Source organism: Caloenas nicobarica, chromosome 1, assembly GCF_036013445.1.
Source record: "Caloenas nicobarica isolate bCalNic1 chromosome 1, bCalNic1.hap1, whole genome shotgun sequence".
Taxonomy (NCBI): domain Eukaryota; kingdom Metazoa; phylum Chordata; class Aves; order Columbiformes; family Columbidae; genus Caloenas; species Caloenas nicobarica.
Window position 1 is genome coordinate 184,115,643 of NC_088245.1, and position 71,476 is coordinate 184,187,118.

Sequence of the window (71,476 nt, forward strand, 5' to 3'; positions counted from 1 at the left end):
ACCAGCGTGGGTGTCTCTGGCTGAGGGCCAAAGCGGGCTCGTCAGTCGCGCTTGGTACGGCAAGCTCCCAAAGTCCAGTTCATCAGCTGCAGGAAGGAAACCATCTCCTCCTTCAGAGTACTGCACATCTGGTGTATAACCCCACTGATGATGATCCAGCAAGTGCTTTTAAATGAGACAGGCTTGGCGTTACAAGGACTCGATGTACAGGAAGATATGCATTGTGAGCTTGAACAAAGCAGCTTTATTTTCATCACAAAGTGACTCTTATCACCTTGATGAAGGAAACGTTGATATGAAATGCTGATGTAACTGCTTGCTGTGAGTCTTAATATCTTCATTTCAGTATTTCATGCAGATAGAGGATGATGAAACATGAGGAGTGATATCACTGAGAGAGGGGTTGCCAAAAGTACTTCAACACTCTCTGTATTTCGGACAGCAGGTTCCTGAGCTGAAGTTTTTTAGACTGAAGGAAGAGCTCCTCTTTGCTTTCTGGCCACTTAAGTAGGTGACTTGTCTCTGGGTCTTTCAACTGCAAAGAGAGCCCGTGCAAAGCAAAGAGAATTAATGCTGAACCCCCGTGAAGGGAGGTGGAGCGGGAGAGCATCCCTTTTAACCCCACCTTTCACGCTTACCCATGCAGAGCGTTCAGGCTGCCCGTTCCCTCCAGGCCCACGGAGCACGCTAACCCTATGCTCCCCTTTGGAGGTAATCCTCTTCCAGCGCATGTCCAAGGGGACTGAGGAGCTTAACGCATGGGTCAAGCTTCCCTTGCTGGGAATGGGCTGCCGCAAAGCAGTGGGGTGAGGAAGATGACTTCCTTACCTAATGTGGTAACAAGTCCTGAGAAGAAGTCTGAATTTTGGGGGTGGAAGAGCAGGTGCTAGTGCTTTATGTTTCCACATACTGACTTGGAGTTGTTGCCACCTTTCTGAATAGGTCCTCCAGATGTCTGTTTCCGTTAGCAATACGTCTTTGGCCACATATAGACTATTGCTACGAGGGCTGTCAACATTTGGTTTGTGCTGGTGCCAGAGAAGACAACTCAAATCCTTCACCCCGAGAGCACATCCCCCAGCTAAGCATGAGCTCCTGGTGATCTGTCACCTGCATTTCAGAGCTGACCAGCTGTGTTTGCATCCAGAGGAGGAAAGGGCTGCCCACCAGTAGGCTGGGACAGTCACACCAGCACCGAACAGGACTGAGCCCTGGCCAGAACTGCATTTCCACCTCCAAGGAAGTCAGAGGTGGAAAACCTGAACGACAACAAATACCAAAGGATTTTAGTGCTTCTCTCCCCAGACTTTCAAGTTAAGTGAAATGCTGTTTAGATAAAATCAGGAGCTTTTTGTTTGTATTGACACTTAATATAAATGTTTCAAAAAGAAATAGTGTTTCAAAATGAATTTGTGAGATGTGCTGTTCTTACCTTTTCAGCGACAGCATTTCAACCTTATCTAAATGCTTTCCTGAAAGGGAATTTCATTAAGATTCACACAGCAGGAAATTAGCTTTTGAATGGAAACGGTGATTTTTCTACATGAAAATTTGTGACTAGTCCCATGCAGCAACCCCAAACTTCTCTCCACTGGGTGGTTTCCCTGCTGCTGCTCTCCCAGGAGCTGGTACGCAGGAACCAGCTGGGCAGGGAGACCACAGCAAGTGCTCACCTTGAGCCAGGACCCCACGTTGAAACGGATGCAATTGCTTTGGTTGGCAAACGATAAGTCAATTTGATCCTGAGCCAGGATTCTAATGGTGATGTGGTCATTCACTTTCATCGTGATGGACTGGAAAGGAGGGCTGTGAGTGTGGTGGCTGAAGTCATGCCACCTCCAGTGCTTCTGGCTGGTCCCTGTCTGGTCCAAGCAGATCCCAGTGCAGGGGTTCAGGACGGTCCTGGGGACAAATGTGAAGCTGGGTGAATCCAGAGCCAACGACTTCCTGGTCCCAAATCTTTTGTCTGCAGTTGGATCAAGTTTCTTGTTTTTGCCATCCAAGAGTCACTGCCGGGACTTGATGCGTCAGGTCAGGGACTGTTTCATAGAACCATAGGATCACAGAATAGTTTGGGTTGGAAGGGACCTTCAAAGCTCATCTAGTCCAACCCCCCTGCAATGAGCAGGGACATCTTCACCTAGATCAGGTTGCTCAGAGTCCCGTCCAGCCTGGCCTGGAATGTCAAGCATGAGGCACCTACCACCTCTCTGGGCAACCTGGGCCAGTATTTTACCACCCTGATTGTAAAAAAAGTCTCCCTTGTGTCTAGCCTGTTTTTTAGTAATAGCTTTTGTTCTACAGTAGAAACATGTCACAGAAGTTGCCTCACCCCTGGGAGAGCAATGAGTCCCTGAAGGGCAGAGAAAGCCCTCAGGTGGAGTATGGGCTCTGTATGTGTGCGTGTGAGTCCTGCTCTTCCTGTTGCACATCTTCACCTTCTGAAAGTCCCTGGACATGGTAACTTCTTTTGATTTGTCAACCTTTATGCTAAAAACAGATCCTCCGTGCGCGCGTAAGTGGTCATGCATGCGGCTGGGTTCTGGAAACGGCCTTGCAAAACTACAAAGGAGAGAGAAAGGCAGCATGTGGAGGGAACCAGCCTGTATTTATGGTATACAGATACAAATCAGTACTGCCCATTCCCCGGCAGCCTGAGCAGGGGACACTGGGTACTGGAGCATCCCCCAGCTGTAGCACGTGGGTTGTTTTTATCATTCACGGAGTGTGTTGCATTGAGTTTTTCCTGCCTAAGTGTGAAGAAGTTGATTCTCACTGGGCTGTGAGAGCAGCTCAGTCTCCCCCAGCATTACCTCATGCTGCAGCTCAGAAAAAGCAGCAAAAAAAGCCCAGGAAAAAACAATATGTAACTTTGCAGCCGTCATGTCCTACAGCGCCAGCCACAGACAAGCCTGAACACATCCATATGCGGCGCAGACAACCTACCCACAGCCTGTCAGTTTTCTGTTTTCCTCTCATCAAAGCCGTTAGGTTATTTTTATAAATGTCAGAGTGGTCACTTAGCGTTGCCCTTAATTTACGGCTGCTGGGGGAGGCTGGGCGGGTCACAGCAGCCCGCCCCGGCTGGGTGGTGAGCTGGCAGCCAGCGCGTGGCTGATGCCGACGGGGAGCGTGTGGTCCAGCGGGGCCAGGAGAGCCCCATGGTGGGGTTGGCGATGGTTTAGTGCTGCTGGGATGGCTTTGGTGCCAGGCTCTAGCAACCCGGCTGCTGCGTGATGGATGAAAGACTGGTGTGTCTGCAGGCGAATGGTAGGACTGCAGGAGCCTGATGGAAGCGTTATTGCAAAAGCTATTTAAAATGATTTGTAATAGCCAGCTAGACATTTAAGATGTCCATTAATTACTCTCAGCACAGGGAGGACTTGTAAAATAGAGATGGGATTTACTGATTCCCCCAGTTCCTAGTTTTCTGAAGGAAAACTTTGGAGGCTGCGGGGTGGGGTATCAGAAATTAGTATTTGATTGCTCAAACACTAGCAGTTTTTACTGAAAGCCATCTGTTACCTCTGTCCAGAATCTGTTTCCTGTAGGCATGAAAATGTAGCAGGACTTACCTCAAAATTGTCCACAATTAAACAGACGTACTTGCAGGGGTTACACTGTGGAAACCATGTTTTGCAGTCAGAGGAAGGTAAAGTATTTAAAGGTATCAAGAGATGGACTTGTTGGAGAAGGTCCAGAGGAGGCCACAAAAATGGTCAGAGGGCTGGAACAGCTCTGCTGTGAGGACAGGCTGAGAGAGTTGGGCTTGTTCAGCCTGGAGAAGGCTCCAGGGAGACCTTATTTTGGCCTTTCAGTACTTAAAAGGGGCCTGTAAGAAAGATGGGGACAGACTTTTTAGCAGGGCCTGTTGCGACAGGACAAGGGGTAATGGCTTTAAACTAAAAGAGGGGAGATTTGAGCTAGACATGAAGAAGAAATTTTTTACAATGAGGGTGGTACAACACTGGCCCAGGTTGCCCAGAGAGGTGATAGATGATAGATGCCCCATCCCCGGAGACATTCCAGGCCAGGCTGGATCTGAGCAACCTGATCTAGTTGAAGATGTTTCTGCTCATTGCAGGGGCGTTGGGCAAGATGAACTTTGAAAGTCCCTTCAGATCCAAACTATTCTATGATTCTATGAAATTGGTCACGTGAGTCATTCTTTAGTGAGATACACTCACTGGACTGGAGAAACATATCAAAAGCAATGTTGACCTCAAGCTAACCAGCTCCAGCTGTTGAAGTTTGCTCTTGTATGCAGATGATAAGCTCATGTTTTTCCAGCGAGGCCACCTAGGGCTCCATGAGAAGCAGGTAAAGAAGATGTGCCTTCATCCCTGTACTCTAATGGGGCCAGGCCATCTCCACGGTCGTGTGGTTAACCTTTGCCAAAATCAATCCTCATGCCAGGGTGTCTGGGCAGGTGCTACTGGCAAGTGAGATGGGATGATACCCAAGTGCCCTTGCTCCATGCATGCTGCCAGCACCTGGTGCCTTGGTGCACAACATGAGAAGCCACCACTCTGGTGGGCTGCAGCACAGCCCTCCATCCTTTTCATGCACTTTCTCAGAGGAAAAAATCAAACTGGAACAAGAACGGAAGATGCTTCCAGAGTGACTTTAAGCCTGGGGTGCCACTGAGGTGGGTTGGGGCTGAGCCAGGACATGGTGTCACCTCTGGGCTTGCACTTACCAGAGATGGCCATCAGGGTAGGAACAGACCCCATGGCCGTGGCTCCCAAAGACAGCCCTGATCCCTGGGTATTTGCTGTCCTCCAGGATGTAATAGGTGAACAGGGTTTCCTCGGAGAACACGATGAGAATGGCCACGTTGCCTGATGGGTAGCTGAGAAACAGGTAAGGAAAGAAACAGAAAGCCCACAGAAAGCATGCTTTGAAAGAAAACAGTTGTGATTAGGTTATGGTCAGATTCGACGAGCGTGAGGGTCTCTTCCAACCGGAATGATTCTATGATTCTATGGAACAGTGTCTGGGGGGACGTGACCCAAACCTCCACCATCCTTCACACAGCCAACCACCTCTGTAGACCTCATTTCTTTCTAAGAGTGGCATGAGCTGTGTAGCTGGCCCAAGAGGCTGAGACAGGTTACCCCAAGAAGGAAGGTCACGGTGACCCACCTGGAGGTAGGGTGCCCCCCCACCCAAGCGCCATTGCTGGTGGATACTAAACCTGACCACTTCCATCTGGGAACAGGAGAAAAAACATCTGTCCATCAGGATAACATCGTCTTACGGGCTCAGAAGAACAGCAGTGCTGCAGGAGCAAAATCAAGGAGGTGAGAGGCAGATGGGGGGCCGGGGGAATGCTGCGGGGATGCTTGCCCAGACACAGGAGATAGGGATGCTCTGCCCCAGGTCTCCCTCTCCCCACACCGGTAACAACCCCAGAGCACCGGCAAGCCACACCGTCACATGCTTTCCCCCGGAATTGTTTTTATTTGTTTGTTTGCTTACTTTTTAACTAAATTATTTTAAATAACTGAGGAAAACTCATCCTCAATTCTGCGTTTTTGCATTTCATGTACAAAGCTCAGCTCTTCTTGTGTTATTAGCTGCTCTTTAATGATACAATTTGCTAAGAACCCTCTTTCCGTCACACACACACTTTATCCTGCCATATAGTGACAAGTAAAACAGAAACATTTCTTTGCTAAGGGCTTAGCTCCCAGCATTACAAGGGAGCTGGGTCTTATACTTTCTAATAGGAATAAGCAGCATTACCACCTGCTTCTTGGGGAAGAACAGAGAGCAGCTGGGAGAGGAGGAAGAGAGGAGACCTTGCTGTTGCTTTTTGACATCATCATTAAAAGCAGCAGCTAATTCTCATGTGCAGAAAGGGGCCGTGCTCGAGTTTGTCCAACAGGGACTAAAGGGACTTGTCCGCAACAGCTCTCAGGTGGAGACATTTCATGCACGTGAAGTGGCTGACTCTAGCTGTAGCTGCGGCACTAATTTCTAACCTGAAGATGCAGGTTTTGGCTCTGCAGAATAGCAAAGAATTACTTCCTGGCTGTGAGGGATGGAGGGGAACAAAAAAGCAACAAACCGATGATTCTGTTCCTGCTTCCATTTTTCAGGCTTTTTATGAGGCTAAAAAGACAGACGGTCCCAGGCAGGAGGATTTGCTACCCTTATATTTCAGGAGGGAAGAGCAGTATAATGTGCTTCTATGTCGAAAATAAAAAAGCCAACAAAATCTCTGATTGTGTGATAAATCACAGGTAATTTTCTTGCACACCTGCAGAAACTGCAGTGCTGTCTGGTTTGGGAAGGGAGAGGAGAGGCAGGGGAGGGAAGAGAGGAGCCGTGCTGCGGGGGCCTGAGCTGGCAGGGGGTCCCATCCAGTCCCTGGCTGATGGAGCAGACCCCCAGTGTCTGTTTGTCCTCCCAGGGTCACCAGGGCTGGGACAACAGGCCCTGGGGAGCTCATGGCAGCTGGGGTGGAGGGGACACCCCATCCCTTGCTGGACACAGCAGTGACATCCCTACTGCTGAATTCAAGGTTGCCTGGACCCTGTAAAGCTTTGGCCTGTGCTGTTAAATTGTTGAATTGGGGCTTGGCCTGGGTTCAGGAGCACTGCTCCAGTGATTCCTAGCTGGGAAGCTTGGGTCTGACCCTGCCAGGCAGTTCGGGTAGGGCAGCCTGGTCTGGAGGGTGAGAGGGATGAATGGTGTGGAAGTGAGTAGAGCAGGGTCTGACGCTTCAGTACGGGTGAGGGTCACTGACCTGGGGTCATCACTGACTTGGGGACCACAGCCTTCAAGCTGCATAGGACGCCCTGTAAGTAAAACCCTTTATACACACTCAGCACCCCATTAAACCCCAGGGACACCAGGCTCAGCTTTCCACCTCAGCCATGAGCACCTAAGTCCATCATCAAACAGCCACAATGTCCCAGCAGTTTAGTGCACTCACTGATAATAATTTTAACATTTTTCTGAATCAGGATCTTCTCTGTATCTCATAGGAGATATCGAAATGTGTTTGACTAGACCTGCAGGAGTCTCACAGCATATAAGCAGACCCAACACTATGCAGCTATTTACAGTCCCTGCCTGAAAAGCAACAAGAAGAGATCCCACCAGCTACACCCACCTTTAAGTGCTCCACAACAAAATCACTGTCCAGCTCCAGGAGGTCTTCTGGAGATGCTGATGCTGGTCGGTGCTTTTTGAAAGGGGCAGTTTCTGGTCTGACAGTGCCTTCCTCTTGTTTTGAGAGTCTGAATGAGATGCTGTTCCCTTAAAAATGTTTGAGAGGTTGTTGTGGAGGAAAAGAAAATGCATGTCTGCTTCTCCAAGCCTTGAATCATGGATTATTTGGAAAGGACAGGGGATGGCAGGAGGGATTGAGGAGTTTTTGTGTCCTTTGCTTTGTCTGAGGACAAATAACTGGAAAGGGAAAATTTAACTAATCTAGGATGGGGTAGGCTCTGTGATGTTGCAGGATGGCTTTACTAAGAGATGTAAGGGATCTCCTTGCTTAAAACAACGAAACATCAAACCAATGAACAGCTAAGAATTACTTATAGTAATGGATAGACTAGCCATGAACTAGCAAGTCTCTTCCATACAATCTCCTGTGCCTCTCAACCAGAGGACATATGGCTTGGAGATGGCAGGCCTTGTAGGCAGGCAGTTGTGCAGATCTGTGTTTTGAATAACTATGAATGTCCCTGGCCAGTCGAAATAAGGATTATGGCACTTTTTACTACACAAAATGCTGCAGTCTTTGCTGCTCCTCTAGGTGCACTGAAGCTACCATGTGCTTCTGGTGCCAGATCAAGCCCAGCAATGACAACAACTCACTAGCAAAAGTACATACCAGTAACAAATTTCAGATACAGCCGAAGTATTTCCCTGTAGTTCTCAAAGCCTCCTTCATTCAAGCTAAGACCAAAAAAAGGAAAGTTAGAAATAAGATCAAATTGTTGGCTAATGACACTACCCACATAGTCCAAGGGAAAACAAGTATCATGGGATGTTATATCAGGATTCACCTGAAGAAATGCAGATGCCTGCGTGAGATGAACACCATAGATGGCTTTTATAGCTAAAGAAGAGTTATGGGAGATCCATCTCATTGCAGGTCTGATGAATCGTGTAGTAGAAATGCCTGTTTCCTTGCCCTTTGGTCAAGGGGAGCTGAAGGTCATGGGGAAGGCATGGATGTGTGCTTACACAGGTGAGGTGAGTCCCAGCCCTTGGGATGTTCTGCCCACACCACTCATCACACATGTGGTTGGGCGCCTTGTCTTTCTCTACCTGCATGTCGTGTCCCTGACTGCCATTCTAGTCTCTCAGGACAAAACTCAGCTCGTGTGGCTGGTGGGACCAAGCACTGCACACCATGTATGCTGCTGACCCCTGCAGAGACAGAAGACAGACCCTTCCCAAAATGCTCAAACCAGGTCCTACCTGGAGACCCGAGTGGCATTCGAACCTTGCGCCGCCCCTCTGTACCCGAGGGAAATTTCAGTGTGGGCTGTCGCTCCCATGAAGACATAATGGCACTTAAAAGTCAGAATCAAAAGGACCAAAATGGTGCAAAAAAAGGGGAAACAGCAAAAAAGCGTAGATAACTCAATTGATGCAGTCTGGTCTCTGCCCATTTTGGTGGGGCTGCTGTGCGCCAGCCATGGCCACCCGTGGTGTGCCCTGGGAAAGATGGGTCCCCAGGGGCGCGAAAGAGGAGTTAGACCCTTCAGCTGCCACTGAATAGACTGGGAGGAGGTTGGGAAATCACATCCATGTCCACCAAGACTGCTACAGCAGCGAGGCTGAAGCAGCTGCGATGGGAAGGTGTGAATCATAGAATCATAGAAACATTTTGGTTGGAAGAGATCCTTAAGATCATTGAGTCTTAAGAGGATTGAGTGAAGGGGCTGTGCAGTGGGAGGTGGGCCCTGAATGGGGTCAGGTGACCTCAGGGTCTCTTGGGAGAGAACAGTTACCCCAGATTTGACCAGGGAAAACCTTTTGCCATCTGGGAAAGCATGTGGCCACATCCACATTCCTAGGGAGCTTCCTAATCTGCTAATGACAAAACCTCCAATGCCAACATTGCAGAGATGGAGCAGCTGATGGCTGCTGAGACCTCAGCTCTAGGTGCTTCTCATCAAGCCTTTCAGTGCCTTTCCAAGGTCTCTGCAGTGAAGATGAGCTGCATGTGGACTCTAAGGCAAGTGTTGCCTTGGCAGCACTGGTCCAACATTTTTTCTGGCACCATTCAGCACTGTTGCCTGCTCAGCACATAGTACCTAGGGCAGGTGATGGATCTTTCCTCTCAGTGGTACCATCATAGGATTGACATGAAGATGCCTCAGTGCTTGTTGGTGCACATGGGCAACAGTACGATGCCATAAGTAGGTTCCAACCAGTGAAATTCCCTGGGATTGGAGTTAAGAAACCTGATGATGGGGCTTTTCTCCTCCCTTCAGGGCCTGGGGCTGGTTGCCCTCTGTCCCTTACTGTTGCAGCAGTTTCTCCTTGATGTTGCTCCTCAGCTCAGCTTGGGAAAAGTCAGCATGGGGAGTGATGTCCAGCTCTTCCTTCACTTCATCTTTATTCATCAGCTCTTCCTTTACTTCATCTTCATTCATCAGCTCTTTCTCCACTTCATCTTCATTCATCAGCTCTTTCTCCACTTCATCTTCTTTCATCAGCTCTTCAATGACAGTCTCAAATTCTTCCTTGTATCTCCTGCAGCAAAAGAGCTGTGGGGTGCAACGCCCATCAGGAGCTGTGGGGATGGCATGGGGCACCTCAGTAGACCATGGACCTCCTCACCGTCCATCTCCCTCTGCCCACGTGCCTCTCCCCTTCTTCTCTGCCTCTGCTGTGGGGTGGTCACCCCCCTTTTTTGCCAGGAAGAAACTTAAGTTACAGACATGTTTACATGATATGGATAGACTTACATTTTTATGGGGTTGTTTCTTCAGATCCACCAGTGTTGGGATTGGCTTATCAGGAGTGTTGCAAAAAGTGCACTTTGCAGAGTCTTCCATACAGGTGGTCTCCTCAGAGGAAAAAGGAAACTCACCATCAGCATAATTAATTTTTTAAATGCTAAATTTGGCTTAAGTCTAGACTGTTCCCATAAAGGCAACCAAACCCACTGCATTTAGTGTAACACCAGAACTCCTTTTCAGTACGTGTGTATATACAATGTCAGGAAATGTAGTTTATATTTAATTATCTGTGCTCCCAAATAAATGCAGTTGGCATGTTTACACGTCCTTCTTAAGAGCTCAATGGAAAGTTATAGTTGTTTTTCATATGAAAATGTGAACAACATTTTAATCTGTCCTTCCTTTAACATCCTGTGAAGCACTGAGAAAGTGGAAAAAAAGAGCAAAAAAAAGCTCCTGTTTCTTCTTTAGAAACAAACCCCTGAGAATCCCCTTTTAAAACCAAATGCACTCTATTTTTAAGACAATCTTGATATGGAGAAACTTCAAGGAAATGAGGACATTTGCATTTTAGAAAGGAAAAAACCCTGCGACTGTAAAGCATTTGTGATGGAAGCATTTGTGATTAGCTTTCTTTCCTGATAAAAGCTCAAAAATGGCTTAAGTCTGGCTTAGCTTTAAATGCCTTTTTGGTCTTTGTGGTTTTTATAATAGCCATCCTGGTACCTTCTACTGTGAGCAGTCATGTCATCTAAAGCTATCCAATCTTGCACCAAGTTGCTTTACAGGTGGGTTTTCTTCTTCCATCAGCCATCTATGGTGCAGGGGTTGGCTGGGCTGGCCAGCAGCACAAACCCTGGTGCCACCAGGAACTATAAATGGCACCCGTACATTTTGGTGGCCTTTGTGTTTGAGGTGGCTGGAGCACTTTCCTCACTGAGACGAGGTGGGGGTTGATGGCTGCAATATCAGTGGATCTGCTACTGGTCTTTTCTGGAATTCCGGTTTTGCTTTTTGGATCTGTGAAACTAGTGGATTTTTCTTCCATATGCATGCATATTTTTTTTTGCCAGGAGACACAAGCTCAAGAGACACTTTGTGCCCAGTAACTGGTGCCTGCTCTTTTCCTGTGTCATCAAATGGTTTTCTGATGTTCAAGCTTAAGTCTCTTCAAGGGGAGAGCCTCTGCCCTCTGGACAAATTTTTGCTCCATTATCAGAGAAGAGACACTATCTTCCTTTCTCCTTTCGCAGCTGCAGGACCATCAAGCTGCCTCTGCAGAGCATTTTTCTGGAAGCCGTGTGCCTTTTTTGGAAGGCATCTTGCCAGAGGGCTGGCAAATCCTGCACTACCTTGCTCTAAAAGAAGCAACAAGAAATTACTGGGATCAGGGAGGAGAGGGAAACAAGCTCCGTATGACCCCGCAGCTCTGAAGTGCACCATGGACAGGAATAAGGAACCCTCCACCAAAGTTGTTCACTTTCTCACCTCTTTTTCCTTTATTCGAATTAATTTTGTGCTCACCTTCAGCTCTGGAGTGTTGCTCAGCCTACAAATAGCAGTGGCAACTCTCCAGCCTCCACCCCCAAACAAGGATTTCCCCCGCAGAAAGAAGTGCCCCTTGTTGTTGCTGCTCAGCACCAACCCCCAGCTGGCACTGCTGCAAGGTGCAATGAAAAAAACACCACTGGAAAAGTCCTCATCACTGCTCATTTCTGGTTTGTCTTGCTAACTGACTGGCTGGGTCTCACCTCATCTGGGCACAGGTCAGTTGCCGTTTCATCATCCTCGTGCCTTCCTCCCGTGGACAGCGGTTCCTCGTCTGACTCTGGCCTTGGACTCCCTTGGGAAAGCTCGACAGACTCCCCTGTGGCTTTTTGCAATGAAGAGTTGTCAGTTAGCTCCTGTTCATTCAAAGCGACATCTCACGATTTTGTGCGCAGAGCTTTTCTCAGAGAAAGGCTTTGCCATCCGTTGTTTCCCCTCTGCCCCAGGATTTCTGCACACAGCTCCAGCAGGAGAAAGGGCCACCTTAGGGCCTTCCGCTGGCCCTGTCCAGTGTGGTGGAGAGGGCAGACACACATCTCAGCAAGCGACATTACCCCTCCTCACCCCCCAATCTATTTGTGCAAGGGGAGAGGGAGACGCGTTGGTTCAGCACATCACCCGTCTCCAGGAGCACCGACTGATGAGCTTGGGAAACTATATTTATTCCCTCTCCTTGGGACCTGGCACTTCAAATTTGAGAGGGAAAGCTGCTAAATTAGCCTAAGCACAGTCCCATGCTTTTGATATACTGATAAATAATCTCAAAATAGCAGTAAGCAGGAAGAGAAGTTTGCAGATGATACTCAGGGTGGTTGAGGCAAAGGGCTGACTGGGAAGAGTTGCAGAAAGACCCTTGTGGCACTGAATAAAAGGGTAATAAAATCACAGATGACATCTGATATAGATAAATGTAAAGTGATGTGCATAGGAAAAGACAATCTTAGCTTTACATACAAAATAATGGGTTCTGAGCTGCCTATTTCCACTTGGGTGTGAAATGTTCAGGTTATAATAGATAGCTATATGCAAATGTCAGCCCAACACTCAGTAGCAATCAAAAAAGCAAACAGAAAGCTAGGAATTATTAGGAAAGGGGGAGAGAGCGAAATCATTATGCTGCTGTATAAATCCGTGGGCTCCCATCTCTTGAATACTATTGTGCAGTCCTGATTCACCAATCTCAAATATGATACAGAAGAAATAGAAAAGTTACAGAGGCAGGCAATTGAAGATGATCAAAAGCATAAAAAGGCCTCCATTCAGGGAGTGACTGAATAGATTAAGACTTTTTATCTTAGAAGAAAAAATGATTGAAGAAGAAATATGACCGAGTTTTGTGATGGGATGAGTGGTGTGACTAGGGAACAGCTGTTCACATTATTCAGTGCTCTTCAAAGGAAGAGAGTGATCATTAAAGAAAACTATCAAGTGACAAGTTCAAAACAAACAGAAGAGATTTTTAGCTGTGGGCACCCCTTGCCATGGGGTACAGTGGATGTTTAAAGTTTGCGTTGGTTCAGTAGGGTGTAAACTAATTGATAGAAGAAGAATCCATCAAGGGCTATTAAATGCAGAGGCGGTGTCTACTGTTCAGGAGGTTCCTGAGTCACAAAACACTGTGGAGTGAGGTGAAGAATATTCTGGGAAGAATAAACAAGTGTTTGCTCTATTTTTGTATTGCTTCCTGAGCATCTGCTGGCTCTTGTCCAGGGCAGGATGCTGCACCAGATGTACTTTGAGGATTGACCCTTTGTGGTCATCTCTATGTTCTGCATTTCACACCAGGCCATGTCTCCCACTGAGGCAAAGCAGCTTAAATGTAGCCTGTTACTGCTTCTGACAAAGCCTCCTGCATCATGGAGATACAGCTGCTTGGTGGCTTTTCAGCTTGCACACACCAGGTGTGATTTTGAGCTTAAAATCTCTTCCACCAAGACCAGCAGGCAGGTGAATCCCCTTTTCCTTTAGCTCCCAAAGCAAAAGTCTCTATAAGCCAACCACTTTCAGAGCATGGACCCCTTCTCATGAGATACCCCTACTACGGAAGACGAAACCGTGACCCCTGTGGCCATTGGTGGGAGCCCTGAAGCAGACCTTAGTGACCAAGGGAAAGCACGAAGCCACCTGAGTGCTGGCTGTCCCCAACAGGCACGCTGACATAAAGCAAAAAGGCACACGCCACAGAAACCTGGCTCACACCATCTCCTCCCATCACCAGGTCGGGGACCTAAGGAAGCCTGTCCAGTCCATCTTCTGCATAGAGAAGTCTTCTCTGCAAGTCCTCAGCTGGGGGCCAAGTCATTCTGAGACACAGCTGATAAGCAAAGGATGTGCCTCGTGCTCCATGCAGACCTCTGATGTGCAACTCACTGTGCGGTGGAAACATGATCTGGAGGTGACTGTGTCTCATAACAAGGTTGTTTTATGGCATTCAGCTCACCTTCCCCCAGCCTGAGTTGCATCATCTTGGGTTTTATCATTCCAGGGCATCATTGAAAGAGAATGCCTGGTTATGAATGATAGGAGTTAGAAAAAAAGAAACTGTGCAGCAGTGGCTTGAACAGTCAGTCCAAATCTGAGTTGTTCACTCAAGTTTTCCCCCAGTAAATATAAAACAGACACTTGGATGCTCCACTGCCACAAGATTTTAAGTGCCTCTTCTGGCTGACAACTCACTACCTTAATGACGGGGACATTTGTGTCCCTGTGCACTTTTCCAAGGTTGTTTTAAAAGCCATGCCTTGGCTGCTTTCCAGCTGGTGGACGCAAACTAGGAGCCTTGCTTTTCACTGCCTTTCCAGCTAGAAATGAGAATGAGGAATAGTGGCTATTACAAGGTAATCCCACCCTGGGGGAAATTCCTGAGCTCAAGTATCTCTGTTCCACAGATCAGGGTAATCTCCTCGCACTTGGCTAGCCCTTGGCAAAGCTTGTCAAGCCAGGCTGTCGCTCTCAGGCTTAGGAGCCTGCCCTATTTCTGGAGGCCGCTGCCTCCCCTAAGCAGTGTCGTGTTGACATTACATGCTTGGTAATCTGCAGGTGAAACTTATTTTCTGAAAACCTACAATTTTCACCTATAAGGCCTGATTTAAAGGAAATGCAAGGCCAAATTCTACTCGTATTGACACTTGGGCCATTTTGTAGCAGCTCCAAAGGAGCAGTGATGCTCTAAGTTGAAACAGGAGGAGAGTTAGAGGTCTGTCCAGTCGATTGATCTGCAGGAGAGGGAGTACAAAAAGCTCCATTACACACTCTGAAGAAAGCAACCGGATAGTGACTGTTATGGGAAAAAAATCCCCACCCACATTTCTTGCCCCTGGATTTCCATTAGGACCAAGTCCCTGCCGTGTTTGGCTCTGTAGGACAGGGGGGAAGACGAGAGTCTTCAATGTAGAGTGTGAGCTGCAAGTGGGCGAAGGTGGGAAACCCCAGCTCTTGGCTGAAACCTGGGGAAACAGGGTGGCTTCCTCTTCCTCTTCCTCTTCCACCGGAGCTGGAGGGAATTTTTAGCCAGAGAAAGGCAGACCTGGCACCCCCACGGCCACACACCTCGTGCATGGGCTGCCGGTCTGGCGTCGCTGGAGCAGGCTCCTCACGCCTGCAATGGCCTTATTTTAATATATTTGCACTGAATAATACATATTTCTTGTGAAGAAAGGTGGGTATTTCTGTGCAGGGGGAGCTTGGCAGCTCTGAATACTGAGCAGCCATTTCCTCAAAACAGTAGGATTCAACCTGGTAATCAACCCTATTAGCATTAAAAAGAACTGTCTAAATGTCAAGCCATGTCCAATAAATAAGCACTAACACATTTAGAAATGGCTTAGAAAGGGGAATTAAAAGTTTTGCTGCTAATTATGCTTCTTATTTTAGATTTTCTGTCAATTCTAGCTCTTCCATTCAAATGAGAAAATCATTTGCTGCCAAGATGAAGGAAATGAGACGGCCTGAAAGCTGAGGGTAGGCAAAGCTGTTCATACCTAATAGAGAGCTAATGGGGACCTCAGCCCCTCTTGCAAGCCCCTGGAGTCACCGTAAGGATGAGGTCAGCAGACCTTTCAGTTGGGTACCTTCCAACCTCCTGTTACAGTGGGTCCCAGGTCCTCTGATACCTCTTGATTCTACTGGAATTGGGATACACCAGGAGGCAAAGGAGAGGAGGGCAGGCTCCTCTTACCGTCTGAAGGCACGCAGCCCAACGAGCAGAAGCAGGGAGCACAGCTTGCTGGAGGCACATTTCACAAGCAGCTTCAGAAATCAGCGCTGGTTTTACCAAGCAGCCCTACTCCTCCGGACCTGGCCACCTCTAATGCTGCCTGAATGGAAGTAGCTCGCCCACGTCTGGTGCTTTGATGTGGTAATGACATATAACTGATACTGATGGCAAAGGCTAATCCACTCTGCCCCGTAATGTAGCCAGTCAATCATGCAATATTCTGTTATTGGAAAAACTCATTTTGGGCTCTCCGATGGTAATCAGTGTATACCCTGAAGCACAAGGCTTGATAGCCTGTGTAATTTGCAACCTAGCTAAGTGTAACTGCAGATGTTAATCCTATTTATACAAGCGCCTGACAAGCAAAAGTAGGGATGGAGGGACGAGCTGCAGGGCAGGAGAAGGCATAGAGATGGGTTTCCAGGAATTCATCCTCCTGCGGATTTCAAGCTGCTGCACCCTAGTGATGGGAGACTGAGAGTTTTGGGGTGGGCAAAGGGAGGTAACACAGGCAGTGACTCTGCAATTGTGCCCCTCCTTTTCCTGATATATATTTCAGAAAATGCTGGAGCAGACCTCACCATGGAGCATGTCCCCGGCTCCAGGCAACCACTTTCCACACAGCAAATGTGTGTCAAAGCTTGTTGTGAAGATAAAAACTAAAAAATCATGAAAAAATGAATAAAAGAAAAGAAAAACAAGAATCTCTTCTTTTAGCCCTTTCCTCCTTTCTATCCAGAAACAGAAAGGAGGTGCTTTGCAGTCCCAGGTCTTTCTTTCACAGCCTGATTTGCAGTTTTCGTTCTCCAATTTTGCTAAATTACTCCTCCTCTAAGTTTTGCTTCTAATTTATATCCACCTCCCCTTTCTATGTCCCACTTTCTATTTTTCCACCATCCCCCCTGCTTTGCCTCTCTTCTAATCTCTATTCTTGTTTTCCTCTCCTCCCTGGGGTCTGTCCTCCCTAGTTTTTCATTCATATCCCCACAATTACTGATATATTTTCCTTCTCTAATATCAGATTTCTTGCTGTCTAAGATTCCTAGTTTTCCTTCTTTCATTCCATTTCCTAATTGTTTTTTGTCCAAACCACATATTTTTGTTGGCTCCTGTGGTCTCTGACACCCCATGTCCCATCCAGTTGAGATGTGGCAGAACTGAAACCCACTGAAATTGAGGAGAAAGACCATGGCAGGAAGAGGGCTGTGACCCTTCAGTTTAAGGCTAGTACTCCCAGTCATCTGCTCGGCCTTTTCCTAGAGGCTAACTCTAGTATTCTGACAAAAATGCTCGCATTCACATTTCCCTCCTCATTTTTATTATGGCCCTGGATGAATAGACAGGATGACTTGTCCTCCACAGCCACCAAATAGTGTTCATCTCTGACCCACAGCAGCAAAAGGAGGACTTCAAATACTTTGGTCATTCTTACAAACAAAATGTTTTTTAGTTTAGCCTGGGATTTTCAAAGTATGGCAGATAGACACCTAGAAAACTCAGATTTATCTTACAGTGACAGTGATTATTCCAACTATCACACTGTACCTTGTTCACACAGTCCTGCTTGGTTATTCTCCTCTCCATCCTCGGCTGTTACCTCTTCCTTGTTCTCTCCAGGCTCAGGGTGCACCTCGGTGTACCTGGAGAGCATCTCCGTGGCTGGACAGAAGAGTACAATTTCCCCCCCGCGTGAGGACAAAGGAGAAAAACTGCTTCTGCACCATCAGAGCCTCTCAGAGGTGTCAGGTGGGGTGGCAGAGTACAGAATTTCTCTACTTGTCTGCTCAGTACTGAAAATACCCTCCTATAATAATTGCCTGGTGCAGGACTAAACTGTGGGAGGAAGGGCTACATGTTCAGAGAGGCACCAAATCTTGAGTGGGTACTCAAAACACGCTTGCACTGGTGATGTGTACCTGTGCCTGAAATATCTCACTCCACCTATTTCATGAAGAGAAGGAGGAAAGGAGGTCACTGCTTTGCAACTGCAGGAAAGCCTGAATTTCTAGGAATTAACACCTTTGGGGGAAATCTCACCAAATAATCTCTCCGGCCTCACAGAAGGGAAAGCTTTAATAGCAGCAAGCCTGGGCTTTGCAGGAGTCGTGCCCGGCCGATGACAATGGTCCCAGCAGGAGAGGACGGATCCAGCGTCACAGGGACCCAGCTGTCCATCAGCGTTTCCAGCTGTGGATTTGCCTGGCTCTGCTTCAGTCCCAACAGCCCTGCAACACCCACCACCTGTACCCCGACGTGTTACTACTGGATTGTTCCCTTGTCCTGCAGGATCAATGAAATAGCAGCATTTCCCTGGTCTTTTTCCAGGTTTAGCTAACCTAAGCCAAACACCAAAAATCCCCCAAACCCAAACCAAGGAAAACCCATCTCCATGACTATTTAATTAAGGATATCTCTGGAAAACATAGTTTTAGACTACACTGAATTTGTTGTGCTTTCTTTTCCTGCTGTTCATCTCTAAGGATGTCTCCCACTTGGGCAAGAAACCGTCAGATGTGCTAAGAGCATATACTGGTGGGTGCACACAGAGCTTTGCCTCACCAACGCATCTGCTCTGCCTGGTTACACTGAGTTTTGTTTGCTTTTTAGAGCAAGGCTGTGACAGCTTGGCCCTGCCTCACATTTCCATGCTGCAGGAACCCCAGCTGCAATCAAGAGCCCCCACTTGCTGTGATTCCAGCTGCAGGGTCTAAGGACAGCAGTGAGGATGGGCTGGCAGGGGATGGTAATATCTTTAATTGTATCCATTAATATAGACAGAAAAGAACAGATGAGCATTGGGGCACATTTGCTGCTTTCTTTCAGACCTGAGCAAGAGCTGGTACAGCCAAGAACACGTTTTCCACCCCAACTGTATACTACAATTGGTCTAATAAAAATGTATTTCATTTGCCTACAAAAATCACTCTTCTGGGCACTTTACAGCTGTAAAGCATGCTGTTTTCTATTCCTGTTTTCCTTTAATAGGCCAGGTATTGCTGCTTATATTAGTGAATGTATCAGATACACGGTACAGCCAAGTGAGCGCTGCTGTACAAGTCTCCACATTATAGTTTTGTAGGCTTAATTCTCCATGCACTTTAATTGATTTTACAGTCATGGTGCTCCAGGGACACCCAGGCAGCTGCTTCAGGTTTTTGCCAGTTTAAGTAAGATTAGGATCGGGCTCAAGAGCTTGTGGACCTTGTAACAGCCTATTTGTTGCAGGCGCTTTTACCTCGGTGAGTTCATGCCCGTGTTTCCAGAGGACAAAGAGTAGGAATGGGATCCACAACTAGGATTCATGCAAAACTGATTGTTAACTGTGGGAACAGGCAAGCAAACACAGACCAAAACAGGTAAAACTGGCTTAGGATCTGTTTGTGATGCACATGCCAGCAAGTAGCATTTGGTCCTTTTGGCATCCCTGAGACCATTTGCAGAGGATGGTTTGGTTAAAAAAGCTGTATTAAAAGCAGAATCTTAATGCCACTCACCTTGGTCTTCTGTGGCCTTAAAGCTACTCCTGCCACCCACAGCCTCTGAGCTCTTCTCCTCCTCTCCTACTACTGAAACAGCTTAAACATCATGTTTTAGTTATAAAGTGAGTTTAGTGGATGGAAGGGTGGGAGGGGACGGGGGATTAAATTTACTGCTTCAGTGACTACAGATCTGAAATAAATCTCCTATTCAATGATAGATCAATAACACCAAGATTGGGTTTAAATTATTAATAAACTATGAGAAATGAAGATAATTATTCTATGAGTCACAGCTCTCTAATGCACTGCACATTTTTTCCCTGAGACATCTGCATTGAAGCACGACCTGCTTATCTTTTGGCAGAAAGCTGTAGCCAAGAAGTTAATGCTTTTTGTTTTGCTAGCTAAGCATTTTGTAAACCCTTGTGGGCTGAGGCAGCCTGGTGACAACGTTGTGCTTCTCTCACAGAGGAACCCTTAGGCCAGGATCCCCTAAAACATTTAGGTGTTTAATGTGCCCCCAGAAATCAGTGTCATTGATTTCAATCACGTTTGTGAATGTTTCAGGAGGCCCTTAGATGTCTTCCTGAACCTGGATGGTTGGAGGTGGAGGAGTTGTGTTAGCCTACAAGGAGATGCTGGCATTGAAAAGTGACCCTGGATGGTTGTAGAGGCCCATCTTGCTGATGGCAACAAGGTGGGACAACCTCAGGACTGCAGGAGGCAAGGAGAAGAGGAACAGCTTTTGCCCATAGACTACAATGACAGCATTATCAAAACACTCATGAACTTAAAGTGAAGTTCACTTCACTCCCCCTTTTAGGGTAAAAAGAGAGGGATCCATCAGCCTGCGGAGGCCTATTAAAATAAAGAAGCTGAAAATGAGAATATTCCTCCATTCTGGATCATGACCATCTCTGTTGACTGAGACAACCCATACTGACACAGCATGAGCTGGAGATGCTGAGCACCTCTGGGCATCCTCCCACCTCAGCAGGTGTCACCCCTCATCTCCAGTGTCATGCCTTAGGGTGGTGATGGAGAAAAAGTCCAGTTTCAAGGGGCAGCTCACTGCAAAATCAGCTCATCCCTGCTCTTCAACATAGCGGGCTGGGGCTGTACAGGCTCAGAGCACTCTTGATGCCCATCAGCTGCTGTGCTATCAGCTGAGGTGCTCAGTGTTGTCCTGGCTTTACCAGGAGAGTACCTTACTTAATTGGAGAGGAACAGGGCTCAGGATATTGGTAACAAGAGGCATCTATCCTTGTCAAAGTGCTTCAACCAAATCAAAATTTCTGCCAAATAAAGCCTATTTTGTGACTAATTTTTTTTTTAGTAAACAGATGCCAAGAAGTGCCCTTTAAAAAGAAACCTATGTTTCTGGATACTGGGGCTATTGGACAGGGCTGCTTCAAATGAACTTACCATCCTCTCTGGAAGATAGAGACTCATCTGAATAGCTCCACTCTGTCTGGGTCATCTCATCCTCCATGTTGTGCCTTCTGCTGTGGCGGGAGGCAGGACAGCCATCTACACACTGTCTGCAAAGAGGTGACACCAGGTGGAATGCTCATGAATGGTTCCCGGCCAGCAGGGAAGAGGGCTGTGTGGTTTAGGAGCAGGCAAGCCCTTCCAGCAGCTTCCAGTGACTCTTGGTGGCATTAATCTGGGCAGGGAGCACTAGTGACCTTAAATGATTCCCACCTCAGAAGATGCAAAACTTAGGGCTCTGCAACGTGCGGAGGGGAGAGACGTGCTTGCAAAGCCGAGGGCAGCAGAGAGGAGAGGGGTAAATGCCAGCACCCCAAAATGGGCAAGGAGTTTCAGTAGTAGCTGTGCACAGAGTGGACTTAGTGCTTTCCTTGCCTCCAGTTCACTGGACGAAACAAGGTTGTATCAGTCAGACATTGGAAAAGGCTGCCCAGGGAAGTGGTGGAGTCACCACCCCTGGAGGTGTTTAAAAGATGCATAGATGAGGTTTTTAGGGACATGGTTTAGTGCCAGAGTTAGGTTAATTGTTCGACTTGGTGATCTTGAAGGTCTTTTCCAGCCAAAATTATTCTATGATTCTAGGATCGCTCTCCTGCTTATCTCAGCTTACACAGTTCTACAAATGGCATTAGGTGATCACCTGCTCTGCCAGGCGATACAGCATCTCTCTGCACCCCACAGCTCCCTTATCACAACATCAAATGGAGCTTTCCATACCCCCTCCCACTCTTTGCTTTCACCTGAAGTTGTCTGGCAGGGTATGAAATTGGTCCAAGCCTAAAACACGGAGCTATTGAAGTGTCCAGCTGCTTCCATCTGTGTAACACAGGGAGAATTTTTTTATTGCCTCTGTGATATACTAATTTAAAGATGAATGTGACCTTGGCAAATGAAAAAAAAAAAAAAAGCTGAACCAAACTGTGGTTGGGTCCTGACTTGATCTGATTCAAAGGAAGGAGTGAAGGGCTTTTGATTTTTTTTTTTAAATTTATCTGCATTAGTAATTCAACAAGGCCTTTACACATCACTGCTTTTTTATTAGTTACCTACAAATTGTAAAGAATTCTGGGCACAGTGCACACCAATTAATGCATCAGTGGATGAAAACTCAAGGAATAGGGAGAACAGTGATGCTTTGGTGCTTCCATCAAACGTTTGCTCTCCTAGCTCTGCTGGGGTAGCAAAATGTCATCATCTCCACCTTACACATGAGGAGCAGAGCCCAGTAAAGGGCCACATGCAGTTTAACTGAAACGGGTGTCGAACCCAAATATCATGGGAGCCCCTGTTCCTGGGGCTGGGGGGTTGGCGGGTGACTCGTGCTGTTCCACAGATCAAGCTGGTGTTTGCTCGAGGACGAGAAGTGCTCAGACCAAGCAACCCGCCTGCCCGTGAGGGCTGGGGGTGCAGCCCCGGTGTCAGATGGGCTGCATGTACCCCTATTCACAGCTGGTCCCTTAAGGACAGCCCAGCTCAGCTACCACAGCAGCAGCTCTGCCACCTCACAGGAAGGCACAAAACTCCCAGACGGGTTGGAAATCTAATTTTTCTTGCATTTGCGTAGTGACTTTCTGTTAGCCTGGAAACCATAAGACTGATTTCCCTCGATATCAACAAGAGAAATTTTACCTTAGACCATAACATTTTCATAATCTGGGGAAGAAATAGAGCCTGCACTCTTTCAGGCTGCAAGTGATGAATTTATAACCCTAAAATGAAAAAAAAACCTTGCTGCATGTTCATGTAGCAATACAACAGCCTTCCCTTAAACATCTCCTTATATCCATTTCCCTTTGTGCCAAGTGCATGTTCTAAAAATCTAAGGAGAAAAGCCAAAACATCCTTCAGATTTTCATAGAAGGGCTGTTATCAATGAACTGGGTGACATTTAAAGTACACTGCAGAAGAATTTGGTTTTTATTTGTCTCTTGACAAGCGTCTGTATTCAATTCCTCTTCTGTCCCCTTCTCTCTGTCTGCAAGGAAGATTAGATATGTCTAACGTTCATATTCAACAGCCAAAAGGAGTGAGCTACATCCCCGGCCAACGTAAAACCACGTTGCTGCAGCAGCATCGGTGGTGTGAAGGGTGATATTACACTGATTTACCGTGGCTAGGGAATCAGACCTCCCTTTCCTCCCCAGCTGGAAGAGCAGCCTGCAAAATAAAAATCACACATTGCAGCTGCTTTGAGAGATGCTACGCAGGATTTATCTGTCTAACAAAAAAAAGAAAAAAAAAAACCAAACACCTCTGCAGAGGCTCGCAAGCATCCCTTTTAATACAGCAAATGCTGAGGGGCCCAGAGACAACCACTTGGACAGACATAACTTCCAGTTTATTAATAACAGGGGGACAGCAGTGGCTGCTAGGCTGTGGATGTCTCAGGCATACTGTAAATCTCCTGTTGTTAGGTGTTCCTGCTGCTCACCCCCATATGGCATAAATACAGCCTAACGTGACTGAATTAGATAGAAAAATGTTACCAATTACTCTCCTTACTTGGATTCCTTCGGCTTAGAGCCAGTGGGCTGAGCTGATGGGGAATCTGTCGCCGGTGCTGGAGGGGAGAGAAAAAGCTTTCTTTAAAAATAAAAAAAAAAAGACCTCTTTTTGTGTAGAACAGCAGGGCTTTTTCTTGCCTTGAGATTTCTTGCCATTTCATTATTTTGTATTTCAGATAAAACCTTCCCACCTTAACGAGGAACATTTTTCCCCATCTGTTTTAATGGTATAATAAATTGCAGGAGAGTGAAGAAAAGCTCCCAAAAATGAGCTGTAAAAAAAAGTTGCTGGAAACTGAGGGCAGGCTTTGCAGAGGAAGAGGCAAGAGTTACAACCTAATTTACTTTGCCTTTCTGTTCAGGTTTCAGCTGTGAGCAGCTTGGGTCTCTTTACCGATTCTTTGGAAGGGCATATTCCCTCGGGTGATTTACCTTCCCTGTTCTTGCTGGTGTGGCCACACAAGGACAATGGGGCAGAGGGGACTGGGGCTGCCCCTCTGTGAGAAGGTGATGATGCTACAAGAATGGGGAGGAAACTGGGAATTTTGGCCCAAACACCTTGTACAGGGAGACGAAGTGCCCCGGGCGTTCGCTGTCAGGGCAGCACTTTTCCCCTCCAGATTTGCATCATTTCAGTGACCACAGGCTGCACGTTTCCCTCTGCATGCAGAGCACAGCAGACTTGGGATTTGCTGCAGCCCCCAGCTACCAGGTTAATTGTAAAGCTCAGCTCAAATGCTCCGTCAGATAAACCAGCATTTAGACAACCTACCTCAGTGCAAGCATCCCAAGTGGAGTTATTTCCAAGAAATCAGTGAGGACTGGGGGAGAGATTTAGGGCAAGTGGATGCAGAAGGTGGTGGGAGAGATGAGAGGCACCCATGGGCATTCAGAGGTCTGGGGAAAGAGCACGGAGATGGAGGCATTTGGGGAGGGCAGTAGGGTGGCAGAGAAGGTGGTGGAAAAGAAAATATGGAAGAATAAGAGACATTAAAAAAAAAAAAGAGGCATAGCTGTGACAGGAAGCCAGAAAAAAACATTGAAATGAAAGTTACTGCTCAGATTACATAAGCCACTCTTATGAAAGACAAAAAACAGTGAAAAGATATTGAAAAAGGCCAAAGAAGCCCCATGAATCACTGTACTGTACAAATTCTTGAAGACATATTAACTGTTCGCTCTAGGTCCCTAATGAAGCATTCCCATATTTGATTTTCCTTGTGCCTAAATACTAGCAGTCTACTGAAACAGATTGAAAGGAACTTCATATTTCGTCTGAATTTTCAATTGTGATGTGGAAATCCAACGAGCCGTTGCCTGGGATAGCACCGGGCAAGGTTTCTGTATGCATTTGATTCCAGTCAGTTGTGGCTGTTTCAGATCCTCAGCCTCTCATTGGGGCAGATTTTTCCTCAAGGATGCGGCTCACATGTATGTCTGCCAAGAATAGTTGGTTTCCACATGGAAAGCTCTTCATAAATAAACCTTATGTCTGCAGACATTTCTCATTCTTGGGAGCTGCCAAATTCGCATTGAGAAAAATGCAAAAGTGAGCACAAAACACTTTTGTGGCCAGCCCCCAAGGAGGACCAATGCCTGAATTCTCTAGGAAACGGGCAACCCTTTACTTCAAGCATTAGTCTGGCTCGCTCATGCCAGCTGTGCATTTCTGGCTGTGCCAAGGCAGGCTGTGCTAGGGGTTATCCTATAGCAGGTGAAATGTGTGTTCATAGCGTATTCAAAGAAGAAATATGGAAAAAGTCCAATCTTACCTCTAAAACCCTTATTTATACTGCCACCGTGCCCTGCATACAGCCACAAGCCACATCCTGGCTTGTAAGCAGAGGGGATGGGCTGTGTCACCACAGGCAGCCAGAGCTGAAATGGGGTAAGTTCTTGCCATGATTTAAAAAGTTTTTTTCCTGTAATTTACAGGTTTTCCCTTTCCACAGATTAACTACATTTTTGTCCCTGCTATCTGCTTCTGGACATTGGCTGGATTGCTTAACGAGCTGTATAATATTATTAAAAGCAGGGTATATATGTATATATAAATAAAAGTAAATGTAACTTGAGATATCTAATAAGAAAGATAATTGTCTAATATTAATTTGCCAGCATTTACGTGCAACAGAACAACTCTTCTCCAGACAAAACTAATCAGTGTTTGGACTCTGAACATCTTGGAAATTCAGAAATGCTGCCTAAAATGCATGTGTGGGTTTTCTGGTCACGCTCTGTCCTGGCTTCATTCTGCTCCTGTTTAAATTACTGGTGAAATCCCATTTTTTCCAGCCAGGGCACTTAAACTAGCACCTTGCATTTGTGATGAGCTCTCCGCTTGGGATTCAGGTTTGGGTGCTGGTTCTCCTTACCATGCTCTAACAGCTCAATATCTTTGCCCCAAACATGGTACAAAACAGCCCAGTGGTCCACACAACCTCAGCCCTCACTGGCAGGCAGGGAAGGGCAGGCACATGTTGGTTCTCAAAATCCATCACCATTTATGTGCCCATGCACGGCACTCGTGCAAACAGAAACGTAGAAAAGATAAAGGTCAGATGTCTTATTCTCCCTCCTTCTCTCTAGCGGATTGCTGAAAAATACCTGTTATTAGCTTATCTTTCCTTGAAATTTCTTCAGAGGTCTTCCTGCAAAATTCTTTGCTATTTTTGCTCTGCTTTATGGGAAAGGATGAGGAGGCTCCTTCAGGCTCTGCATCCTGGACAATCTCTGTGCTGATTTTCCTGGTTGTCTCTTTGCTGAAGCGAGCAAGATCAGTCTGCTTTATATAATCTTCTATTCTTTGCTTATTGAAAGATTCTTTAGAAGTCTTGTACTCCTTTTCCAGCCTTTTCACATTTTCCACTGTGAGAGCAGAGCTTGAATCTGATGAACCGGTCCCAAGGGGAAATATTTTTGGTTGGGACCAGTTACTGCCAGACCCTGACAGCTTGCGTGCATTAGACATATCTGCAATGCATTAAGGAGATGAGAATCCTCAGCAACAGGCAAAGTCAATTCATCATTCTGGTAACAAAGAAAGAAAGAAAAGAGAAATCCCATTAGTCATTTACTCCTGACGGGCATATTGATTGATGTAGTTAAAATGTTCACACTAAGATAACCTTATTAGACTGAAAATCACTTTCTTTTTGAGAGGATCTGCTAGGCTCCAATTCAACAAAGCACTTAAACAAATACCTGATATTAAGGATATGCCCAAGTCCCACTCGTAAGATTCTCTTAAATAGGTTTCACCTAACACTTAAACGCCAAAGCTTAAGATAGCTAAAAACCCCCTGCGTAATGCCTATCTGCATTCAGATAGGCCCAAAGCTGAGCAACCAAATACCTTGCACAATAACACATAATAGTACCCTCATCCCCACTAAGGCTGTAAAGATTGTATCACCGATTTCATTATTAACCCAGTTTGCTCTGGCTGTAAAACGCTGTAGAGATGAAACTTAGCGTATGCAGGCTTAAACAGAGTGCACTTTGTATTCATTACTAGTACTCAGACAAATGATTTTGGACATTTATGGTGCACACTGATGAAGAAAAAAATGAAAATGTACAGTGGAATCTATTGAATCTGTTTAACCGGACCTGCTGATGGCCATCTGACCATGTCAATTAAATAAAGACAAACAAAGGCAGCTCTCAAAGGACTTGCAGTGAATAAACCCAGGGTAAATACCATATGATTTTTGTTATTGCATTATTCTGTATAGTTGTGTGTCTGAAACATAAAATAGACATAAAAAGCCACTCGCCCTCCTGTTTGCAATATCTGGTTAATTGTGTCTGCATCTTCCCTTCCTCCACTCAGTCTGTTTAATGTCAAAAGAGAAAGGAGGGAAAAATAATAAGGTTAGTTTGGCAGAGCTAGTGCTTCACAACCTCTTCTTACCCTGCCAGTTCCTATTGGGCAAGATGCTCCTTTGCTCTGATTGACTGCAAAATGAGATGGTTGCTTCCAGGTGTTTTACTGATGCAGGAGGCCCCAAACCTTCAAGTACTCTGGGTGTCAGCTTTGGTGCACCCATGGATCATCTCCAGACTACACAGTCCTCTCTGTCCACATGGGCAGAGTGGTCCTTGCCAGTTGTGGGAGCCCACGGACACACACATGGGCACTGCAGATACACAGGGGACCTAGGGCTACAAAGATGATGAGGGGTCTGGAGCATCTTTCTTATGAGGAAAGACTGAGAGAGCTGGGCCTGTTCAGCCTGGAGAAGAGAAGGCTGAGAGGGGATCTTATCAATGCTTATAAATATCTTAAGGGTGAGTATCAAGCCCAGTATTGTATTGTACAATACAATACAATACAATACAATGAATACAATGAGGGGCAGCAGGCACAGACTGATGCACAGGAGGTTCCATCTGAATATGAGGAGAAACTTTTGTACTTTGAGGGTGCCAGAGCACTGGAACAGGCTGCCCAGAGAGGTTGTGGAATCTCCTTCTCTGGAGACATTCAAAACCCACCTGGACACATTCTTGTGCCATCTGCTCTGGTGAACCTGCTTTAGCAGGTGGGTTGGACTGGATGATCTCCAGAGGTCCCTTCCAACCCCAGCCAGTCTGCGAAGACCTCTCAGTGGAACGTGCTCATTGCCTCTCGGCTGGCCTTCTCTGGTGAGACAATTACTGAGAACAGAGTAGGCAAACGCCAAGAAGGAGCGGCACAGCACTATCCACAGTGTAGATACTGAGCAGGCAAGGTCCCAGCTGGCACTGTTTCTGTGGTACTTTGGCAGTGGTCATCCACTACGATTTGTTGGGTTCTAAAGACCATAGGTCTGAGACCTGGTGGTTAGTGCGTTTTAATCCACAAAGCTGATCTACTTTAGTTTCTCAATACAAATGCCTGGAAAAATCAACTCGAGTACTATAGAGAAGCACATGTATAGAGTATCAGTACTTTTATCTTTATCAATCTAATTTATAAATCTCGCTAAAAGAAATCACTGAGCAGGTCTGGCAAAAGCTGTATTCCTTAATTCTATATTGATTCACTTTAAGGACTATCTTTAATTCTCTCTTTATCCTTCTCTCAGGATAATATTTTTCTGTTCTCTGAAACCTTTCTTCTGATCCAGGACTTGTGAAAACCAATACCAGTGTCCCAGAGAGACTCCAGATGTTTCTCTCTTACTACTGTTTAGTCTGGGCTAGCTGTCTACATCTGATTTTAAAGCATCCAGGCCCCTCCTCAAAGCAAGTCAACTAGATCAGGGGCCTTGGGCTCTTGCCCAGTCAAATTTTAAATATCTTCAAAGACTGAGATCCTACAGCCTTTCTGGCCTGAGTATTCAACCACCTTGACACTGATTTTTTTTTTTTGGCAATATTTATTTGGGTTTTCCCATTTGTGTCCAACGTGTGTCCATTGTCCCTTTTACAGCTGCACAGCTCTGAGAAGGGTCTGACTACCTTCTCTTGACCCTCCCATTTGGCAGCTACAGGCAGCAATGAGTTGTCCCTGAGCCTTTTTTTCCTCCAGGCTGAACAGTCCCAGCTCTCTCAGCCTCCTTTTATGCAGATATGCTCCAGACCCTACATGTCTTGGTGACCCTTTGCTCCAATACATCCATGTCTCTTGTACTGGGGAGCCCCAAACTAGACACAGCACTCCAGATGTGCCTCACCAGTGCCAAGCAGAGGGTAATAGTCATATCCCTCTGCCCATGGTTTGGAAGCCAAGTCTCACTCGGCCATTTTGGTTGCTGCTTCATCCAGCCCAGTGTTTCCTTCTCGCCCTGCTCTTACTCCCTATAATTGGCATTTGCCTTGGATTGCAAAGCTCAGAGACTGCTCTGGGGCAAGCCAGTCCCATTTTCACAATATCTGCATGGCAGGGGCTGTTCTGGCCCTGTGTTCGTGCATGGTGCTTCTCTTCACCTTTGGCCAGGTGCCACATTTTTCCTAGGTATGTCCCCATGCACAGTCACTTCTTAAAACTGGCTGCCATGCTTGAACTCTTCCTACTTCACGAATGTTTTAAAAGATATTTTATAGTGTGTTCTTAGCAAGGTTTTCTAAAAATTTTCTCTCGCAACCTCAAAAATGGGGAATTTGAACTAATAAAAACACAACTGAAAAGAGTACTTTTCAAACCCAGGGCAAGTGCAGGAGCCACGGACACACAGGCTTAGCTCACCTGCCTGGCTCCACACTGCAGCAATGCTTAGCGGCAGGATCTCATCCTTAATGTAGATCTTTTCTGTGTTGCCTTGTCATCCTTCTTTTCCTGACTTCTCCTCTAAAACAAAAGAGAAACATCAGCTTATACGCTAAGTGTGTAGAACTTATCTTCCAGTGGTGGGAAGTAATTTCAAATGGACTTTCCTGTTCTCCTTCTGCCACTCCACACAAAACCATATAGCTGACCTAATGGGAATCACATATGAGGAGGGTAAAGCCTTCAGGACCGATAGCCTCTGGCTCTGTGCTCGTACTGTACCTGTCAGGCTGAGCTTTGGTGCTCATCAGGGTGATCCTACTGAGTAATAAGAATCACAGTAACTTTTAGAGGACTCTCTCCTTGCACTTGGCACATCAAAGCTGCACAGCTAATGAATCTGCAGTTTCCCACAATTTGAATAAATGCAGTACTTGAATGTCCGTGTTGAACTTTTCCAGGAAACTGAAGAGGATCAAATGAAGCATTTTATTGAATTCTAAATAGGGTGGGGTTTTTTTTGTTTGCATGCTTGCTTTCATCAAAAGAAAGGTTCAAAACAAAAAGCCCATGGCAAATTAGAGGGATGAAGTGCCATATTTTGAAAGTGCCAAAATTAAAGATTTCTGCTTTGGAAGTTTGCCTTCCCCTCCCCATCACGAGCCATTCCAGGATTTTGATATCAAACCATCACATTTTTCACTTGACCTGATATGTATTTTTGTTACAAAGCCCAATCTTTTTAGCAAAAAGTGAATAAACATTTTGCTAATCTGGCCAGATAGGATTGCCACAGAAAGAAGAGTACACTTGCTTTTGTAAGCTCATAGATCATGGGTACAAGTATTAAACAGAAAAATCAGTCATATCAATTGACAGGCTTAAAAATCTGATAGACAATGGTGAGCTGCCCATTATAATGTCACAGGCAATTGCCCAGTAAGTATTCAAAGACATCTGCAGCACAGCGACACGTCTTCTCCAATGCCATATCTGTCCCTGACATCAGAGCTCGCCATAAAAAGCAAGTGAAATCAGAGCAACATTTATTGGCTATTTCCTCTGCGAAGCTTCACTTTCTCTATAGATCTTCTGTTCTCATAATAATATGCTGAAATCTCATCAGAATATTTGAATCTTAGAGAAACAAAACACAGCTGAAGTAGCTGGAAGGCGAAGGGCTTGGGGAGGCAATTTCCTCTGATTCACTGGGAGACAAAGGCAGAGTGATGACTGTGTTCATGTTAATAACAGTGGAATTGCCTCCCTGGTGCCATTACCTCCATTTTCTTTGGCTCTTGCTGTCATGGCTCATCTCTCAGCTGCCCACTCCTCCACTCTCAGCCACAGCTGGGCTGGACATGTCCATGGGAGGTCACAGCAGGACCTCCTGCTGTCCCCATCCTGGGTCACTGCCCTGAGACCGGTGGAACCTGCAAACTGAGCTGTCCGACCCCATGTGGGTATTCCTATCACAGCTGCCTGCTTCTCCATCAAAACCTTGTTTTCCTTACTCTGAGCTCTCCCATCGTTCCCAATTGAAAATCAAGCTTAATTCACCATTTCCATGACCATGGCACTTGGGTTGGGGTCTCCCATTGGGTGCAAGGATGGCCAGGAAAACATGGGCAAGCTCTTTCATTGAGAGTGGCTGGTGGGACCCAGCATCCCCAGCAACTCCCCTGGGTGCTGCAAACACAGGCTCAGAGAGGAGACCTTCCCCATGGGATTGTCCCAGGGGAAATGGTATTATTTGCACAGCTGTAACTCCTCAGGCAGCAGCAGAAGTCAGAGTGCAATGCATCAAATGAGGATTAAACTCCACACCGTACCGCAAAATGTCAACTAAATTAATTCCAGCTGTAAGCTCCCTGCACATATCCCAAAAGGTAGAGTAGTGCTATGTACACAAAGCTAGAGAGACTTTCCTACACAGACATTGCAGGGGAATTTCCACACCGCAGTGGGTCTGGAGAGAATACTACGTAAACATGAGTTTAGTCAGCCTCTGCTTTCCTTTGCTATCTTCAAGGTATTTGTGCTTGTAGAGGGAATCTGTCCCTCTAAGCAATCCCTGCATGATCCTACGGGATTTATAATCTCCTGCTCTGTAGTCCACTGCAATAAAAAGCATCTGATAGTGCCTCTGCTTTGTTTAGATGTGACTTTGCAGTGGGACTTACAATGCACTATCTGATCTCAGGAGCCTTCAGACCCACAGCCCAGGAGGGACTGAGGCCCCCAGTGAAGCACCCCCATCACTGTGGTTGCCAAATTTTGTTGGAGCAGGGGGGTCCACTGACACCATGAGTGCTGTGATGCGCAGATCTACAGCTTAATACCACTCACTAAGGGCAGCAAGGGCTGGTGGGAGCCTACCTTTCCTTAAATGCTAAAGAAGCAGCTATATGTGTGTTTAGATGCAGACACATATACGTATCTATTTAGATATCCAAGGAGAGTAGTTGACTACTTTCCTAATAGTGTGTCCATTATGCGCACTACTGTATTATACATATTATATACATTAATATATATAATACAATATAATATTTTTTATATATATATATATAAAAGATTTATGGGCTTTAATTGCAGGGCAAGCCCATTAAAAGCAAGCAGGATGTTTCCCCTATTTCTGCCATTGCAGCTGTGTCCAGGCTAGGTCTCCAAATTTCGAGTTATAACCACTACTCTTGTAGAGAAAACAATCTCCTGAAATAACTCTTTTTCTGCACTTTGCACTTTCAAAGACATTTGGAGAACAATTGGTCACCATAAATCACACAGAAGACTCTTGAGTGGTGTCCTGCTGTGCAGCCCTTATGCCTATCACATCCCACCAGTCCCATAAGCACCAGCAGAGCCAGTAATACTCGTCTCAGCAGTGTCCTCCAGTTTGAAGCACTCCATCTGAAAGCCTGGATCTCACCAAAGCAGCAACATCAGCTCTGACTGAGCGGCTGCCTCCCTCTCTATGGCCATTAACATGCATATAGGAAATACAGAAGAATATGGCAAGTATGTAGTGATCCAGGACCTGATGAATTCACTCAGCCTCAAGGTTATAAAGACTATGCAGTGTCAGCTGGTGTATGGATGAGAACCAGCTGCCTTTACTTGCAGCCACTAACACCTGCAAATTAAGAGTTAAAAACATTTATTCTGGTAAATCAGAAAAGTTACTTCTCTTCCCCTGCATTTGTAATATGCTGGCATAAGAAGCATGCTTAGGAGAGGCATGCAGAACCACACTATCAACATCTACTGCTGGGATTTTAAAATGAACCTGATTTTAGCAGATCCCATTGTCTGGGCCATGGAGCAGACAGGAAACATACCCTACTCACAGCTACAGTCCATAAATATTCTTCAGAAAGCCTGGCTCTTCAACAGTATAGCAATTACACGACACAGTAAACCAAAGCTGCTCAAGTTGTAAATCACGGTTATCAGCATGTGTTCTGGGATTTGTGTCATGAGAGACAGAAGTAAACTGAAGTTAGATTGTCTGAAAACACACAAATCCCCGACCAACTTTCCCCATGGTTCTGGCTCTTCCCTGCTCTGGAAGTGGAAAGGACTCATCTAGTGGTGCTGCTGGAGCTTTACTGTGTTTGGCTGTGGGTAACACGGAGTTGAAGTCACTGCCTGCTGCAGTTTTGATTTCTGACACTGCAGCGAGCTGCAGGTGGAAACACTTTGTGCTCGTTTCGGCACGCAGGAACTGATCCTCTCATCCATGCAAAGGTCCCTCAGCAGGACAGTCCCTCCTGCTTCATGCCCAGCAGTGCAAGAAGCAAGCCTGGGCACCGCTGCCTTTCACTCTGTCCTCTGCAAAAGCCAAATATTTTAGTAGAGATCAAAACAGCTTTTCTTACAGGTGGCAAATAATGCATAACTAATCCATCACCCACTAAACACAGAGCTAAAGGTTGTTGTCGTGATACACCCAGGGAAATGCCAGCGGTGTAAATTTGCAGCAGTACTGAGTAACTACCGTTACTGTAGGTTTAGAGCAGAATAAATCACAGAATCACGGGCAGTCGCACTGAGAAAGAGCTAGGAAACTCTCTGACGTCCCCCCTTCCTCTGAAGGAATAAACTGTACTTCTGCTATTCAACTGACCCTCTTTTTCTATATGCTACTGTCTCTAAAACATGCATCCAGAAATGAAAATATTATGGTAAGTCTCAGGAAAAAATACATATATTCATGGAGATGTCTATTAGAACTACAAATTCTGAAGTAGGAATTTATGATAGCATAATCTGAAAAAAAAAAAAAAAGAAAAAGAGATAAACAAATGCGAATGTTATTTATGAAAGGAAAACAAAGAATGACTAAAGAAGCCAAGAGTGAATGCTGTCAGCACTGATGCTACTGAGGCGCTGTCCTACCAAATGCCCTAAAAGCCACTCTCCTGCATGCTATCCATAGACATCGTGGCAAGAAGTTGCCTTCAAAGCTGTACTGTCTCCATATGCCATTTGTAGGGTCTGCCAGCCCTAGGGTCTGCACTGGTGCCCTGGGACATGGGCAGAGGGAGGCAGTGACTCCAGCTCGCACCAGGATTGGCTCAACAGATTTTGGAGAAAGAAAGGTGTGGGGATTTTTGTTTGTTTGTTTGCTTCTTACTTAAGGTATGTTATAATATGGTCTGGCCAACTATTACTCCTACCTTTCAGGGAAGTCTGACTTCAGGGAGGGTTGAGGGGTGGAAAGGAGTGTTGACTCGATATCTCTTCCCCTCTCATCACCCACCCTTGTGTTTCCATCCCTGTCTGCTGCAGCGAAGGGGACAACCCTCAGCACACCCCGCAGCTTTCTCTTCTTCCCTCCATAACTCCTTCCCTTAAAGTGCTGGGATTTTTCATGCAAGCATTTAGTTTTCATCTCCCAGGTGAAAGGGAATATGGGGGAGGAGAGCAACAAAAACGGGAGCAACAAGGAAACAGAAAAAATTATAAAGCAGCATCTGACAGCTACAATGTGTTTCTAAAAACAATCCCCCACCAATAAAACTCCAGGCAGGCATCCCAGGACAGGCTTACCTCTCTCCAGGAGAGTGGGGGAGGAAATTAACCCTCCCAGCCCCACTGCTTAGGATACCCTCTTGGTCTTCAGTGGTCCTGAGGGCTGATGGACCTCTTCCCCTTGTCCCATTGTCTCCTCATTCTGTCCGTCCGCTGGTGTCACGGTTCCCAGAGCCGTAGCAACAGGGCAGGCAGGGAGATGGGGGCTCCTGCCAGCTTGCAACCCTCCCTGAAAATTTCATCAGGGTTGCAGGAACAGCACAGGGGGATGGAGGGGACAGGGACTTGCTGTGGTAGAGGGTGTGCGAGACCATGTCCAGAGGGGCTGCCCAGCTGTCTGGAAGTGAGATGCTGACCTGCGAGCTTGTTACAGCGAAAGATCGGTACCACCGTCATCTAAGATATCTTGCCCCAGGCAAGCCCTGAGAGGAGGCAGACAAATTGCTCTTGTGTGTTTCTCCATCAGAAGAGACTGGGCAACTCATTCTTGGACCCGTCCATCTCAGTCACGGTGGACACTTTCCACCTGAGGGCTCCCTCTCTGGTGTTCTTCTGCCATGTGCTGCATCCTGAGCCCTCTGTGGCATCAGCTGTCCTCACCGTCCCCACACACCAGCATCCTTGTCCCATCCAGCTACAAGTGCCAGGGCGCAGGGTGAATTCGTGACCCCTGCTGTCCTCAAAAAGGGGTCTCCAGCTTGGTGGGCTTTAGGCCTTTTATAGATATGCCTTTCTCTCTCCACATCCAGAGGTGAAACAAAATTGCATCTTATTCTGGCAGCTGAGTGTCTGAGCTGAAAGTACTTGGGGTCCTGGAGAAGTTGCAAAGGCCAATGACTCAGACAAAAACCACTTATTCTTTTCTTACAGAGATTTCTTGAAAGCAAGGTCAGGTTTAAAGTGAGGGCTTGCTAAAGTCCAGCTGTAAGATGTACCGGTACCATCAGGAAGTTTGTGGCCCCATCTCTGCTGACTCCAGCTGTGTTTTACCCTTTGCAACCAGTTCCTTTGAATCCCTCCGCCAGACTCTGCGAGATATTTTCCACGCTGGTGGCTGTTCTCATGGTGGGCCCAGGGGATGACCTTACAAAATGCACAGAGACAAATTTGCCTTATGCTCGGTGGTGTCTTGGTGGGTTTTTTTTGTTTGTTTGTTTTAAGGGAACAAATGACAACAGGTGAAACAAACCAAAACATGACCAGGTCAGCAGCTGTGCAGCCGGGCTGCCTGCAAAGCTCTTTGCTTTATGTACCCTTCAGCTCTATGCTGCAGCTTGGTTTTGCTCTTTTGCAGAACCAGTAGTAAAAATTGAACCAAAATGTCAGTGGGTTTGACCTTTGCATATGGGCCAAGAAGCTACAACTGACAAGTTAGCAGCTGGAGGGCCAGTAAGGCTGGAGGAACATTCCTCCTCCCAGCTCCTGCTGCAAAGGGTGGGAAGAAAGCACCTGATGATGGTTAAAACAGCAGTGTCTGGGGCCAGTGGCAGTGCTTGCCCTCTCTTCTGAACAGTTGTGATTGAGATTTTCACCTTGTGTTCCCAGCATTTCCCTAAGGGCATCCAGATGTGGAAGTTTCTCACACAATGATGCTGTCAGACTGCGGCTGGGGCTTGGCTTCCCGTTGCAAGCAGGGAGTGTTTTTGTGGAGGCAGGGGGCATTCCCTAATATACAGTAATTTAAAACAAAATCATGTGTTGTACAGTACATACCCCTAATATACTATAGATTTTATAATTGACTCAAATTTCTCACTAGGAAAAAGTCAATTCCTGCATGGCAGAGCAGCCAGAGGAAAGAAGGCTTTAGTCTGCTAAGCAAACAGGGACCTATTTTTAATCCAAAGGCCCGCCGTTAGTTCTTACCTATTTAATGTAAAAGCAGGATTTACTACACATACAACTTAATCCTCTTTTTATATTTGCGCAGAGATCCCAGAGCATGTGTATGAACAGTTTTTGAGATAAGAGAGGGAAGGCCTCAGGAGTCAAAGTCATTATTTTTGCATGAAGTATTTAATGCTAAACATAAATATTGAGAGGACTGAATTCCCATACACTTGCAGACTTCACTCTTGTGCTCCTGAGGATTTTTTGCTTTACATCCAATTATTAAGAGCATGTTTGTAAGTGAATGAAAAAAAATTACAGGAAGCCTTTATAGCAAAGACATTTAGCAGGCTTCATTTTCCAGTTAAAAGGAGAGACAGGTTACAGACAAAACAGAAGCAAAGATGGGATGCTTCTCCCCGAAAAGAAAGTGGCTAAGGTTTTGTTGTGCCTCGCAGTAGAAAACCAGCCCTAGGAAAGGACTTTCTCCAGTGATGACCTCGAAAGGGATTGAAGCTGGAGTTCCTGTGGTGCACATTCATCAACCCTGCTCATTGTAATTCACATGATTTATGTTCTTACAATCATGATTAGCTGGTGAAAAAAAATGATCTACATGCGGGTTGACTTCAGAAAGCGACATTCTTTGTCCAAATCCAATCAAGCCCCGCGGCAGGCAATCCTTTTGATTTAACATTAATTTTAATATGTGTGGCTCTGAAAATAACCCTTCTGGCTTTGGAAGCCTCAGAGATGAAAAGACTACTGCGTAAGTGCTGGGCAGAAGATTATCTCTGAGACCTGTCATTCCTTCCTCCAGAGGCAGGTTTGCTGGAATGAAGAACAGGATGCTGTACTGGTATGAAAATAATTTAAAAAATGTAGTCAAAGGTGACTTGGTGGGGAAATTTACTTCTCCAGATGTACAAGTAGGTCAAGAGCAACTCCACCAGAATGGCTCATGGAGTCGTTGTGGGCTCGACGGCGTGATGCAGTGAAGAGCAGATTTTTGCCTTACTGGAGGAAACATAATTGGATTAATTTTTGCTCTTTTGCTTCTAATGGCTGTAATAAGGCTGGCAAAATGCGTTTACCTTTGTATGTAAAATCCCTGACTCACTTGATGTCTTTTGTGACTTCAATGGGCCAAGATTTTATACCGAAGCCTCCTGCTGCTGCTACTCAAAGCTTTCCAAGACGGTCAAATAACAACCTCGTTCTTGCCTGCCAACAGCTGGGCTCTTCATTGCATATCAAAGAACAGAAATGGGCAAACTGCATGGGTATCAGTGTGATTTTTGCTCCTAAACTGGGGAAAAACAGGAGGGTAGAAACCCAGGCAACATCTCTCCAGCGTGTCTTTCCACATTGCCTTGCTATCTCAAACTTCAGAAGCAAATCTTTATGAGCACTAACGAGCAAGAACAGTTTGTGGCCAGTCATTCAGGCAAATATGGGGGAGGAGAAAATCAGAAGAAATGTGTTACTTAACTACTGCAGGCTGAAAGAAGGAGTCTGAACCTAAAACTTGAGTTGGGTTGAATCAGACAAATGAACAAGAACGTTTTTATTAGCACGCTACATATTGAAATTAAAGAACTGTTCTCTCCTAATAAGTTTTTTGAAGCCATTGACCAGTCACACTATGCCAGTGACAGCTCTTTCCTATGCTCTTGAGCGGTTCTCCCGCCCTACAATTTTTCTCCTATGAACAGAAATCTGTAGTGCTGATTGCAAAGGACAGATACCTAATTATAGGGCTTGTTATTAGTAGAGTCTGGGAAATAAAAAATCTGCAGTTCATATAGTGTGGAGAATGACGAAGCATCTCAAATTGCTAATGTGACTTAATATGGGGTCTGTTGGAATTTGCATATTTCCCCCCCATTAAATCTGTGGGAAAGCCTATTTTCAGCAAGATTTGGAAGGCTTTGCAATTGTTTTTCTTGACTTTTGCCAAAACTAAACTTTGAATGTTCTCCTAATGTCTTAATCCCATCGGTCTGTCAGTCAGGCTCACAATGCCCTTCGTGCAAACCTATCAGGGTGTTCTATAATCCAGTGTTTAATAGATGTCTTGAAGGAAGACAATGTTTGACAACACCTCAAAGGCTTGAGATCCTGCTGCAGTCAGGCACACCCTGGCAAATTTCTGGGACACATTGTCCCTTCGCTACCCTTGGTGTATGCTGGTGGCTCCTCAGAGCATTGCAAGCTCATTGTCCTCATGCGTGGCTAGCAGGGAATGACCTTGGGAAGGGACAGGAGTGGGGCTGTTTCCAGTCAGCACGCACTTCTGTCTCTGCTAGCAGTCTGCTTTATAGTTGCATTCAAACCAGATATATTGTTTAGACTAAAATGAGGAGAGAGATGGAGAGAGAAAAGAAAATGTCCAACAGTAAAGACGTGAAGTGAGGGGAAACAGGCACTTCCTTCTGTGTTACTGAAGGGTTCGTAAAGATAACAAGCCATTAAACTTTATGACTGAGGTCTCAGGGTAGTACTGGTTTGTTTTTTTATGCTACACAAGTTTTAGTCTGCTTTTGACCCCTCTCCTCCCTTCCTGCATTTTCCTCCCTTCCCCCTGCCCATTTCTGTGAGACATTTATTCCTTTGAATAAACTGCACCTATTCATTTCTCATGGGCTCGTTGTCAAGTCCAGCTCCCATCTCTTAAGGACAATCCATTAGAGTGAGATAACCTCATTTGGTGACGGTGTAAAGCACATCTGGGCTTGTTTCTTCTCAGCAGATTTTCCTAGAAGTTTTCTGTGCTGGTACTGTGTTAATAAGTGCTGTGTCTTTATGGCCCAAAATACCCAACTCCACAGCCCCTGTTACATGACACGTGGTATGCATGGAGGTAAGACTTTGGATTTCTCCACATTTTTAATCTAGTCAAAAATATAGAGGAAAGGGTCATTTCTAATTCCAGGCTTTTTAATTTTCACAAGGAAAAAAATAGATGCTCCAACCCTTCTTCCTTCTCACATCCTCTTTTGGGACTATTATATCGTAGGCTAGTTCTAAATGCTGACCGAACCCCAGAAGAGATACAACTCATAATCAGCAAATTATAGCTTGCCAGACATAGAGGTATCAAATGCAAAAGGAAAAAAAATTAAGAAAAAGAAGAAAGAAGAACGGTACATTCTTGGAAATGGATGAAAGGAATTAGACTATAATGTAATGTGCAAAGGAGCAACAGAGCAACCTATGTTAGATGGGTGTTGCAGCTGAACCCACCTAAATATTGAAAATTGTTTTCCTTGTAAGTTTTGTGGGAAACCCAGGGTAGTCTCCCAGAAGGTAAATAATGTGATCTTGATGTTGCTAATGAGCTGGTGTCTATGGGATTCTGAAGCAGCTGCAAATGATATGAAGAGTTTATCAGGGAAATCGAAGATACAAAGAAAGCAGTAAGGAGAGAGAGAGAGCAACAAAATTATGTTTCAAGGATTCTGATTCTCCATGACATAACATGTCAAAAGCTGGCAATATCCAGGCATGGGTTGTAAACAGCTTTGACAATCTGATTGATGTGGTCATCAACTGAAGTTATGACATAAAATATATGATCCTCAAATGCTTATTTTTCCCCATGAAAATGATTACCACAGGCACTTTACGCAGTGACATGTATGTGAACTTGTACCTGTGATTTCTCAGACACACTAAGATGTCAGTGTAATGAAGCACCACTATCTCTATCATTTATTTTATATGTATATGCAGAAGATGAGGCATTTAAAACAAGCATCTTTTTAATAAACTTCATGGTCAGACCACATTTTAGTTCAGCTCTTGTTACCACATCTGCCTTTTTTTACTCGGGAAGTTTTTCAGTGATTTTGTCATTTGGAAAAAAAAAAAACAAGTTGTATGACGTTGCTTCTCAGGTACTGAGGTTTTATATGCATAATTTGGAGGAAATGCTGCTTCACATTTCTTTGAGTGTCTGTACTTTCAGTGCTATGTATTTTTCCTCCCTAAGAACACAGGTATCCCACAGAAGTACACAATTTCACTCAATATTAACATTCTACTGTATCTCTGAAGCAGTGTCTTTAGCAGACCTCCCAGGAGATGTGCAGCACAGCCCAAGCCATCACCGAAGTATTGCCTGTGTTGTGGCAACAGTTGTGCATCGGAAATGACATGGTTGAACAATGAGGCAAGGAATTTCTGGTCTCATTTGCTCAAATATGTTGATTGCATGCAAATTTTTGCCTTTAAACAGTACTACCTGGGACTTCCTCAAAAGAGGAAATGTGAGGGTTGTATGTAGGTGTAAAGGGAGGTGGTCGGGGATGGTTTCTAAGGGCTCGGTGTTTGGCAGGGTGAAGCTGGTGCAAAGAGAAAGAAATGGAGATAGTGGCAGGTAACAGAACTGATAAGACTGTAAGAGCTGCTAATAATCCCTCTGGCCAGAGGAGTTGGAGGTAGCTAGCTGTCTAGTTGCTTGTCTGCCTTTGTCTTCTGAAGCAGAATTTCATGAAGTAAAGCTCATAGTGTGGTCTTTTATTCCCTATACAACAAGAGAGCACATTCTGGGAAGAAAACCGTGGAGCAAAAGTAAATATAACAAAACAAAGACAAATAATTAGGCAGATGTCTCATTATTTGTAAAACAGCATCAGCTGTTATAAGAAAGAAAGTAGCTTTCTGTCTCCCAGGGGTGAGAAGGAAATTTGACCTCCGTAAAGATTCAGAATCCAGATGTCAAATAAAAATAATACTTTCAAAAATTTATTTATTTTTAACTGTCTTTATTTTTAGCAAGTTTTATGATTGTTGAATGTTTGGGGTTAGCAAGGCTGAGCCTAGTCAACAAGACTGTAGAGTACAACAGAGAATGGTATCTTTGATCAATCAAGCAAAGCAGATAAAGATGCACTGAAAAAAATTGGCCTGAGAGCCACAGGAATATCTTTCTCTGTCATTCATCAGTTCTTGGGATGAGACTTGTATAAATTAATCAGTATTGGGGTGGAAGGTGAGGGAGATATGGGCTGATGACATGTACCTTGTCTGTAAGCTTATGGCAGGCTTTGGTTCAGTCATTTCAGATGAGGCTTCCCAGGTCACTGGTGTGCTCCTTTCTGCCTCGAAAAGGCAGTGTCAGGATGCTGTCTTCTTATTAGTGTCAGGTAGAAATCTTTGCTCGAAATAGGAGGACAGTCTCCAGGTGCCTTGTTAGATACAGAAGAAGTGACAATCACAGCAGCAAATAATGCAAAGCATTTCATGGCTCAGGAAAGGTTTTACAGGGTTTGCAGAGATTCTGCAGCCAGGGCAACTGTTCTTTTCTGTGTAGTTCAAACCTGTGAATAAACATGCAAACAGGCACACTTTCAGAGGAGCAGTTATGCAGCTTTCCACAAGCTACAAACTAGTGACAACTTGGCTTTAGATGGGAACTATTGACCCATTATTGTCTATTATGAGTAGGGAAAGCAGTGTCCTTGGTGTTTGTCCATTCAGCAGTGAGCACCGTGATACTTGGTCTGTGATACCTGCAATGCACTGGCAAGTACAAACAGTAAATCATATTCCTGATACTCTGTCTATGCAGAAAGCAGCTTTGGTAAGATGAGAAGAATAACATCAGCACAATGTGTGACCTCAGTGTTTTCATTATGCAAACCAGCGTTTCAGTTAATGGGCTGACTGCCACATACTGTATGTTCATCTTGTACAGAAAGTCCGAGTGGATTATCCTTTCTACCACAATGCTCAGGTCAAATACCATGAGAAAAATTTTAATGGGCACCAGGTATCTCTGCCACCTCATCCCTGCTTACAGTTGGAAAGAGATGAGTTGTCTTTTCCCCAGGCAGAAGAGGCTTGTCTTTGCTCCTTGCACAGCCAGCCCCACTCAGACCACAAGTGATGCCTGGTGGTGTCTCCGCTGGCTGGCACCTCAGCCACATAACATGGGTTGTGTTGTAGGAGACACCTTGCAGAAGAGACATTGTCCCTTACACTTGTAAATCAGAGGTCCGAAGCTTGTGTATACGTAAGTGATCTGTTAGTGCACATTATGGTGTTCTGCAACCCAGGGTCACCATATCAGAAACCTTGCACAAGGGATGGTTGCCATCACTTGGGTGCAGAGGAGAAGAGCTGGTTTAAAAGGAACACTGGAGAGGAACCAAAGACATGCACAAGCTAGTGGCACACAGCTAACGTGCAACTGCATGGTAACGGAGCCTTATGCTTTGCCCCAGAAAGTAGGGTCACCTCCAATACTCTTCCCATCAGTAGCGGCAGAAATCTGACTGCAGTTCACATTTAGCAATGCAGGACAAGGTTACAGCTGTGTTTGAGGAGTGTCTCGCCCCAGCCCCATTTCACACCTTGCCCTGCCTAAGCCTTTTTCTCAGACATTGCTCACTGAATCACTGACGTTACAGTAATATGAACATCTCCAGGGAATTTGTTCCTACATCCAGCTGAGATCTGTGCTTTTACTGAGATCTGCACTTTTACTGAGATCTGCGGGTTTTTTACCTTCTGGATGGTTAAGAGTGAAATTGCTACACCAAATAAGGAACAATAGTAATAAAAAGTAGTGTTGTATTTTATAAAGCCCTGCAACTCCATACTTGCTCCTGCTGGGATACACCTTACTATGAAGCTTATGCCGCTGATGGGACTGTTCATTTGAGTGAGGCAAAGCAGCAGGGACATTATAATTAATAATACTTAGCAAGAAAGAAGTTATTGCACTTGGGGCTAGAAGGGTGAAAACTGTTCTCTATTATTTTTTGAAGAGTTAATTGGTAGTAGGCAAAGATTTGCTGTATTGAGCCAGCAGGTGCTGCTTTATGACTACATTAATGTTAATTATACCCTCCAGACACATATGAAGACAGTTTAACCTATTTCGTTCTCATTGCATTTCTCTGGGTGGATGTGTGTTCTGGTTCCAGTTATTTTTTGAGTTCTGCTACAGAGCACTTGGACAGACAGTGACCCCAAATTTGCACAGATGTTTGCAGGTAGTTTTATAAGAACAGTAACTTCTGTAACCTCCAATCACCCCAGGACAGACTTTGCAGATTAAAAGTTGAGGGAAATAGATAAAAAGGGCTGCTTCTCTGACATAAAATCATTCCTAGGGGTTGCATAACATTTCCAAAATTGCCCATTTAACTGTTCCTAGGTGTGTTTAACAATAGTACCTGGGATTGAACTGTTTATTCTCTTTTATCACTGAAACCTTTCTTCTTCTGGCATACCATTATAAAGGTACTCTGGCAGCAATTTAAGCCCTGGGATGAACAGGTATTAAAATTGTGTTCCTCTAAGCAAAGCATGCCATGGCCCATCAAAGCATGATACACACTACAAAAGGCAATCCAGTGGCTTCACAGAGCTTGAAATAGCCTCATTTCAGCGTGCTCCACATTTGAAGTTTTGTTTTGAGCCTGTATTATCTTTTTTTCTTCTGTGCTTTTTGCATATCTGATTTGGCAAGCCTACACTGTCCAGCAATAGGCTTCAGAGTTATTTATATTTTTCATAAAATGCTTGTTTTGCACAATCCCATCAGCTCCAGTCAAAATCAGGGTGCAACTAGAGCAGGCAAAAATGCTGTGGGAAGACAGTCCTTGGAGCTGCTTGTGGAGCTCTTTGTAAAATTCAGGTGACAAAGCTACTATTAGAGAAACGCACCACACAGAGAGTGTTTCTGAAAGACAAACCTGGTTTTTAATAAGGTTTCCAGATGGGTCCTGTGCCCTGTTAGAAGTCTGCCCCTTAGATCTAGTGATAACAAAATGGGAGAACAAATCTTGCATGCCTGTGAAGACCAGGAGAGTTGTACACAGCAGGGTTTGCCCATTAGAGCGTGTGTGCAACTCCAAGTAAGCTATTTCATAATTTCTTGAAGGATGAAACAGGAATAATGAGGGAGGGAAGAAGCTTTATAAAATCATAGGAGGGAGACCAGGATCCTACATACTCATCGTTTTTACTCATGTTTTTGGGAAATGGCACCTCTAGGATGCAATGTTGTTTCATGAGCTACAGGCACAGGAGAAAGAGACCAGGACGAGCAATGGCTGGGGAAGGCAGAGAAGAGTTACAGAGTAGTTGATGGAGCTGGGCTGTTCTGAAGTGCTACTAGGAAACCGTGTCCATCTCACAGAACCAAACCTAGTGTTTTGGGGTCTCCAGGTTTCTTGGTAGTCAGCACATACCTGTGAAACCCATAGACAGTACAGCTATCTCTTTGCGGCACACGTATCTCTCTCTATAGAGTGGCTCTGTGTACAAAATTATGACTTATTATTGCTATTGCAAGTACACCCTGTTTAATTCAAATTGTGGAGATGATACCAGTCCTCCTGGTGACACGTGTGGAGATCAATGTGGTTCTATATAATCAAATTTTCTCAGTTCATCTCTTTAAAAATTTCAGAAAATACACATGCACAAACACATGTCAACTGAACAGTAAAACTGTAAAGTCAGTCAACAGACAGGAAACACCTGAGCTTGCCAGTATTTCTAAATGAGATACGTCTTTCTTCCCTGGTGGGTTTCCATCATACTCTGCCATTTAATCATCTGGGTTAGCATATGAATGGAGTTTTTACATTGCTTTCAAGATTCTTCAGGTACCATTGCTTATAGCATAGCGCCTAGTAAATCCTAATGCGATACTAATTTTTTAAGATCTTAACTTTCTCTTCCTTACAGCTTTTAAAATTAAATGAAATGGTTAGATTTCAGTTAAACAGATCCTTATTAAAGCAGGAGCTAGTCTGATAATGACTTAAATTGGTGCTACGTGGCCATCACATGTTATTTGATAAGCATTCCATTACAATTAAGAAGTGGATAATAGACAATTAATATACAGGGTTACACACTTAGCTAATCAGATGTGGGTTTTTTTTTTTTGTTAAATTAAAATGTACAGGACCCCATAAATCACTATTAGGGATCGTTTAACAAGACTGAACCCTCAATTTTCTCCCTGTCAATCAGGAATGGAGCCGCTGCCTTCTCCTCTCACCCAGTGAGACTTGTCATGTGGAAGAACCACTGCGCTCAAAATGAGCTGAAACTCCCTCAACTCCGAACATCACAGCTTGAGTCCATTCTCTCCTGGTCTGCTCCGCTCATCGAGACTCTCAGCTCCTGCCCTTGCACATGAAATGGGACGTTCCTTAGCGTTCCCCCCATCCCCATACCTTTTGCAGTCTCTTGCTTGCTGCGTGTGAGGGACAGGGATTTTGCACATGGCTTTTTGTAACCCCTGGGAAGAGGGTACTTATTTTTAACATGAATGTCTCAGTTCTGCCAAGCTGATCCCATTTAAGTGTCCCAGGCCATGCAGCAGTACTTGGCTTGGCAGCACCTTCCCTTGCAGGGCGCGTGTGTGAGCCAAGCTGAGCTGGAACACTCTGGTAGTGTGTGAAGTTCCATTTTAACCACGTAATAAAGGAGGTTAACCACTGCAGATTCCTCTGCAGTCAGTGCAGGGAGAGACATCTACATCTTTAGGAGCTGGCACACTGTCCATCAATGCTGCAGGCCAGGGAGGGTTCACCTCCAAACTGTAGACATCCATTTTGAGATGTCTACCTGTGCCTACAGGACAGTGTTTATAAATATTTCAAGGATGGATATTAAGAGGATGTGACCAGACTCCTTTCAGTGGTGCCCAGCAATAGAATGAGGGGCAACGGGCACAGACTGAAGCACAGGAGGTTCCATCTGAATATGAGGAGAAACTTCTTTACTTTGAGGGTGCCAGAGCAGGAACAGGCTGCCCAGAGAGGTTGTGGAGTCTCCTTCTCTGGAGACATTCAAAACCCACCTGGATGCATCCCTGTGCCATCTGCTCTGGTGAACCTGCTTTAGCAGGTGGGTTGGACTAGATGATCCCCAGAGGTCCCTTCCAGCCCCAACCATTCTCTGATTCTGTAAGCTCTCTTGCAGTCATCAGAGACGTAATCAGTGCGTAATGGGGGCTGGACCATCACTTGACTGATGAGCCATCAGGGGCTCAAGACTGGTGCCTGTTGCTGTTTGGGATTTGTGAGTATCAGAGATCAGGGCCAGCAGGTTTGTCACAGGCTGGTGGCAGGCTTGCCTTTCAGAGTGGCCTTGGAGTCCATGCATGATATCCCATGGTCACACATGGCACGTTGGGCTAACTGTACCCATCCAATATGTCCTAGTGGAGGGGAAGACCAAAGAGCTCCTTTGGATGCAATGTCAGCTCTGGACCTCCACCATCCATGTTGAGCATCCTTGTTGTACCCTGCTGTGTACAACTCTTCTGGTCTTCATAGGCGTGCAAGATTTGTTCTCCCATTTTGTTATCACTAGATCTAAGGGACAGACATGTTGAACAAGTGCACCTGTGGTTATTGCTGCTAGTACTTACTCAACAACAAAGAGCAAATGGGCTTTTTCAGCAACACAAAGTGTAAAGTTTTGTCAGACAGAAGTAGGAGAGTGATACAGTAATGGAGGATTTTTTGGCAAGGCTCACAAGCAGTATATAATGGAGACACAGCACAAAGGAATGGCGTTGACCGGCGATGGCTCAGAGTTGACCAAGAGACTGCACATGGTTTTGATATGTTTTTAAAAATACTCATAGCTGAAGTAGATTGAAAGCAAGGTGGAAATGAGATCTAAGGTGGAACAACACAAAGCCTGACATCTCTGCAAGATGATGTTTACTAGCAAAATTCAAGTGTTTTGCTTCAGCTTGTAAACACCATCTGTATTACAATTGTTGGGATAAATAAGAGTGGTGTGTAGGGCTTCTTTACTGTAGTGCCATTCATGTTCTAAGCCCTTTACAAATAAGAATTAACTACTCTTGACAGCTTGCGTGAGAAAGTCAGTATCCCAAACTCACTGAGAACTCGAGGAAATGGGGGTATGGAAACAAATGATTTGCCCAATGCCTAAAATGAAATCAGGACCAGAGGCAAGGTACAGAAGCAGATATTTCCAGCTCTCAGCTGACCCAGCCATCCTGACTACAGTTGACATGAGTTTGCAGAGTTTGGTGTTTTGCACACATCGCATGCATGAGAGTTACACCGAGGCATACTAGCAGTGGCACTGTGATGCTGACCCTGGAAGGACAATCAGTCCAAATAGAAGGTGACATAGGTGTGTCCCTCAAGCCATTTACCTGTCTGAAAAAAAACGTGCTCTGAAGGTCTTCATTACTGATTTTCACACTGCTGACCAAGTGCACTCATCTCCTCCTGGGCAGAATACAACATTGAGATGTCACCACCTCTCCCTCCAGACCCTTCACTGCCTCAAAAACTGAGAAAACATTGTTTTTCCTCCCTATCCGGTTATTAAGGTCAGGAGACGATTCAAGATCACTCAAATATGCATGAATCTTTTTAGTGACCCTATGGCATTTGCATCCAGGGTTAATGCCCTGGAGAACAGTGGATGAGTGTGCAGTGAGACTAGCCTGCGCTGACATGGACAGAGGCTGACGTTTCAGAAGAACAAATGTGTTTGCGATGGTAGAAAGCAGCAGTGGATGTACTCAGTTTTATCAAATGAAGATTTGGGTATATAACACACTTATAAAAATAGAAAAAGAAGATGCTCCAAATTCAAATAAATGTTATGCTTTTACTAAAAAGAAAAAAAAAAAAAAAAAGAAGTTTATTTTGATTCCAGGCATTTTATCAGGTCTTTTAAACCCAAAAACAAAGGAAGGAAAAGGCTGGAATTTACTGTAGGTACATGTCACCACTTGAGATGGGAAGGAGGCTGGAATGGGGCCTCCAGGGTCCTTCCTGCAAGATCTTCATGGCAGCAGCTCAGACCTCACTCTGCCCCCCACTTCCAACCCATCACTGGATGGTGACCTCTTGCAGCCCAGCATGGAGCTGAGTTTCCAAATTGGAGAATATTTTTTGAGTGCGTGTGAGATCATCCGCTCTCTGCCGTTGGACCCTTTCCAGAAATCTCAGTGAAAAAGGACAAAAAGGTCGGCTGAACAGCCTGGTGTAAGGTGTGCAGGACGGATGGGGAATGCAGCTTTGGTGCCAATTAATACTCAGTTTTTCATATAGTGAAACAGCTTCACCTGGAGAAATGGAGTAGTCTGAAGATATGGGCAAAGCACTCAGCTGGGAAGTCACTTCAAACCCTTCTTACAGAGCAGGGGTTACTTGTCTCTTGGCAGGGAGGGGAACACACTCAGCATTATTTCTGCCTTTGTAATCTTGTGAATGACATCTAAGTCCTTTTGAGAGTCCAGCTCAAAAATCAGTGTAGCTGCTATAAAAAAATCCACAGTGAGCTGTTGCAGCCTTTCTAATTCTGATGCAAGCATACACACATCTGATGATATTCACTAAATTTGACCTAAATACATTGGTATTTGAAGTCATAATTTTCAGCAAATAAATGACTTGCCAGAAGAACTTTATCCATCTTTAAGGAAAACATTGTATAAGAAAAGCCAAAGTTCTCAATGGGTCTGGGTCATGCAGGCTTTGTCTGCTGATCAGTCCTGTGCTGCACTTATCTCTGTTAACTCAATTTTCAGGAGGTTCTTAGACCTTAAAATGTTTATCAAATGTTTGTTTCAGTGGCCTGCGGCCTCAGTTCTTCAGAAGTTCAGATTGGCCATTTCAGTCATCTCTTCTGAAAACTGGCTGCACCTGGGTGGCATCCTTAAATTCCCATCTGATGGCAGGCCAGGCAACCCATGATAAAATCTTTTTCTTTCTCTTTTGAGGACATTTTCATGCTTTCCGTTTACAGGATCCTGGAGCTTGCATAGAAGAGAATGCTCCCTGGGGAGTTGCCATAGTAACCTGTGATGTTTTTTTGTTGTCTGGGGTTAAATATAAGCAAAGGAGAAATTACAGAGAAGAATTTTATAACTGAGTTTATCATCTTTGCATAACACCAAAGCTGAACCGTATCTCCAACTTCCAAAAGCAATAACAGTCACCTTGAGCCTGATATCAAGTTGGTAATTTTTACTAGAAAAGAAATTAACTGCTGTATTTATTATTCAAGAACCTTGATTAGAAAAAATTTTCCACATCTGAAAGATGTAGCAAATAAGGAAGAGAATGAGATCATCAGAAATTTAAAGACATGGAAGTGGAAATAGCTGCTACAAATAATATCTAAACTTGCAATGCATGAATGGCCTGTATATTGTATCTTCTTAATAAGGTTCAGTGGTAGTCTGCACTTAAACTCACAGACAGAGGAAAACTTCAAACACATGTTGTCCTTGGAAAATAAATTCAGGCCTCATAGTGCATAAAATGATATGATTTTTCAATGTATTACTATTGGTTCAGCAACAAACAGGATTTGAAGTTTTGGAATAAAACCAAAACTTGTTTTAGGATGGTGTGATGGAGAAAGAATCCACTCAAACTACTCTCAGTTATGAGCATCAAAGGCAGATTGGGAAGTCTGGGGTCAGGAAAGGGCATGAGAGCTGAGCTGCCAGAAAGGTCATTTCCATGAGAAATAACCCAAAAGTGCAATGCTGGGAAAAATCAAAGACAGAAGTGGATTGTGTGAGGAGGGTGCGCAGGAGCTCCCAGACCCCGGGGTGGGACAGTACTGATTCTGGGGCGAGGTTCCACCTAGCGCTTGCATCACAGTTGGTCCCCCCTGCCCCCGTGGTGCGTCACCGTCGCCCCCAGACACCCCGGCAGCAGCAGAACCAAGCAGACCAAGCTGCCTGGCAGGAGTGCAAGGAGAGGGATGACCACCCATCCCGGCGAGCAGGTGAGCATGTGCCGGGAGTGTAATTTAGCACCGCTGAATTATCCATCCTGGCTTAATTTTGTTTGGGATCCCCCCAGCCACTGCCCTGCCTACCCACCCTGGCTGCCTAGCATTTCCCAGGATTATTTTGTTCAGAGATGAGGGGAAATGACACAGGAGGAGAAAGAAGTTGAAACACCTCTCTGAAGCCTGGGTCGATGTCTCCTTTGCAGTGCAAAAGAGCTGACAGAGACACTGTCAAGTTTAATTGTCCACAAGATAATGTCCTTCAGTGCTGTATATATTATATGTTTCTGTTCACCCTGAAAACATTCCATATAACCACTTAAATTTAAGTGACTTTAACAACTCTAGCTGCCTGCCCATGATACACTGTGGCAGGTGGGTCTGGGCTTATGATGCTGGATGTCTTCTGCTTTTCATCAGGATATTTAGGGGTCAGTGGTTGATTTGCCTCCCCATCCTGGGGCTGATGGTGGGATGGGTCGGGAAGGCTATGAGGCAGAAGGTGCAAGGAAGGGAGCAATATATGGCTCTGAACATGGCGTAAGTGGAAACTAAAACCACCAAAACTGGGTGTTTTGAGGGAAACCCCTTTTAGCAGAGGAACGATATTATGAAGACAGGAGTCTAGTGTGAGATAAATCAGATGGTGATGCAGAAGACAACTCTGAAAGTCATAGGAGACTCTATTGCAATAAAATCAAGTGTTACTGCAAACAAATATGTATTACAATAGCCTTCTTCTGCATTAAGGGATTTGGGATTCTGAATGTGACTAATAATTCTCTGAGCTTTTGGACAAGCTTGGGAAGGAGGCAAAGGAAGCATCTATGGATGTTGGCTCTCAGAAGTAACCTGGGGGAGCCCAAAGATGCCGTGCTGTATGGTGGAGATGGCAGTGAAAGGGGGATCACCAGGTTTTAGAAAGGAGAAGGCAAAAAAAGGACAGGGGATGCACAATTTGATGGCAGAGCTGGAGGGTATGAGGAACTTGTGCATGGTTGTCATCTTCTGGCTGACACTTGGGGCAGAGATGGAGCAAAATTTGTGAAGTTAAAGCTCTCCACACTGACGGAAAGGCAGAACTGAGTTTCACAAGGGGGAAGAGGGGTAAACTGGGGTTAAATCTGACAGCCAAGTGTGGTGTGGGGTTTTTGTTTTGTTTGGTTTTGGTTTTTTTTCTTAACTAGAGAGAGGCACATTTGTGCTGTTAGAAACACTGCACAGAAATCCTAAGAATTCCAGCAATTCAGTTATAAAAAATAGTTCAACCTCAGTTCAAACGACTTCATTTTGAAAATCACAAAAATTTAATTTTGCTAAAGACTGCAGAAAATGAGATTTTCTTTGGCATAAACCACTTTTTGTGTGTGTGTGCGCTTTTTCTCTTGTTCATGTAAAAAGACTGAAATCTTTAATTTGCCCAGGTTTACTTATGACTAGAAGGTGATTTAAGCCGCAACATTTTGGACAAGAGGGAGAGAGTGTTGAGCAGATAAATCTGAAGTTGCTGGGACTGAAATGAGAAGCATTGGAGGTCCAGTCTAGCAATATGGATTCTAAAGAGATGGGTTTTCTGGTGATGTGAAAAAGAAGCAGTCAGATTGTAGGAAAGAGAAAAGCAATCACTATTGCAATGCTAGAAAGCACAAAAAATAATGGAGCTATCAAAGAATTTGAAGAAAAGAGTGACTGGGGAGAAATGAGAAGAAAAGAGGGAGAATTACCCATGGATTGTGACAGGTTTTAGACTATGGTGATGGTAACTTGTCAGAAAAACATGCAAAGAGCAATAGACCTCTCCTGGTCCCAATGTTCTGGGGCTGTAGTTTGGATTTTTAATTATTTGTGCATATTGTGTCATTCACTGCTCCACCTGTTCACAGTTCTCTGGATTTTAAGATTGAAAAGCACAACTGTCACCACACTGTTTTGGTGTCCTGTTAACACAGGCTACTGAGCACCAATAAGAAAATCTTCTCTTGAGGCCGGTTTTTCACTGTCATCCTTCAAAAAAATTTTCTTTTGAAAAGATGGTTTCAGCCTCACAAAATTTTTAATTCATTTGTCTGTCATTCAGTCAGCAGTGGGCTATTCTGAGATGCAAGATGCTGTTACATCTTACCCTCTTACATGTCTATAAAAAATGAGGTAGAGAGAGAGGAAGGAGAGTCCGAGTTTTATATAAAAGCTTTTGGTGTTGCCATAGATCTGCTTTATCTGCCAATGCCAATTTTCTCAGCTTCTATAAACTGTGTTTCTGGTAGGTTCCTTACCTTCCAGAGTCAAAGGAGCAACACAGTCGACTGTGGGAACTGACTTAGTTTCTCATTCCCCTCATCCAATGGACTTTAATTCTGACCTTGAATTTTGGCAGTAACTCTGTGTACTTGTGCTTCCTGTTGTTTCAGTCCTGATCAAGATTCTCCAGCCCCGCCGTGTCACCTACTTGCACTACACAGTGGCATCTTGCAGAAGTCCTGGAAGAAGTCTTTTCACGCAGTCCTCTTCGATTTACTAAAGAAGATCCATGTCTGCTTTTGATCTGAAGAATGAGAGCATGCAGTCTACAGAGCCTGAGATAGAATATATTGCCCCACGGATGAAATATAGGGATGAGATGTTTACCTTCATCGATGGCAAAGGGGTGAGTGAGATCTACTGCCAGCCACCCTTTGCTTCCCACCGGAAATTCTTTAGCAAGAAGGCACAGGATGACTGGAGCATCTGGGAGGAGAACAGAGCCCTCTGGGAGGAAAACCAAGTCCTCCGGATTGAGAACAGGATGCTCTGGGAAGAAAACAACACTCTTCAATGTCTCCAGTCACAGAACAGACCTGTCCAGGTTATTTACACTGATGCCATTCAGCAAAGCCTCCAGAAGGAAAATAAGCCGTTCCCATTCTTCCAAGAGAGGAACATAGGCTTTCAGGTTAGCCCAGGCAACAAAGTTCTCCAGGTGGTCCAAGAAAAGCGTAGGGTCTTAGAGGATTTCCAGAAGGAGAGTAAAACAGTCCCCATCATCTGGAAAGACCAAGAATCCATCACAGTCCATGAAGAGAGCAAAGATGCTATCTCAAATCTTCAGAAGGACACTGATGACACCATAGCTGTGGAAGAAGATAACTCTGACTCAGCCCCCAAGCAAGAACATGAAGCTAAAAGTAAGAGCACTGCTTCATCCCAGAATACGATCAAGTCTTGCTCAAGTACGCAGAGTGAATCTGAAATCCTTCAGGCTCTCCAGGACTTATATGAACTCCTCCACGTCTTCCTGAAGGTGAACCCTCTCCTTGGGGAGAAACAGGGCCATTTCAATCTCTATGATGTCAAAAGATCCTTCCAAGAAGATTACAATAAACTGAAGATGCAGCTGAATGCTGTGAAAAATGCTATGTCAGACATTAGGGCTCAAATGCAAATATTGGAAAAGGAACTCATTGCCATCACTTCTGCATTGTATGAATAAGCAGGACAGAAGCTGGCAACTGGGCATCATCTTGGAGAAATGTGAAGCTTGATGCTAAGACCTGCTAGTTCAATGTCCTGGAAAGCTTCTCTCCTTGTTTCAGGGAACCTAATAAAATCCCAATAGAGCCTGAAGACATCTGGGGAGCCTTGTGTTATTCTGAAACTTTCTTATATTTCTTAGATGTATTTCACCTTCTGATTATACAGTGTAGGTGACTGTCATGAGTTCGCCTAGTGTCAGGAAAACTTGTTTTTCAACACTTTTCAAGTTCGAAGTTTTTGATAACAAGGTCTAGAATTTCAAAATATAATTCATTCCTTTCACACTTAATTTGAGTTACCTTATGTTGGACATACTTTTCGGAGGGATAGACACTCCCTGAAAATGAGGATCTCAACTGTGAGCTGAAAGTGGGTCCCTGATGGTCCCTTTCTTTCTTATAGCTGCCCAAGTTCAGTGGCTGAACTGTGTCTTCTGCTATGTACCAGCCTTTACTCATATAGAGGAAGCAGTGGGTCATGGAAAATGTAGCCTCCCACAGGAGACAGGCCTGTGAAAGACTATGGGAGACAGAAAAACTTGCTATATGTGCCATTTGGATACAATCTTGTTTTCTTTTCCTAGTCGCACATTCCCAGATAAGTTGCTCTTTCTCTTGTTTAAAGCTCTTCCTTGGAAAATGATCCATCTCTTGCCTCTGAGTATAACAGGACCATAAAGCAAATGTTGCCCACCAGAACAGCACATCCGCTTCTACCTTGGTTATTTGTAAATTACCTGCATTGTTTTGTACTTTAATTAGGCTTAATTGTTCTCAAATTGCCTTGTTTTCATACACTTGAATAATCCTACCGATTTCAAGTGAGACTACTATTTGCTGATAAATGTTTAGACTGCAGCGTTTGTAGGAAAGACTGCATAATGTTTTGTTCATAGCTCACTGCTAAAAGAAAATTCCTGTAGACTTGGTGGTCTTTTTGGACCAGCTCTTCTTTGTGGCCAGAAATTAAGCGCATCTTTGCAAGCTATCACATGTAGTTACGGAGCTGACAGCTCTCTAGCCTAGAGGAGCACTGATATTTCTAGTGGTATCACAGGGCAAGGACAATGCCCTGCCCCTGGGCAGCAGAAACCCCTGGGCAGCTTTGTGAGCCTGAGCTCTCTGGAATCTTCCATTGGACTTGGAGACTTGAAAGCAGGACCACACGTACTGCAATAAGTTACTGTCACGTGCTGGGGACTGGGCTGGGGTAAGCAGTGAGGCTAAGCCCTGATACCCTCACCAGCCCTGCTTCATCACCTGGTGGGTCCCAGTCAGCCAGACCACAGCAGGCAGGTGGGGAAGGGCTGACCTCTGCGCCTTGGTCCTGCTGCTGCTTCTCTTAGGATTTTTACATTTTCTCTTTGCAGAGCCCTTTTGTTTGAATGTCTGATGATTTCCCTCCTTTGTTTTAAACTGTTGATAACATATCTCAGCAGCCCTCTCGCCATGTGCTTTTTTCAGTTTTGCTTTTGTGTCTTGCACAGCTAAGCAGCCACTACACTGTCTTGCATACAGACCAGCTGATGGGACACCTTCAGTTCATCATTGAGCTGCTTTCAGCAGAACTGACCCATTGACTGACATCTCAAAAATTCGTGCCTTGCTTCAGGGATATGGCTCCAGAGGAAATGAAGGGAGGTCAGGTGTATAGAATCATAGAATGTCCTGAGTTGGAAAGGACCCACAAGGATCACTGAGTCCAACTCCTGTCCCTGCCGAGGACAATCCCCAATTCACACCATGTGTCTAAGGGCATTGTCCAATTTCCTCTTGCACGCTGTCAGACTTGGGGCTGTGACACCTCCCTGGGCAGCCTGTTCCAGTGTCCACCACCCTCTGGGGGAAGAACCTTTTTTTAATGTCCAACCTGAACCTCCCCTGCCACATCTTCCTGCCATTCCCTCGGGTCCTGTTATTGGTCACCAGAGAGAAGAGATCAGCACCTGCCCCTCCTCCTCTCCTTGTGAGGAAGCTGTAGGCTGCGATAAGGTCTCCCCAGTGCCCTCACTTGGAAGGGGAGAGAACGGAAAGAGCTGTCACACTCATGTGGGTGCTCAGGCTGTGGGGTCACTACTTCTGGGGAGAACCGCCTGTTTCTGCACCATTGCTAGACTGTCACATGCAGTAGTAGCCTGGGAGGGGTGGACAAGAACTCTACGGTGAGAAATGTGGGTCCCAGCTCATAGTCCAAGCGCCCTCTGCTACAAAGTGCTGATGAATAAAGGAGCATCCCTCCTCCCAGGCATCATGGTGGGGCCACAGGGGCAAATGGAGCAGGCAGCAGGGCCACGTCTCCTGCACAAAGCAGTGAGGTCCCTCTTGATTTCTTGAACAGTCTCATAAGGCAGGTTTTCAGCTGCTCTGTAGCAAGAAAGTAGGTTGCCAAAAGCGACATTTGGTGGCTGTTCCACACCTTAAGCTGGTACTTGGTTGCGTGTCTGCCCACACTGTAAATGGACATGCCAGTCTCAAGTAACCTGCTGACAGGAGAGAAGGAGAACCAGTTGATATGCTTGTGTTTAAAAAGTCTGGTGTCAATTGTGTGGCCAGAGTGTCTGGAAATGCATTTTCCTCTCTGTCTTGGACGTCCCTGATGCAGTGCAATTTGTCACAGTGTTTCAGGCAGAATACAGGAGAGTCTTTAGGTAATCTAACAAGACAGGCACAAGGAGACTTCTGCAGAGCACTTGTAGGAGCATTACTGTAAAGCAAAGGGAAGGTTATGGTGAGGTTTGCCTCTTTACAACAGGACCCAAGAAGCAGCTTGTCACTCTGCTTTATAGGTCTCTAAGTGATTTGGCACTAAATTACCTAAAGGATGAACTATCTTTCACCTTGTATTTCACTCAGACAACACCAAGCCAAAAACCAGCGATGACTGTTTACTTCAGAGGCTTAAAAAAAAAGGGCATTTTATTCTGCTGTTAGGGCTCCAAGATGCTGAGGCAAATCTTCTCGCATGGCTGAAAGTAAGAGGCTGGCTCTCAGTGATGCAGGGTGGGAGGGAGGGCTGTGTGTTTAAGGACAAGGCGAGAAGAAGAGGGCCTGGAGCAATGGCCATTAATAGAAGGATGTGCAGACAGCAAGTTGGTCCTGCTTAATGACAGGATTACAACTATATATAGATAAATACCTCAGCATCGTGCTGGGGAACATGTTCATGCTTCTATGCTTTCAGACACACTCCTTTTCTCCTAGCTGTCTTCCTCACTGCATTTTAATGTAATACTTGTTAAGAGGCAGGGATGGGTCTGTGCACACCCTGATGCTGAGCTCTGGAGGGGAGTAGCAGTAGTGACAAATTTTGGTTGTGTATTCATATTTTAATAGAGTAATCCGTGTCCTGTTAGAATAAATACACTGACTCCTGCCATGTCCCTGTACCCAGGCAGGAAAGACACATGGATGTGCAGATTTCCATCAGGAACTTGGGAGGAATCATCTCACCTAACATTAGGTGTCCAGGAAAGGACATCCAGATCTCAGCTAGTCGCCTTGGTCTTCCTTTCTAGCCAGTAGGCAGCAGTGGGCACGCTCATGCTGTGATTTTTCTGATCTCTCTTAGATATCTGTTTTAGGATGGTCTGAGTCACCAGCTGGAGTCGCCAGCTCCTCTTTTTTTCCTCTACAACTGCTTTGGGGCAATAAGCTCCAATGTAGATGTTCAGTTTGGAGCTCTCTGAGTTAGAGCGGACACATCCTGCTCTCTGAGTGAGGAGTTTGGCAGTCCAAAGTGAAGGAGATGTTTCAGCAGGCGGTGAAGCAGCACAAGCTCAGGAGCGTGTGCGGCTGGTCCCAGTCCCTGGCCTTGCTTTCTGTGAGATGCTTTCATTAAGCAGCTGACTCATATGTCTCCATCGTGAGGGAAAGTTATTACTTTATGAATAAAACTGAGTTAGTTTAAGCAGAGCTTAACTGTCAGGAACACATGTAGGATCCTCAGGGGAAAAATCTACTTCTCCCAAATGCTAATGATGTTCCTGGAATTAGGCTTTGTGAGCCTTTTATGCTTTGATCTGTGCTTTGGATCTTTGGTTCTCCTTGTTATAGAAAGTCTGTATCTGGTGTTTGTTTTTTAACATCTCTCACAGAGAAGTTGAATTGACTCGTGCCTTAAAGGTCTCTCAAGTCTGTCATGTGCTGAGATAACAATGCCCATAGTGACCGCACAGCACACAATCTTTCAGAGGATTGTGTTACAAGCAAATTCTCAAAATCCCAGAAGGCAGCCAATCTCCAGTTTGCACTTATTTGGTTACAAACTGGACAGAGTTGGTGACAGTGTTGGAGGATCACTTCTGGGTGATGGGAAAAAGCGAGGTGATCATGAATATTGCTCAGTCTACATGAGTATTGCTTGATCTGTTACTCAGTGTTGAGGGCACAGATGGTGAGATGTAACTGAGTTGCCTGCAGAGTGACACACGACTACATGGGGACAGTCCTAAGTGCTGTCCATTCTCTGCTTTGCTCCATGTCCCCAGCAAGTGGCCATGGAGGCCATCGCAGTATCCTACAGGTCTCCATCCAGAGCAGTTGCTGGTGAGGAGACCTGGGCTCACAACTTTTGCAGCCTATTTGAAGTAAAAATGGGGGAGAAATGCAGCAGCAGGTCTTTACAGGAACAACTTTTTCATTAACATAACATTTAGGCTGGTTTTGGAAAAAAATGGGGTAAACTTAATATTTTTTCCTATCCTGCTCACTGATTTACAAGTCCCTGGAAACTGATAGCTATTCTGGTTTAAAATGGATGGATGTCATTCTTACGGTGCATAATTTACCTTTTGCAGAGAGACAAACTTTCTGTCTCCTTCTTATTGTTGCTGATTAGCTCCTTATTTTTGCACTACTCATTTGTCAGCACTATTTTTGGAAAGCTGGGTTTTTGGCAAGGTCACCATCAGCCTCTTGCTTCCCTGTAAATTGGATTATCGCCTGTAGCTGGGTTCTGTGCAAATGCTGACTTTCTTGTTCTCATTTCTTATTAGGTAGTCTAACACACCTTTTTTTGTACTGTCTTCATATAACACCCACTCCAGTCTTTTCAACTTGTCTTAGCAGCCCCATCACATCCTCCCATCCCTAAATTATAATTTAGGAATCTTTTTCCTCGTGTTTTGAGCTTCCTTGAGCCCTGGCTTGCTCCTGTTTGCTGAAAACAGTTTTTCTAGAGTTTTGCTTGTGATTTCATGAAGCTGGGGATGTGTTTCAGAAGATGTGGCTTCACTTCAGAAGTGATGGCACTGACCAAAACACATGTTCTCAAATCCCAGGCTGTTTGTTGGGGTGCTCAGCAGCCCAGTCAGGTCTTCCCAGTGTCGGTCCCCATTCAGCACAGAATTAGCCATAAGTGTACTTTTAAATGCAAGATATAGTGAAAGTCATTCACTCAACCTTTCTGCTGAAACAGGACTAGTCATCTTTTTTGACATTCAAATTTGAGCGCAGACTACTCATAATATTCATGCAGTGAGGTACAAATACAGAGGAGAGCCACTCTTCAGATAAGGTGCATGAAGAAATTGTTTCCTACAGAGGCTGTTGGCAGGTTTTAAAGCAGACATCTTTAAAACACAACCACGTTTTCCAAAGTGACATTCGTCCCACCTAGGTGGAGGCACTTAAATGAAAGTGGTAGGTGAGGCCCATGGCCACCTGAGGTGGCTTCTGCAACTGATGGAGGAAGGCAGGCTTACCAGAGAGACCTTCTCCAGGGGTGCAGGTCTTTCCCTGCTGATTGCAGAGAGCCTGGAGTGGCCAAGGTTAAGTGGGAAGAGCCCAGGCCTGAGTAATGGTTACATACATTTTCCCAGGCAGCACCTCAAAGGATACTGAAGGAAAGGAAGGTGGGAGAGGTGCTGAGGGAACTGGGGTTGTTTAGCCTGGAGAAAAGGAGGCTGAGGGAAGACCTTATCACTCTACAACTACCTGAAAGGAGGTTGTAGCATGGAGGGTGTTGGTCTCTTCTTCGAAGTAGCAAGTGATAGGAAGAGAGGAAATGGCCTCAGGTTGTGCCAGGGGAGGTTCAGATTGGATATTAGGAAACATTTCTTCATGGAAAGGGTTGTCAGGCATTGGAACAGGCTGCCCGGGGAAGTGGTGGAGTCACCATCCCTGGAGGTGTTTAAAAGACCTGTAGATGAGGTTCTTCAGGACACAGTTTAGTGCCAGAGTCAGGTTAATGGTTGGACTTAATGATCTTGAGGGTCTCTTCCAACCAAAATTATTCTATGATGCTATGACCCATGAATGGCTTGGCAGAGGTCGCTTGTGTAACTCTCCTTGTAGGCAAAAAGCAAAAGAATGTTTCCTGAACCCGAGATCAGCTCCCCAGCCTGATCTCAGTGGCTCACAGCCGTCCACCCAGCCTCAGAGTTGGGGATTTAGCCACCGAGTGGGTCTGCAGCGTCACATAGGAGGCTTCTGTCCTGCCCTCCTTGAAGCCTTCGGCAAGGCTCCAGCTCAGCTGAGAGTCAGCAGGATGGAGGATGGTAGTTACACTGCACAAATAGCACAATCAGTTCTCACCAAACTAATTGTAAATATAGCCATTTTAGCTTTTCAGCCTTTCCATGCCTCTGGGTTAATAGATTTTGTTGTTTTGCATGCAAAAGGTAAAATCGCAGAACTTTCAATTTCTCAGAAAAATATAATTAACAGAAATGTTTTCTAAGTGCAAATTGAACATCTTTCTTTTGATCGTGGGCTATGCCAAAGCTCTAACATACATCTTTGATCTTATGGCAGTGTCTGGAGAAATTATGGGATTCTAATATGGAATAATAGATTCTCATCAAGACTTGTAGCTTTAGGAAATTGTTTAATCTCCATTCTCAGTGGCTGTTTCTTTGATGCAGCTGTGACTGAAGGGTCTCAAGTGCTGGAAAAAACATCTCACCAGCTCAGAACAAAGCTGATTATGTAAATTGTGCAGTAAATCTCCGCTTTGACTTAATTTTATTCTGTAAATAAATATCCCATTAACATCTATCTGTTAAAAGTCAGGTAAAACATTTTCAAAAACTCCATTGCTATGACAGATGTGATTGTACCATAAATAGTGACAGGGTGGTGGCAAGAGGGCATCAAAGTATAAAGTGCAAAGCGTATTTTAAGCAACAAGGAAGGTGATATGTTTATTATAACAAAAGGGACCTTGTCTGACAGTGCTTCCATTTGCAGTTGTACCATTCGAATAATGCAAAATATTTTTTCTGATCACTGTCTCTGAGATCATCAATAATTATAGCTCATTAACTCACTTAAAATACAAACCTATTTCTGTTAATGGAGCTCATTACTGAATGATGTCCAAGGCTTTTGCTTTTTTTTTTTTTTAAATTTCAATGGCTTACCTGTGAGTAGTAATCTCCCCTTGGTCTAGCTGATACTCCACTGCCAATGATGTAAAAGATTATACTGATCAGGAACAGAATGATGAACCCTGTCAGGTTTTTTAAATTACTCTTTGAAGAGTATGAAGAGGTTCAAGTACTCTTAACCCATAGCTATTTTTAACTATTTTAAATAATCAGAGATTTCATGGGCACTGCAAAAGAGCACTTGACAAAGAAGCAGGTAGGGTATTGGAGCAGATGTCACTTATATTGGAAATATAAAACTGTGTGTCTCTGTCAGCTGGAGATCAGAAACAGGCTCCTTACATATTCTTTAATATCCTGAAGGAGGCATTGTAGCAGTGCTAATTTGATTCCATAAAGAGAACGGAAAAGTCATTTTCTGTGGGACACACTGTAGGGAGTGGTTAGAGGTAGTGCATTGCTGTACACCTCCAAGAAGGAACAAGCAAGGGAAAAATTACAATTCTTCAAGCTACTGTCAGATGTGGATGTAACCTTCCCAATGATCTGTTTATCGGAAATCTGCACCGTATGTGCAGACCCTTACTGATTGGTGGAAACTAGTATTAGGCATATAATGGCAAGCCTGTAAATACCTAATTGTTGGTACAGAAAAATACCATATGCCACGCTAAAGCTGACAGTGTAATGCCCAGTAAAACCAGTGTTCATTAATGGTGCGTTGACACCTTTTTACTAGAGCAACTAAAAGCAAAGTCTGCCACCAAGTTTCAAGAAAGGTTTACTGCTCCATTTAAATGTATTTGCAAATCTGGGACAGCTCAGTGGATCTCCGGGTATTGGACATCACAAGCTGTGTCCTCATTCCTGTCCAGTTTTCCAAAGAAAGTGTGAGGTTGTGTGGACTGTAGATACAATGGAAGAATATGACTGATATTGCAGGATCTCCCTATGCATTGACATAAAGCAAATCTGTCTTGACTATACATCTTCTCTGAGCCTTCTCGGCTGTTCTAGGCTTTCATCTGCAACTGGATTTTCTGATGGTGTGGTCGTACAACAAGGAGTAGAGGACCATACAGCTTTGATCATTTCCCATGCCCCAAGCTTTCACAGGTGAAATCAGATTAGAAAAGGGAGGTCATCCCACCCTGCCAGGGTGCTTGCTCTGACGAGGCAAGGGTGACCTCTGAGGAGGACATGGAAGGGGCCCCGAGCTTTGCTTTATTGTGCATTGCCACCCTGCCTATTGCAGGGTGAGGCTAGGAGGGCTAGTGTGGATCCCTCCTTGAATATCCACCTGGCCCTCCCCTTCTACCTTATGTGAATTGGTTTTTCTGCCAGCACACCTATAGGCATGTCTTTTGCAGAAACATCTAAGGGGACACCTCACTGCAGCCTACATCTTCCTCACAAGGGGAGGAGGAAGGGCAGGTGCTGATCTCTCTGGTGACCAGTGACAGAACCTAAGGGAGTGGCAGGAAGATGTGCCAGAGGAGGTTCAGGTTGGACATTAGGAAAAGGTTCTTCCCCCAGAGGGTGCTGGACACTGGAACAGACTCCCCAGGGAGGTGGTCATGGTCCCAAGCCTGACAGTGTTCAAGAACTGATTGGACAACTCCCTTAGACACATGGTGTGAACTTTGGGATTGTCCTATGCAAGGATGGGAGTTGGACTCGATGATCCTTGTGAGTCCTTTCCAACTCAGGATGTTCCATGATTCTGTGATCTTCATCACACATCCTCTAATCCTCCCAGGCTGCTGAGATATCAGCAGACTGGGGAAGCTGGACTGTAACAGAAGAAGGTGCATTGCTGCAAGCAGAGCTTTGTTCCGTGGCTAATCTCAGGCACAGTTTGAGGTACCCTGGGGGGTTTCTTGGCTCTACCACCACATGTGAAATACAACACACAAACACAACCTCTCTCAAGAAGTTTGGACACCTCATTCATGACATTGCTCAGGCTGACGTGGTCTCTTGAGATGTGGGTGGGGGAAGCAGCAAGGCACTGAGTGAACCTGCTGGAGAACATCTCTAGAGCTGGGGCATTAGACTGACAAAAACTGCCCAAGAAAGTACTGTTTTCTGGCATGACACCAGCCATTTTGTAAATGGAAAGCTCAAAATCCTCCTGAGAATAAACATAGACTGGATATACACAGTCCATGGAGTTGTTCTTCTCCAGGCAAATAAACAGCAGCAAACAGAACATGTATTGCACGATCTGTAGTCTTTTACAACATATGATCCAGGTTTCATCTGATATAGTTTTCACAAGATTCAGATGCAAAACAAATTAGTCTTCAAAACAATACCTGTGCTTCTCTTCTCTTGACAATTCATCTCATATATTTGGTCTGACCCTCTGCCCATGAGGTCACACTATGGTTATCCATTTCCTCAGTATTTTCCTCATATCTCCTCAATTCCTTGCCCACTATCATCTCCTAAACTCCAAGAGCCTTACCTGGGACAAGTTACTATAAGTCATATAAAACACACGTTAAAATTGATGCTTTTCTGAGGAATGAGCACTTGGGAACCCTTTGATGTGTGACAGCTTTTGCTAGGCTTGGATTTCAAGCCCGAAACTGACTTCAGGAAATTACTTGAATGCAGGGCTGATCAGAGCTGTATTTCTGTTCCATTTATTTACCTTTAGCAGGGGGAGAAAAACCTTGGCATAGCTGATGGGTTTTCTATTTTGCGGCATGTAGAGAGCAGTAGGACTCCTGGGGCTGGGTGGGCTTGTTGAATGCCTCCCTCACCCCATGCTCACAAAGGGACATTTCTGTTTCATTATCTGTTGCCTATCCAGAATGAAAACACTCTTAAAAGAGGATTTTTAGAAGACACACATTATTCTAATCAGATGCCTCTGTGATCTTTGCAGCAGAGAGGCCAGGGATTGTTGGCAAGCTTTATTGAGTATGACTTAAATGCATTAGATTAGAAAGCACTCAATTTAGCTGGTTGTTTTTTCTGATTTGCTTGGCTACTCCAACCATCTCCCCCTCCTGCTCCTTTATTGTGATGGAGATGCCATGAAGCTGGCATGCAGAAAAGACTGCATGTCAGCATATTCGGGGTTCTAAAGGCGAGATGCAACCATGATTGCATAGCATAAGGATGAACAGAATTCCAGGGCTTCCTAATTAACCTGTTTAATTTATCTTCCCACCATATGGCAAATCGGAAGTTAAATACGAGAGAGGAGTAATTCAAGGCCTCATTTTCAGAAGGTCAGCCTTGCGGTTTGCACAGACTCTTTCCACCTGGGATCAAAACGCAAGCTCAGATAAAACTGATGCCACCTCCAGCTATTTGCTGGGGCAAAAGGGCTTGTGGAGAGATGCAAGAACACAGAGAAGTGTTTTGCAAGTGCAAACTTGGAGGTGTAATTTTTACAGGTGAAAAATGTCATCAGGCAAAATGGAGGGCCAGTCCTTGCCCCATTTGAAATGTTTCCTCTTAGTTTTGAGATTTCTACCACTGTCACTTTGGGGAAATCTGTAGGGTGAGTGAAGCCACAGGGCTGTTGCTCCAACATGGTGGGACCTGATGTAGTTGCAGTTCAGAAATGCATAAGGGTTGAGGGCTGTGCTATTCTAGTAAGACTTACCTTCTCCTTTTAAACCTCTTTCTGAGGTCTCAGCAGGACAGACTTCCTTAGGTGTGAAGCTATACAAATTTCTTTAAATAGATGTTTGGGAGATCCAAGTATGGCTGAAGTCCCTTGTGATTGCCCGTACTCGGCTGAGTTCTCCATTAAAAGGGAGATGTCACATTAGAAAGGCTGGTGTACTGAGAACCCATACGGATTGCAAAGAGTCTTTCCTCCTGAAGGCAAAAGGCGTATTAGTTCTGGCCCTGCAAGAAGCAGCTTGCAGGGTGTGTGAAGGAGGAGGGATTTAGGCAAAGGACCTGATGACAAGCCCTTTTCCCAAGGCTTGCACCTTCCTGGAGTGTCAACCATCAGTCCTCAATCCTTTACCTCAACCACTCCCTCCTTTGAGACCTCTGAGCCTCCCACTATAATAGCACCCAGCAACAGCTCTATGCTGCTCTGCACCTTTTCTGGAGAGGAACACAGAGTTTTCAATAGAGAGAGGAGGCAGAGGAAGGGAGAGGGGCAGGGAGGAAGCTGTGGGCCATGCCCAGGTCTTGCTCCCAGCCCAGTGGCTACGACATAGGGGCAGGCAGCATCCCCTTGCTCTGGGAGAGATGGGGTGAAGGCAGTGACCAAAAGGCAGCTGCTTGGTAATTTTTTACAGTGGTTTAATAAAAGATATCCCCAGTCACAGAACCTCCAGGAAAAGGATTTAAACACACACAAAACAGTCTGAAGACCTTCCCATCTTACCTTAGGGCTTAACACGACCTGAAACCGAGCCAGGCTCCTTGACAACTGCTTATTGGTCTGCAGAAAATGACTTAACACCCTGCTGGACCCAGCCTTGGAGAAATGAGTTTCAGGACCTGGGCTGCAACAGCCTTGCCCGAAGCTCGAGCATCACTCCAGGAAGTCCTTGTTTACTCTACAGCTGTTGCTTTCCCTTCTGCCTGGCCTCTGACTCTTCTGCTATTAAGCTAACCAGTACGAGCAACCAATAAATACCCCAGGAAACACTGTGGTTGGAGAAGTCCTGGTCACTTGGTGAGACAGGAGTCCTCTTGCTTCCTCAGCTCTGCAACTTCGCCATCCCACACCTGCATTGAAACAGGCAGAGGTATCACTAACACAGGCGGCGACAATGGAAACAAGGTGCTCATGCAAATATGTATATCAGAGGTAAAACGAAGGTGAAGAGGCACAGTTCTTGCCCGGTTAATTCTTTTTCTGGATCATCTGTTTCCAACGTAATTCCAGGTTATTCCATAGATATGTATATAAAATATATATAAGCCATATATACACATGCATGGATGCACACACACACACACACACATATGAAATACATTAGAATTCATTTCCAGATCTCTTAAAGGTGTCCAGGAATAAACAAATAATGCCCTCTCACAAGACAGGTTTTGTGGGTGTTTACAAAGAACAGCACTATACTCAAGCATACAGCAATAAAGCTGGTGATGGACAGTCTTGAAAGCATGGTCCCAATAATACTTACACGGCACTTTGAAGCTTCAGAGTGTGCTGAAAACACAAATAAATCCCATGAGCTGAACAGCTTGGTAGTGCTACCTGCCTCTATCAAATGGATTACGAAGGAAGAAATGCTGCCATTATCAGCAACCGGCTTCATTTTTTCCCTGAAGAAAGAAATCAACAACTCAAGCTCAAAGCTGAAAATGTGGAGTTTTCAGGTTTTAAGGAAAAAATAGGCTTATCCTTGAGGAAACCACCAGAGCTACTGCGAAGGTCTCCAGTGTGGGTGGAGGGGGTTTCTTCTCACCACCACCCACACCAGGGACCTGCAGCATCAACCCACGAGTACTTATTTCCTTGGCTATGAAGAAAGACACAGTAATTGGCTTAGATGGAAACATCTATATTTTAAACTACAAAGCTGGGTGAGAGATCTCTGATTCCTCATGCTACAACAGCTGCTGCTGCAAAGTCCGGGTTTCCGTGTAAAGAAAAGCTAACAACAGCAAAAAAGAGTTTCCACACTAGCATTTGTTTCCCTTCTCCGTAGGAAGAGAGAGCTTTAGCACAAACACATTTTTCCATCCTGAAAGTGTTTACAAATGGTTCTACTAATAACCCATTGAGTATTAAATACATATTTAAGTACTCTGCTGAATCAGGACCTGGAGCAAACAAGTTCAGTCCACAGAAAATTCAGCTGGCGCAATGAAAGACAAAACAAAAAAGAAAATTACTAATTTATTTTTGTGTCTGTGACAATGACTAAAATGAAACGCCGTGGGGTTACATTTGACTCAAATAAAACTTGCAGGAGAGGCAGCAAGAAAATGGTCATGAGTCAGTGACACACATTTCGTGAACCTTTTTGGCTCTGCATGCCCTGGCGGGCAAGAGCTCTGCACAACTCCACAATTTCTGTATACTTCTGGGACTGATGCTATTGCTGATGCTGAAAAGTGTTTCTGCGTGATCCATGTTTGCAGTGTTATTTCTTAATACGCAATTTGCTTTTAGGTAGAAACCATTGGAGAAATTAAGTTGCAAGCAATCAAGCTTGAAGCAATACTGCAAATGGCACTGAAGGTTCCTTGCAATACGGTACACCTTTCAGAGTAATATACTCTGGTTTAAAGGGCAGGTGGCAAACAATATCTTCAATGAGTTTTTCCCTTCTACTTCAGCAGCTCAGATAAATTATAACATTTCTTGCACTCCTTTCCCCTCAAAGTAGAACTTTAATTTTAAATTTCATAGTATGCTGGAAAGAAAACAAACAAAAGCAAATGACAGAATAAATCTATGGGGAAAAGAAAACCGTGAAGAGTTGCTCCAGTAACTTTGGAATGTTAAAGTTGTCCACTTGATTTCATGGGTATTGCAGTTTTGAAGTGGTCAGAGCTACCTCACTGTATAATAGTTCAGGCATGGAGGTTTGGCTTCCAGTTTTAACTTTAAATTTTCTAAATCCAGAATGACCAAAAAAGCCAACAACAACAACAACAAAACCCAAACCAACCAACCAACCAAAAAACAACAAAAACCACACCAAAAAAAAAAAAAAAAAAGAAAAAGAAAAAGAAAAGCTCATATAATAGCATACTTGATGCACTTTGGCCTGCCAAAGCATACACTCCATGTTGGGGCCTCACACAGCATTTGTCTGAGTGAGCAGTAACAGTGAGGACAGAGCACTGAACATAACATTAACAAATCATTTCAGTCTGATAGGGCTCAAGTTTATGTTTGTTGCAAAGCGTGACTGGTACTTAGAAAGAGAGCACCGTAAGCAACACCCCTCCTGGATACCCTCACGTCTTGTTTTCTCACCGGCAACCTCAGAAAGCAATTGGAAGTCCTCCTAAAACGCGTGCCATAACTCAGCAAGGGGTCGTGAGCTCAGTGTTAGAATACTGAGTGAAATGAAATGGCCCTTAATTTTGTCAAGGAGCTCAGACTAGACAATTAGTTCCTTTCTGGCCTCCAAACTGATGATTTTTGTACCAGCAGTGGCTGGCACCAGGCGCTTTGAGACAGCAGAAAATCTTGGTCGCAGGGCATTTTTCCACTGGCTTACTACTGTGATCCAGACTTTTTTTGGGGGACCAGAGACTATTTACCTAATAGAGAGCATCAGAAGTTGTCTTTTTATAACAGCTGCAGGACTGGGAGATGGTGAGAGAATATTCTAGACATCAGCTTCTGGTAAGTGCAAGATGTGTCTCTTTCGAGGCTGTTTCTTTAAGCTGCGTATGGGTCTAAGTGAGCTTCTCAGAGCTTCTCAAACAGTGATTTATGTGGGGTTCAGGGAGATGGAATCCGAGCAGAAGATCGTGGTGATGTTGTCTCTGTTGGACAAGGGAGGAAACTTCCTTGTCTGAGTGTCCTTTCTACCACTGAAACATGATAAGTCAGGCTCAAGCTAATTAAGCTGGAAATGCAGTATGGAAATCACCATGAACCATCCCTGAAATAGCATCTCTCTTTGTCTTTCCTCAGGCCCCTGGGCATTTCTGATGCCATCAGTGGAGAAGAGTGACGTAGGTATATACAATAACTTCAGCTTAGGAGGGACAGATCTTGGAAGGACTGACCATGTCTGTCTGGATTCATATGGCAGGTTTGCAGGGTAAATCTTAAGCTCAGATGTGGTCACCATTATTCTCAGTGAAGGCAAATAGACCCCTTCAAGGCGCGAGACCCCTCCTAGAGCAGAGGTCCAAAAGAGGTCAGATGATGCTGAATGAATTAATTTCTCCCCACAGACGGGGAAGGGAGCTGAGAGTGGGCTGTTCAGCTGGATATAACTGCTCTGTTGGCACCCCAAGCTAGGTGACACAAATCCTTGGCCCTTTTGCCCAATTAGCACCATCCCATCCCTCCAGATCAACTTCACTGATGGAAAGCTGTAATAGTTCGTCCATGTCAGCATGACACAGAGGTGGATGAGAGCATCAGTGACTTTCTAGCAAAAAGGAAACCTCTAAGAGATGTGCATGAATACATGCATGTGCAATAATGAGATCCTGTGTATTATTTGGTTCATATTGAGTGCATAATTGGGTGCACGTGCTACTGGAGAACAAGGTGCACTACCTAAGTTAAGAGCCTCAGCTCCAGCTCTGAAGGAGGGTGGTAGGTGACTCCAAGGATAGATTGAGAAAGCTGAGATGTGAGATGATGACTGGCAGCCAATGGCCAAAACACGTCCAAGAGCCTTCCCTCCTCTTCGGAGGAAAGGAGGTGCACATGCTCTAGCCTCTCATTCAGGCAGACAGTAGAATCCTGAACCACATTTCTTTTCCAGGACAGCCACAATTTTGTCCTGTAAGGTATCATTCATTGTCCTCACGTGCACATCTTGCAAGTGCATCCCAGCAAAGACAAAGCTATTCAGGCTGCTCAAATTAAGAAAATAATCATTACTTGTAAAATTACTGCAAGATGATTTTCTCATTTAAATTTCATTAATGTCTTTTTTTTCCCCGACTGTTCTAAATCCCATATTTTTAAAAACATCTCATTCTATTATATTTCCATTAACACTAGCCACTATATTAACAGCTTGAAAACACAAGTTGGTATATTTGTGCTGCTAATGAACACTGCCTTCCCTTTCTCAAAACATAGTTATGCTGTGCAAAATAAATATTACAGCTAATGCTCTGCATTCCTCCCATGGGCCTGTTTTAAAGACCTCAGCAGGTTTTCCAGTTGATCTCAAAGGTCTCATCCGTGTTTAGTTCGGTTACGAAACGAGAGTGAATTGTTACTGTCTTCATCCAATCACAGTCAGAGCCTGGCTGATAAAAGGAAAGTGTCACATCATGCAGGCTTCTACTTTGTCATCTTTTCCAGGCTCTGAGAGGGGTTGTTTCACAGGCAGAGGTTCACCCTGGTGCCCCTCAGTGGGACTTGCTGAGCCCACCGGTGGCATGGGTTTCTGCAGTGGGTCCCCTGCCCTGTGGCAGCTGCACTCTCCAGGAGGGTTTCTCTGCTCCATCCATCCATCCACCCACCCATCCATCCACCCATCCTCCAAAACTGGTCTTTTCCTGCTGAAAACCAGCAGCCCCATACGGAGGCACTGCTGAGCACAGCGGCCCAAAAAGGTGAGGGAGGGAAATTCATTGACAATGTGCCTCGCTGGGACAAGGAGCTGTTGGCACTGGTGGGAGCTGGAAAAAGCCCCTCTGCTCTCTTTGTTCCTTCTCTTTTGGTTGTACAATGAAGCCTTAGGTGCCTGCCTCTACTCTTGCTGGGGTGTCAGCCAGGAAAAAATGCACTGGGGTCTCACTGGAGTGAAGGATGTCAGGAGAGCACCAGAGGGGACAGTTTTACCATGTGCCAAAGTTGAGCATCTTCTGAACACCTATCTAACTGTGGCCTCATCTCTGGAGGATGGCAGGCATGGCAGGCCCTGGCTGTGGGGTATGAGCTCCTTAGTTTAAAACACATGAACGCATCCCTTGGGTGTGCTGCCGAGAAAGCAGCCTTCATGGCCTATCCCAATGACATTAAAGGCAGCTTCTGGGGATGCAAAGATTTGGCTGGATCAGGAGCCTCAGAGAGATCAGGATCATCCCTGGTGTGCACAGATCATAAAGAAAATAATCCCTTTAAAAAAAATAGCCCTTAATGACCAAAGGAGCGTGTGAGGCCTGAGGAGGCAGACTGGCTCTCCCCGGCAGCACGTCTGCTCACTGCAGATTCACACCGGCGTAGATGAGAGGAGAAGTTGACGGATTGCTCCAGCATCTTGCAAAACACCATTTAAACTCAAGGGCTGGAAAAGCCCCGCTTTGCTCAGCCCCTCGGCCGTGTGGGCAGGCTTAACATGCTAATAAATCATTCCGAGAGCACAGAGGCACCTGCTCTGCTCTGCCAGGCACTGTGCAAGCAGCAGTGTTTACTTTCCTGTACTTTCTTAATTAAGGGGAGAGAAAAAGCAATATCCATGCATGACATCTCCTGGGAGGAGATTGAATTTTAACACATAATTTAAGGAAAAGATAGAGTTATCTTTTTTGGGGACCCAGGCTAATCTCCCCTTTCCACAGGGGGGGATTAGGGTTAGGGTTGTAGAATTTGCAGTTTTAATCAGAGGAGCCTCGACAACTTTCATTGTCTGCTCCAGATTACTTTAACGTCTCCATATCCTCCCATCCCTCTGAATAATGAGGAGATGTGGACTGAATCCTATCTTACTGATACTGCTGGACTTTTATGGCTTTATGGAAACCGGCAGTAACTTAGTCTGCTGCCTCTCTTTTCAGAGAGAAATGGAGGTTTTGTTGACATTGAGCTCTCACTCTGTTCCCTGCAATGATCCAAACGATCTGGAGAACTTAATGAACTTTTTTCTGCTGGTAGTGGGAACAGCAAGTCTGGTCCTGCCTGATGTTGATAGATGGCTCAGAGCAACAGCTGAAAAAAGAAGAAAAGAAGAAGAGAAGAGAAGAAGAAGAGAAGAGAAAAGAAGAGAAGGGAAGAGAAGAGAAGAGGAGAGGAGAG

General features: G+C 45.0%; 2 protein-coding genes across 2 annotated transcripts; one reads left to right on the forward strand and one right to left on the reverse strand.

The window, feature by feature from the left end:
- Positions 1–388: 388 nt before the first annotated feature.
- Positions 389–26,147, reverse strand: ERICH6B (glutamate rich 6B). Its single transcript, XM_065654071.1, has 14 exons — positions 25,784–26,147; positions 23,175–23,232; positions 20,607–20,722; positions 19,197–19,277; positions 17,248–17,361; positions 11,690–11,811; positions 9,945–10,046; positions 9,499–9,743; positions 7,853–7,917; positions 7,124–7,269; positions 5,193–5,281; positions 4,700–4,852; positions 1,674–1,902; positions 389–535 (listed from the first exon to the last, which is right to left on the reverse strand). The coding sequence occupies exons 1-14, from the start codon at positions 26,145–26,147 to the stop codon at positions 389–391; spliced, it is 2,031 nt and encodes a 676-aa protein (XP_065510143.1).
- A 26,398-nt stretch (positions 26,148–52,545) lies between these two features.
- Positions 52,546–53,484, forward strand: LOC136003275 (protein chibby homolog 2-like). The gene has a single exon (XM_065658721.1). The coding sequence runs from the start codon at positions 52,546–52,548 to the stop codon at positions 53,482–53,484; it is 939 nt and encodes a 312-aa protein (XP_065514793.1).
- The last annotated feature ends 17,992 nt before the right edge of the window (positions 53,485–71,476 follow it).

Excerpts from the sequence above, each read along its gene's own strand:
- ERICH6B (XM_065654071.1), bottom strand. The coding sequence starts at position 26,147 with ATGTCTAATGCACGCAAGCTGTCAGGGTCTGGCAGTAACTGGTCCCAA. Across the intron at positions 19,278-20,606 it reads TCTATCTTCCAGAGAGGATG|CTGTTTCAGTAGTAGGAGAG; the intron begins GTAAGTTCATTT and ends ATGATGTTTAAG. Across the intron at positions 4,853-5,192 it reads GATGGAAGTGGTCAGGTTTA|CTACCCATCAGGCAACGTGG; the intron begins GTATCCACCAGC and ends CCTGTTTCTCAG.
- LOC136003275 (XM_065658721.1), top strand. The coding sequence starts at position 52,546 with ATGTCTGCTTTTGATCTGAAGAATGAGAGCATGCAGTCTACAGAGCCT.